This window comes from Nelumbo lutea, chromosome 5 (assembly GCF_056320005.1).
Source record: "Nelumbo lutea isolate HS-2025 chromosome 5, American lotus-T2T, whole genome shotgun sequence".
NCBI classification, from domain to species: Eukaryota; Viridiplantae; Streptophyta; class Magnoliopsida; order Proteales; family Nelumbonaceae; genus Nelumbo; species Nelumbo lutea.
Genome location: NC_142688.1, coordinates 47456933 through 47529021, shown reverse-complemented (window position 1 = coordinate 47529021; position 72089 = coordinate 47456933). Strand labels below are relative to the sequence as shown.

The 72089-nt window shown below is 37.2% G+C and overlaps 2 protein-coding genes and 1 long non-coding RNA gene across 5 annotated transcripts; 2 read left to right on the top strand and 1 right to left on the bottom strand.

Annotated features, from left to right (window-relative positions):
• Positions 1 to 3803: 3803 nt before the first annotated feature.
• On the bottom strand, positions 3804 to 6052 carry LOC148852200 (putative B3 domain-containing protein Os03g0621600). Of its 2 annotated transcripts, none has more exons than XM_088947023.1 (4): positions 5615 to 6052; positions 5109 to 5457; positions 4910 to 5043; positions 3804 to 4394 (listed from the first exon to the last, which is right to left on the bottom strand). In XM_088947023.1, the coding sequence occupies exons 1-4, from the start codon at positions 5726 to 5728 to the stop codon at positions 4035 to 4037; spliced, it is 957 nt and encodes a 318-aa protein (XP_088803149.1). In that variant the 5' UTR covers positions 5729 to 6052; the 3' UTR covers positions 3804 to 4034. The 2 variants fall into 2 exon arrangements, with proteins under 2 accessions (XP_088803149.1, XP_088803150.1); XM_088947024.1 differs by having other exon boundaries at positions 5109 to 5454; positions 5615 to 6048.
• A 22990-nt stretch (positions 6053 to 29042) lies between these two features.
• LOC148852199 (pentatricopeptide repeat-containing protein At2g21090-like) lies at positions 29043 to 48952 on the top strand. 2 transcript variants are annotated; one of them, XM_088944202.1, is made up of 4 exons: positions 29059 to 31100; positions 48106 to 48224; positions 48714 to 48769; positions 48866 to 48948. In XM_088944202.1, exon 1 carries the CDS (start codon positions 29177 to 29179, stop codon positions 30998 to 31000), a length of 1824 nt encoding a protein of 607 aa, XP_088800328.1. In that variant the 5' UTR covers positions 29059 to 29176; the 3' UTR covers positions 31001 to 31100; positions 48106 to 48224; positions 48714 to 48769; positions 48866 to 48948. The 2 variants fall into 2 exon arrangements, with proteins under 2 accessions (XP_088800329.1, XP_088800328.1); XM_088944203.1 differs by lacking the exon at positions 48106 to 48224 and having other exon boundaries at positions 29043 to 31100; positions 48866 to 48952.
• Positions 48953 to 60661: 11709 nt separating this feature from the next.
• Positions 60662 to 63699, top strand: LOC148852198 (uncharacterized). Its single transcript, XR_016099109.1, has 2 exons — positions 60662 to 61329; positions 63328 to 63699. It is a non-coding gene; the product is annotated as an uncharacterized LOC148852198 (long non-coding RNA).
• The last annotated feature ends 8390 nt before the right edge of the window (positions 63700 to 72089 follow it).

Sequence of the window (72089 nt, the reverse complement as noted above, 5' to 3'; positions counted from 1 at the left end):
GGATGACACATGGACACCACCTAAGCGATGATTTGGAATCCCAGATCGCGGTTCGTCTTTGCTCTGACCTAGCAACTTCGACCACACCTGAGGTTGGCTAAAAGCACCTTGTCTAGGGCCGACTTGTTGCACCTCGTCACTGGCCGATGTGACCTCGACATGAGGAACGGCCTCCCTCGACTACTTGCTGACCTGACTGAGGTCCAGGAGGTGACTTGCGAGTTGTGCTCGCCGACAAATTCGGTATGCATATCCCGATACTCCCAAGTTTCTCAAAGTTGCTCCACATATCGAGTGTTCTAAAGGATGGTCAATGTGTGTAGCAGTTACCTCTGGGGATCTTGGACAGGTTAGGCGACCTCCTAGAAATCTTGGATGCAATACATAAAGCCCACGCTTAATAAAGCCTATATAAAGGCACCAACCCCAATGACACAGAGAGGTACATGTGATTACTTGCTCACTAGCTTAGTTATACTCAAGTATTCAATTCATAACCATAATATAGTACTAACTTAAGCATCGGAGTGTCCACCCTGGGTAAAGAAACCCGGGCACTCTGACATTGATTCCTTACAGGTTTCTCTGAAGAGCTACCCAACTCGGCACCCGATCTACCCCCCAACTTGGCCTAGTCAGCTCGACATCCATATCTTCATTCGGCAAAAATCCTTCACTTTGGCCTTTGAGTCATCAGCCACCAAGAAGTAGCCAGACGACTAGAGAGCAGCCGGATTGCACACTACTAATCAATATCTGAATCACCAGCCGGGGGCTGCCAAAACCAGCATCATCTACCTCCTTTGAAGATCGACTGAGCTAAGTAGGGTATAAGTGATGACCGTCTATGGGAACAGTCAAATCACGCGACATCAATTGGCATCATCTATGAGAAACCAATACAAAAGCTAAGTTCTCACCCATTCTCTGAGCTTCAAGTAATGGCATCCTCAAACAAACAACAATAACGCTTAGATCAAAGGAACCCCCTATGAGGCAGAATCAAAATGATTAGTCTAGACAAGTTCTCGCAGTTAGGTGGGTAAATAACTTTCCCACCTAAGAGAAAAGTTGCCAACACTTGAATGAGACAAAATATGTCCCTTTTAATAATGAATTTTTATGGCTAAAATAGTCATTACCTTATTTACATGAGAAATAAAAGAACATGGGTAAATGCACTTACCCAGATAAATGTTTCCCAAGTAAAACTTATCCAGGTAAATGTATTTACATGAACAACTTACTAAAAAAATGAAATGAACGAGGCCTAAGTGTTTGTTTTTGTTACTACCACTTTTTCTAGAGCTATTCTTTTTGCAAGTTCTTGGGGGTTTAGATGTCAAAATAATGTTTTTGGGTCAGTTTTTCGAATTAATTTTGACTTTTGAATTCTTTACATAATTATGCAGAAAAGGAAAAGTTTATTTGTAGCGTGACCATTGGGTATTGCATCGTATGTAGAGCTTTTGAGAAAAAAACAAGAATAGTATGACTGATTTTATGGCAGGCAATCATTTATCAACGGTGTATGAAAGCATTTCTTGGTCATGTTTATCCTTTTTGGACAATATTAAGTATTTAGCAACTAAATTTAACACTATCAAGTTTAGTCATGTATATAGACAGTTTAACCAAACTGTTCGTAAAGTAACTCAGCATGCAAAATTTGTGGGAGGTATAGTCCAACATCATAGTTAGATGTTTGTACTACCAGTGTTTGATCCAGCCAGTTTAACCATTGACCCATTTGATTTGGTCATCGGGTCGCAGGTTGCTCACTCAATGCATGCAAATTTTCAGAGGCCATAACTTTATACTCCAATGTTTGATTGGGGTGATCTTTTGTTTTGTAAATTTAGGTTACTTTTTGAGATTTATGCATTCCAAGCGCCTTGCCCCATTATTTTTGTAGGAAAAAAACCTTTTTTAGCCTCAAATCGCAACTTTTAATAGTTTTATAAATAAAAAATAAAAACTGAATTAAAAATTAAAAATTAAATATAAAACAATGCATATATCATATCTAAAACATAATTATACATTGTTTATTGATAAAATATGTATTTATACACACATGCTGATGTGGCATGATCTGACCCATTCAACGTAGAGGCAAAAATGGTTAATCAAACTAACAATTTTGTATTTTTAATCATTTATAAAAAATGTTAACTTATTTGTTATTTTCTCATTCTTATGCTCCCATGTCTTCCCAATTTGCTACTATCTTTTTTTTTTATCAATAACAAATTTGCTACTAATATCTGCAGCTATTGTCAAAGTTCCTTGCATGTGCTCTGTCCTTTCAATATATATAAGGTTGTTCCAGTGGCATAAAGAAACTAGAGTTCTTCCAGGGTAGAAATATATGGTGCATGAAAAGAATTATTTTTGTTATTAATCTTTTATAGGCTATTGTTATGATATCTCCCATGGTTTGATGGAAAATGTAAATGTTATGGCTTAAAAGATTGACTTAGCAATTAAACAAAGTCTACAGCACAATTCCTACAAGTGAGACATAAGAAACACACATAAAGTGTCTGAGGAAGGCGCCAACTGCCTCAGTTGGTAAGGTCTCTGGCTGGTTGTAGTGGAGACTTGTGACCAGTTCCCACTTTCACCCAGGTTAGGGGGCAATAGCCAATGCTTATGGAGGATGGGCAAGAACCAAGTTTAACTTACATTTGTATGAAAAGTACATATGGACCTATTATAATTTATAAATTTATATTATAATTCATGATAACTTGTATAAAATGTTTAGGTGTAAACCCAAAATATACATAAATCCACAAATACAAATCAATGTGCATAATGCATCCAAGATTAAATAATATTTTATACATGTGATTGGTGAACCTATTGCAAATTAGTGGTGTATAAATATTGAATAACTAAATTTATAATTTCTACATTGGATCCAGAAAGCATAAAGGCATAAACCAAGTAAACATAGTATTTAAGATATTCATTTCTTAAATATGTTTACAGGTATTATATTTTAATCAAATTTAAAAGCATACAAGTTTTATATGTAGTTAAATCCATTCAATCTGTATCTGCCATGTATTTATGTATGACAACTCTAAGTCTAAAGGCTTTGAGCGAAAGAAAAAGTCTAAAGGCTAAGATTTGTTGGTTTAACATAATTATAGTATTCATAGAGGTTTATAACTTTTCCCAACCTGGTCCAACCCATCACACTTTCAAGTTAGGTTGGGTTTGGTTAGGGTTGACTGAATGTGGTGAGGTTATGTTAGTGTAGGTGCTTCAACACCTCAGGTTGGGATTAAATTGACCTCAATTCTGACAGTCTGACCAAACCCGGCTCAACTTTTACCCTATGTTCAATCAATACTAAAGGATAAAGGTGGAATATAGCTGACATATTGGGTTTCAATAAGTGTACAATGCCCTTGTATCAAAACTCAAAATCCAATGAATCTGGATCTGCTGTTAACAGGACTCTGCACATTGCTGTTAACATTATATGGTGCCACCATCTGTCCCTAACACAAGGGACACTTCACATGTGAGGAACCAACAGCACTGTTTTTCATGAATGCTTCTCAGATCTAGACATGTATGCCCTCGTGTTAGGGAAAAATGGCAGCACCATATAATGTTAAATATGAATCCATGCTGACAATGTTAATTTCAGTAAGCTTCCCACTCAATCTGTTTAGGGAACCTTTTTTTCCTTCTTAATTCCTCAAACTGAATGAATATGAAACTTTGTTGAACAGATTAAAGCGGTAACTTGAACCATTTATTCTACCCATGTAACCAATCTCAAATGATTAAGATGATCCAATGGAAATTAGATTCAAAAGTGTCCAAATGAAGAAACATTTTAGGAAAGAACTTGACTCTTTCTCCGTTGGCATTTTTTATATAGCATGAAGAGTACGGAGAAAGGTTTCCAAAAGCACCCACTAAGTAACATTAAATACTAGATAATCTTCCTCTAAACCTAGCAAACCTCCTATGCTGAAGATGTTCCTCCACTTTTTTTTTTTTTCCTTTCCTTACCACAGCAGTGACTTAGATACTGCAATAACAGAACCTTTTTGGCTTGTAATAGATGAGACTGGTACTGCAATCCCAGTCTTGTTGTTTGATGCCTGTCGTTTGGTTGATCCCATTGCTCGGAATATATTGACACATATTGAATTGCCTATTCCATGGCAGAACTCAAAGCTGCAGGCATCACCTTCAAGTAAACTATTTGCTTTAGAAAATTCACCCCACCCATCTGACAGAACAACACGACCATCTCTCCTGAAACAGACTTTCACTGGCCATGGCCTCCCTTGAGGATCCCAAAGCAGAACCATTTTCACCTTGCTTGCAAGGCAAAACTGTCTTGCTACAGCACTTGGAATCGTCTATCATCCAATACAAAAGCAAAAAAAGTGAGAAAAAACATACTGAAAGCAGGATTTTTATTTGTCAACAGTGAGTGGGTGAATTGGACCCATTTCCTTATTTATGGAACACCTTCCCAACCCCATTTGATTAGAGCCAGGGCCTTGTTTGTTGTCCCAAGCCCTTATCTATGGGTGATCAGGTTGTAGGCTTGTAGCCATTGACATACCTGATACCTCTTCTGGTTGATCTAGAGGATTCAGGTATAGATTTTAATGAATTTTCTGTCTTTTGTTATAACTTCTCTGGAAAAATAAAAATATAGAACAGAGTAGTTCTACAACTATGCTTGTATCTAAAAATAAATATACTTCAAATCTGCAAAGTCAATATCAGGAATTTGTAGCATCTTCGAATATGAAATGCTTCCCTTCTTCCAAATCGTTTTTCCTTATTTCATTTTTTAAACAAGGGATTAGCTCATTAGGCTGAACATTCAAATGAATCTGGATATTAATTAGGATAAGAAACTGACCATGTAATATCTTCTAGAGTTTCTCCAAACTCCAATAAAATATGGAAACTCTGTTTTGTATGAACAGGCAGCTTCAAACCCTCCATTTCTTCCATTCTTGATAATAGGCTTTCTGTTTGGCTTGACACATCCACCTTCAAATATGATGCAAAGTCATATTTTACTAAAAAGAACTAAACTTTTACCGTAAAAGAAGTACCTGTTTCCTTGGTGACTTTGGGCATCATTTTGCCTTGCTTTCCATTCGTTGGGTGGGAAACACTTGCGCTCTGAATCTGGGCTACAGGTGGTAAAGGCATTTGTTTCTCACAAGCACTTCGGTCGTATATCTTAACACTGAACTTTGAATTGCCATGGTAGCTGAAAACTAAAAGGTTTCCAACCACCAAATCATGATGTTCCACAAAGCTCTGCCAACCCTTTTGGAAATAGAATCTTTTCTCAATCTTTTTCACAGTTACAGGCCAACATTTTCCGGTCGGACTTCTAATGATGGATCTTCTGGGCACTGATCTATTGAAATGCTTGATAAAAGGTGGTGGTATCTGCTACAAAATTAAAAGTCGTTCGGCCAAAAGAAGAAATGGTAAATCTAAGCGTAGAGTAGAATGAAGAACAAAGCAGCACCAGAAAGGGTAAAGGAACTAGACATGTTCAGATAAACTGGAGAATGGAAACTAAAGAGCTTCTGCTTGATATTCTTACCAGCAATTTGGAGTAGTGAGAGGGGAGCAAGACCTTGAAAAAGGAAGGCCTCTTGCGTCGAGAACACTTTGTAGTATTACCCAGTTGGGTTGAGCACCGATACTTGGTCATCATCTCCGGCTTTAACAGGGTGGTTATTCTTCGAAGCACATAGATCAGGGGAAGACTAGTTAACTGGTTAGAAAACCTCAGCCTCCTCCTCGTCCTCTATAATCTGAACTCTTGAAGGGTGATTTGCTGTGACCGATGAGACTTAAACGCAGCATTTTTAGGCGACTTGAAGCTTACTCAGGAGCCCAAAGTCCAATGAAGCTTGATGCCTTGACGAACGAGGCAACGAGCCACATCTCTCTCCGTATTTATATTAGGGATGGAAATACTTTCGGTGTGGCAGAGATTCTTTACCCATTAAAAAAAAATGAATCCACTGCAATAGCTAAAGTCACAATTTGGTGTCCAAACTTAAAAATGCGACGATTCGAATAGTATCCAAACTTTCAAAATATAACAATTCAGTACTTATCATTAATCAATCCGTTAATGAATAGTCTCAAATTCTATATTTTTTTAATCAGTCACCAACTTTTTTGAATAGAAGAAGGTAGGATTTGAGATGTTCAATTTTTTGTCATATTTGGATGGTTGATAAAAAGAATTAGATGGCATTCGAAGGGCATTTTTGACTTTTCAAATGCCATTTAACGGCTGATTAATGAACTGGTTAAGACAAATACTAGATTGTCACATTTTGAAAGCTTGGGTACTGGATTGTCACATTTTGAAAGCTTGACTATTGGATTGTCACATTTTAAATTTCAAGGACCAAATTGTCACTCGAGCCAAAGTAGAAGGTACTGATCGGGAATTTTCCCATCTTTATAACACACACACACACACACACACACTCTCTCTCTCTCTCTCTAACATCATGGACGACATGGGATTTGGTCCTTATGAGACCATGCTAACATTGTTCGCACGGTAAAGTATTAATCCACAATCGTAAAAGGCTGTGCAAATGGTGTGAGCACTGAAGCACCTAACTCGAGCTTGATTCAAGTTAAAGATTTTAGCTCGAATTCGGTTCGAGTCAAAATCTCGTAAATTCAAATCGAACCCAACTCAAGCTCAAATGCGACTTAAATGTTTTATAAAATATATATATATATATATATATATATATATATATATATATATATATATATATATATAACTTTTTATTTGATATTTAAAAAACTAAGAATTATAATAGTTAATTATTATTATATGTAAAAGCAAAATTATTATATATATAGCAATACAATCCACGTCACCTATCTTCCCCTTGCTCCATTACCCCCAACCCATTGGGTTCTCTCCCTTCCCATTGGGTTATCTCTCTCCCCCCACAACTCAAGTCTCTCACTTTCTATAACAACCTAACTTCTCTCCTTAATTAGCTCAATAGATGTTTTGTCATCTCCATCACTTCTATCTCTAATTCCCCTCTATTCTCTTCACATTCCCACAAAAATAGGGTCATAATTTATTAAGATTTGGTTTTCCAAATCAAACAATATTTATATATATAGAGGTGATTTCAAACAAAGAGAGGGAAATAAGGGGAATTCAGTGTTTCTTATATATTCATGGCATCTTCCATTATCGTTAAATAATTCATTAGTTATGAAAATTATTAAAAATTTCTAAAAAAATATTCTACCAAAAATTATGAAATAATTATTTCATAAATAATCCATTATTTAACAAATGTTTAATAATTTAATAATCTATCAGAAATTAATAAACAATTCATTATTTAATAATTTTTTGTTATTAATAAATGTTCAAAATTTCAACGTTTAGTGTAATTTACATTAATCATTGTAATTTAATAAAATTTTATTAAATTTTACAATAATAATATATTGATAAAAGATATTACTAATTAGCATAATTTACTAATTTCTATAAAATTAATAATTATCAAATAATTTAGGGAAACTCTTTAACTAATAATCAATAATTATTTTTTAAACAAGTAATTAAAAATTAAGAAAGTAATCTATGAAAAGATATTCTCAATTGGCAAATCAAGACTGTAATCAGTCCAATTCTTGATGTAAATTTAGAGAAATGAGAGAAAGAGTGTGGGTTAACTTGAGTTGTCGCCCCACTCAACTATTTATATTAAAATTAGAATATAAAACAATAATTACACTAATCCCCCTACTGCTTACATAAGCAAATAAGTTGAAATAACTAACAAAACTCATATTGTTATCAACAACGACCTAACGCCAAACATAAACTAGGAAATAACTAATAGCATTAGTAGGGACCCCAATAAATAAAATAACTGGCAACAATATATTAGCACTAATTATTGCTCTACATCTCTGCATTCTCTAAAACTATTTAAATAATAATCCACTATAATTATCCAACTAAATAATTATTAATTTTTAAAAAAAATTAAATTAAGAAATTAATCTATAGAAATTGTTTCATAATTTTTTAAATAAAAATATATTATTATTATTTTAGTAAATAAATATTAAATAATTTAGGAAAATTATTAAGTCTATCAACACCGATCTAGACCACTTGGTTGACTTTGATCATACCTAGTTTTACATTAATTAACAACAAATGGTTTACTTTTAATTAAAAATAATGTAATTTACTACAACTACATTACTTTACTATAATTACATTTACTTTGATTAATAGTAAATAATTTAGGCTTAAAAAGTAAATAATTTGCACTCATTTATTGTTATTGTAAATAAATAATTAATTTACTATTCATTACTACTATCAATAGCTATTTCAATAATTTTTTTTTGAAAATTATCAAAAAATAATTAATTTACTATTATTTAATTAGTTGTAGAAAATTATTAGAATTGTAGGATGGCAATTTTCCCTACAAAACTAGGGCCTTACCCTACCCCGCCCCGAATATGGCATGTTTTCTCAAACCAATCTTAAACAAGGACAGAGCAGAGATGGGGTGGGGATAGGGAAATATTTTTGCCCCAAATAAGGTATGGGGTTTGCATATAATTCCCAAAACCAATGATAAATTAGAAAAGTATCCATAGATTTAATATTGATTTTTAAATGTCTCTAAGTTTTCCTCAAGGATCCTATAATTTCATTTATAAAATACCCAAAATTGTCATAATTCAATTCCTAAAATACCCCCAAATTCCCATAATCCTGTTTATAAAATATCCACAAATTAGATTTTTTAAGTGGTTACCTCAGGGTGGGAAATATTTGGGGATTCCCCATCACCGATGAGGAATGGGTGCCTCGCCCCAAACCTGCCTCGCCGTTGGGGGTCGGGTCAGGGATGGAGTAGAGTGCCTTGACTTACAGGGGTGAGGGACAAGGAAGGGTGCCCCATCCCGTGCATTGCACAAGCCCCCGCCATATATATATAATTCTAATATCTAATTCACCTCTGTTCTCTCCACTTTCCCATAAAAAGAGGGCCACAATTTATTAAGATTTAGTTTTCCAACTCAAAATCTATAGACATGATTTCAAGCAAATTAAAGAGAGGGGACTAAGGGGAATTTGATGTTTCCTATATATTCATGGCATCTTCCATTATTCTTAAATAACAATCTATTGTTAAATAATCCATAAGTTATGAAAATTATTAAAAGTTTATAGAAAAATATTCTAATAAAAATGATGAGATAATTATTTCAGAAATAATTCATTATTTAACAAATATTAAATAATTTAATAATCTATCAAAAAGTAATAAACAATCCATTATTTAACCATTTTTTGTTATTAATAAATTTTCAAAATTGTAATATTTAGTGCAATTTACACAATAATTGTAGTTTAATAAATTTTCATTAAATTTTTACAATAATAATTTATTGATAAAATATATTACTAGTTAGCGTAATTTACTAGTTGAATAGTTTCTATAAAACAATAATTATAGTTAGCAATTATCAAATAATTTAGGGAATATCTTTAACTAATAATCCATAATTATTATTTTTAAATAAGTAATTAAAAAATTAAGAAATTAATCTATGAAAAAAATATTTTCCAAAACAATTTAATTAATAATCCATAATTATTTTTCAACTAAATAATTACTAAAAATTATAGGAAATTAATCCATTAGAAATTGTTTCATAATTATTTAAATAACAATCCATTATTGTTATTGTAAATAATTAATTTACTATACAGTACTACTAATCAATAGAAATTTCAATAATTTTTGGAAATTATCATAAAGTATTGTAATTTATTGTCAGCTAATTAGTTATAGAAAATTATTAGTGTAAAACTGGGGCCTTACCCTGCCTTGCCCTGAACGGGACAAGTTTTCTCAAATCTTAAACGGGGACAAGGTAGAGACAGGGTGGGGATAAAGAAATATTTTTCCCCAAATTAAGAATGGGGTTTGCATATAATTCTCCAAACCTAATGGTAAATTAGTAAAATATCCATAGATATAATATTGATTATTAAAATATCTCTAAGTTTTCCTCATCCGTGCATTAATATTTATGGATTATTAAATTCAATAAATAATTGATATTTTAAATTTTAAATAATTATATTATTTAAATAATGAAATAATATTGTAAATAAATAATTTCACTTATATCAATTAATAATTGTAGAAAATAACTTTCAAAAAATTTAATATGTATTCATAATAATTTTAAAATCTTAATCTATATTTATATATTTATATATAATAAAATTAATATTTATTATATTTAAAGTAATTATTTATTGTTTTTTGTGATAAATATTTTTTCAATAATTATTGGAGATTAAACTATTTTTTTATTTATTAGATATTAAACTATTAATTTATCTAAAATTATTAGTGTTCATGGGTTCGTTTGGTTCGATTGTAGGTTGTTTAGCCAATCAAATCGACTTGGTTAGTGAAAACCAGCCAACTCAGGTTATATTAGTTTTGGTCAATTTTTAGTTTGGCCAGTTGTTTCAAAAGATTTAAACTGAAAAAATTAAATAAAATTTAAAATTTTAATTTTAAAAATTACAGTGGTTGGGTCAACCATAGATACATATTGATATTACAGTTTGGCCAGTTGATTGGTCAGTTTTTCCACTTTCCCATTTTCTAAAATTATATTAAAAATATAAAATATCAATATGTATCTATGGTTGGGTCATTCAATTTTGGTCAATTTACAAATGGCCAAAGCAAAACTGATCCAACCTGGCCAGGTTGGGAAATGGTTGCATCAAAGCTAACAAAAATATTGGAAAATTAACCAACTCAAGCCAGGTTGGTCGGTTTCATTAGTTTGATGAACAACCATAGTTGAAATAAATTGTAGTTATTTTTGTACTTAAAAATATTAAAAGTAGAACATACAATATAAGGGAAACTCTATGATGCGGGAAAGATATGGTATTGGAAGAGTTTTGACCAATCAAAATCCACCCATGAATTTTGATAAATAACACCTGATTGGCTACCATGTCAATGGCACCAATTGATTGGTCAAAAAAAATTTAGATATCATATCTTTCCCATATCATAGTCAAACCCAAAATATAAATAATTATTAATTATTTAAAAAGTTAACAATATAAAACAATTGTATACTTTTATGTGTTTCTATTATTTAGCTTTCACTTAAGAAATCTCGTGCATTGCATGGGTCCCCGCTAGTACTATATTAAAAAGCGATTAGACCTTACGTCAGGAATCCTCTCCTCCCATTCCCCCTTATCTTTTCTCTCTGTAAACCTCTCTCATTTCTCCCATACCCCTTTCCAACTCTCTAATTCATTTTCTCTCTTTCCCCCTCTTCCCTCTCAATAGGTCACGTGGCAAGTGAGTCTCTTTGCCAACTAAAGTGACATATTAATCTAGGCATCGTGATTTTCTGTTCCCCTTGAAAGAAAATCATCCATAATCTATATAGAAAGAGAGAGATAGACTTAAAATAAATCACGATTCTACAATATCTCTTCTCTTACTCCTCTCTCCTAAAATCTCCCCCCCCCCTCCACTCTCTCCCACACGTTCCCAACAAACTAAATGATCTTTTCTCCTAAAATTTATCCTAAACTACCTCCCCCACCTAAAGAAGGATTTGCTTTCCTAATGTCTATCTAAGTGGCACCACTATCCCCCACTTTTTCCTAAGTTATCTCTAATTCCTATTTATCTTCTAAATTATCTCTAATTTTTATTTATCCTCTCCCCCACTTTTTATCTACTAGTAAACATGTATGTGCATTTGCACGTCGCTCGAAGACAAAACTATTTATAATTCATGGGCAGTTTCTAAATGGTTATAACTTATAAGTGGGTAGTTTCTGAACAGTTATGAGTGGACAGTTTCTAAAGTGAAAATAAAGGACATATATGCCCTCTTTATGCCCGTTGTGTGGTTAGACAAGAGGGGTAGAAAACGTCCAATGAAATGTCCAAAAAGAAGGGGAATTTGCTCTTTTATAGGTAGTATAGATATCTATCTAAAGAAAGTTTAAATAAAAAATTTAAGAGTTATTTAAATATTATAAAAAATTATATAATATTTTTAAAATATTTATGATAACACAAAAAAATAATTATAATAGATTTAATAATATTCATATTATTAATAATTTTAGAATTTTCAAAATTCATCACAAAATTATGTACTAACAATATAAATAACAATTCCACATATTAGTCAATTTAAATATTATACAAATGATAGATTTAACATTAAAAAATAAAATATTATTAAAATATTTCATATTATGTAATAATATTAATTAAAAATACAATCCAAATAAAAAATTAAATCTTTTACATATTATTTAATTATTTAAATAACTAAATATTTTAAATAATGAAATATTTAACATAACTAAATTGAAATAGTTAAATAACGAAATTATGTAATAAATTTCCTAAAAGCAAAAAATATATAATAAGGAAATTATGTAATCATAGTATAAATTATAATTTACAAATTATTAAATTCAATAAATAATTAATATTTTAAAAACTTAAATAATGATATTATTTAAATAAATAAATAATATTGTATACAACTAATTCCACTTATTTATTTTATTTTTGTTATAAATTTGTTTTTAGTAATTATGTATTTTTGTTACAATTTATTGATTACACTATTTATTGACCAATTTAATATATTTTCAGTATTTATTGTTAACCGAAAGCTAAACAATATTGTCATTTTTGTTTTTATTTTTATTAGTTATTTATTGTATTTTAATTATAAATTTATTTTCAACAATTTTTTATTTTTGCTATAAAATTTCAGTAATTATTGGAGATTAATCAATTGTTATTTATTAGAAATTATACTATTAATTTAGCTACAAATTAGGAGTATTCTCGAGTGGGTTCGGTTTGGTTGCAAGCTTTTTTAGACAATCAAATCAACCTGGTTAGGTTGGGTAGTTGGTCACCCGAAACCAACTAGCCATTAGTAGAAACTGGTCAACTTGAGTTGTATCGATTGGGGTCGATTTTCAATTTAGTAAATCGATTCAAAAACCGAATTGACCCAACCTGATTGGGTTGGCAAATTGCTGAATCAAAGCTTATTGGAAATACTGGAGAACCAACCAACTTGGGTCGAGTTAGGTCAAGTTGGTCAGTTTCATTTGTTTGATGAACAGTCCTGGCTGAAATTAATTATTTTTATTTTTGTATTATAAAAAATTATTAAAAGTATTATATAAACTATAAATAGTTATTAATTATTTAAAAAATTAAAATATAAAACAATTGTATTCTTTTATGTATTTTTATTGTTTAGCTTTCGCTTAACAAAACCCATGTATTGCATGGGTCCTCGCTGGATTAGGCTTGCGAGCCTCACGAGTGGAGCTTTATTAGGCTCAAGCTTGGCTTGATTAGCAGACAAGCCTATAAATTGTGCCCAAACTCGATTCAAATAGCTTGTGAAAAAGCTCGACTCATGGCCACCCCTACAACTACACCTATACTTTAAATAGTATAATTATTTAACTCTAATTGACCCTAAGTTTATTAATAGTTACACTATTTATTTAAAATTAAGAATAAAGATTATTATTAAATAACTTAAAATTAATCCTTTATTCGGTATTAACAAATAAATTTAAATGAAATTTATTTAATAAGTAAGTTAATTATGTTTAATTTTTAGCAATAATTATAATTAAATGGAAACATATTAAATGGGAGTAAATTGAATTTACTTATCTACTCTCTAGTAATGATTTTTAAGTTTATTAATGATCATAGTGTTTACCTGGAAATTGAATTAAATTTGTTATAAAATGTAATTAAATAGAATCTACAATCTTAATTACTATTTTTTATTCACTTATTTTTCTTAAGTGAAAAAAAAATGGTTTTAATGAATAAAAATTTTTTTATTATGTAATATTTTCTTATTAAAAATAATTATAATTAACATTTTTATTTATCAAGTAAAATAAATAATAAATATTTATTTATTAATAAATAAAAAAATAAAATGGAATCTAAAATTTTTATTAAGGTAACCATGTAGGAAACAATGTGCCTGCATACATATGGCACATGTCGACTGAAAATTACCAACGACAGTTTGCTGACTGCTAGTAAAACAATTTTTCTTGTAGTGTGGCTTACCTAATAAAGACCAATGTGCCTGCATACATATAGCACATGTCGACTGAAAATGAGTCAATCGTGATCCATTTTCCTTCTTCTTCTTCACTAGAATGAGAAAGCAAGTTTTGATTAATATTTTTAATTTTTTTTATTTGTAAGAAGAGTTGGAGTTGAAGTTGTAGCTCTATCCATACCTCCACCTCTACCATTTTTCTATCTTCAGTGGAGTTAGCATCCACACCGAAAAGGTTGGTAGCTTGGTAGATCTCATTGATGGTGATTGTATTGTTGCCTTTCTTGTTGAACACATTGAATATAGAACCCACCTAGCTGAAACAATGATGGGTCGATGATTACAGCAGCAACAACAATATTATGTTTCTCTCACTCTCACCAACTGTCCAATTCCTACTACTACTTCTTCCACTATCCACCATATGTTGTTGCCACCGAAATTGAACCAATTTGTTTCATTGTTAGGACATGTAACTGAAGCTTGAATGAACTCAAAGACTTTTAGGCCATGTTTATGAGTGTTTAAGTTAAAAATAAGTGCTTAAATAAGCACTTATTTTATATTGGGTGTTAGGTAGCCTTTTTCTTTAATAAGCACATAAATAAGCATTTGTAATTATTTCGCCCTTCATTTTCTTTCAAAATTTCAAAATATACCATTTGAAAGCACTTTTATTAAATTACTTTTATAAAAATACTTTTATGAAAGCACTTTTGTAAAAATACTTTTATGAAAACACTTTTAAGAAAGTACCCTTATGAAATCACTTTTATGAGTAAAAATACTTTCATAAAAGTTCATTTTTAAAAGTGCTTTCGTAAAAGTACTTTCACAAAAGTGCTTTCATAAAAGTGTTTTTATAAAAGTGGTTTCATAAAAGTACTTTTAAAAAAGCGCTTTTGTAAAAATGCTTTCATTAAAGTACTTTCACAAAAGTGCTTTCATAAAAGTGTTTTCATAAAAGTACTTTCTTAAAAGTGCTTTCATAAAAGTAATTTAATAAAAGTACTTTTGTAAAAATGCTTTCATTAAAGTACTTTTATAAAAGTAATAGTTTTATAAATGGTATTTTAGAATTCAACTAGGGATAATTTTGGAAGAAAAAATTGAGCAAGTGCTTATTGCATAAGCACTTAAAAAAGCTAAAAATTTGGGCTTAAAAAATAGGCCCTTATTTTTAAAATAAACACATATTTTGGGCTTATTTCCCATATACCAATAAGCGCTTAATGGCCCAAAAAATCTCTTATTTTAAATAAGCACTTATTTTTAAGCAATCCCAAACATGACTTAGTTGTTAATGGATACTGATTTAGGAGTTAAAAAATGAATTAATGGTCATTGCCATGTCAATTAATGCAGAATTATTTACAAGGAATAAAAAAAGAATTGCAAGTTATTGTTGAGTAAACAAAAAAAAAAAAAAACAAGGTAGGGATACAAACGAAGGGTGTTTAACCATTGCTTTTTCGTCAAAAATAGTGAGGGATGATGGGAAGAAAGAGGGAAACAATGGATGAATGATGAGGGATAGAGAGAAAGGTGGGATACAAAGAATTGTGTTTGGGATTGGTTTCCTAGTATATAACAATTTACAATCGTACATGATTAATTTTGGGAATAAGGGAGACACCCTAGAATTGTAGGGTTGGGATAAGGGAGAAAGGAGAGGCCATCTATATATTAAAATAAAGATTGCCACATCAAATGGACCATTTCTTTTTCGTCCAAAATAGTGAGTGATGATGGGAAGAAAGAGGGAAACAATGGGTGAACGATGAGGGATAGAGAGAAAGGTGGGATGCAAAGAATTGTGTTTGGGATTGATTTCCTAGTATATAACAATTTACAATCGTCCAAAATAGTGAGTGATGATGTGGTAATCTTTATTTTAATATATATATATATGTGTGTGTGTGTGTGTGTGTGTGTGTGTGTGTGTATGTATGTATGTATATATGTATGATGTAAAAACACCATGCCCCAAAAATCCATCCTCTCGGCTTCAATGAGAATATACACATTTTGAAGTTTAAGGTTCAGATGTTTTAAGGTTTTTCACGAAAGGGAGTTTTACAGAGGTTGAAAGTGCTTCTAAGATCTCTCCTCTATTCCTCCCCTGTTTAGTCTGCCCAAAAAGTCCCCTCATTAGCTTGAGTTAGGTCTATTTATAGTGAAAAGAGAAGAGGTTTGAAATTCATCCAATCAAAGAGCAAGAGAGTTTTTACAAGAAAATGGTGTTCAATCAAGTTTTCCTCTTTGGTGAAAGATTTTCTTCTATTTAGCTGTGATTTTCATGGTTTTTTTTTGTGCATACAATGGGAGCTTGGGGCGTGCCTATCATGGTAGTCTCGTGTTTGGGGCTATCAGTGGTAGAAAATGTAAAATTAACCCACTTACAAATGTTATTTTGTTGTTTCTTACTAATAAGTGGGGGTATCTTTGGGCTTTTAGGGTCTATTAGGCTCAATTTGGCTTATCCAGCTATTTGAACAGGTTAAGAATGGGTCTAACATCATTGATCACCCTTTTAAAGCTTTAGATTGGGACAGATGACATGACGATTTAATTTAGTGCGTCGAAATGGTATATTTCTATTTTAATGGCCAAATGGGTGAATTGAGACATAAAATTTGACGTGTTGGGGTTTTTTGGGTCTATGAATGCAATGATGATGTTTGATTGGTCAAATAGGACCAGGATGATGGAGATTTATTACTGACAAGTTTGGATCAACGAGATTTGCTAAAACAGAATCCTTACTTGATGAAGGATCAAACGTGGGAATTTGGTAGGTAGGAACTTTTGAACATCCTGAGTCTGATGAAAGTTATGGATATTTGATCAGATGTGTGGATTGATAGATTTAATTTGGGTCTGGGTTTTAGCCAATGGTTTATCAATTAACGAAAAAGCTCGAAATGGAATCTCATTTTTAATTGTCAAGTGAAGGAGTTTGGTTATGAAATTTGACGTGCTATGATTTTTTGGGTCTCCAAACATAGTGGTGAGGTCTGGTAGATCAAATGAAGTTAGGATGATGGATGATAATTAATGAAATTTGATGAAATAGGATCTAGGCTTGATTATGGGTCAAATTGGAGAATTTTGAGCTGAAATTCGGTGGGTAGGCACGTATTAAGGTATAGAGTCAAGTGGATGGTTTTGATCTAAGAAAGAAATTGTAGATCTTGGAAATCGTTAAGGGCCATTAGTAATGGATGTGTTGGATTTGATTTTGAGGAGTTAGAATTTGATAAATCGGAGTCATTGGAAAAGGAAGTTGGTGTGATGAATGGTGGATGTGTGACTAATTTATAGTTTCCTAAATCTATGGATCATATCTAACTGGATGTTGATGTTGATCTAAAGGTTTTTATTTGTCTCATGGATTATGTCAAAAGATGAAAATTTGTCTCTAGAAAGTCTTAAGTAGATCTGGTTAGGTTTCTAAGTTTTTGAGGTCTAAAAAGGAGGGTACAAAGAGGTAGGGTGAAGGGACCAAGCAAAAATTGAGTGCTGATAGTAACTAACAAAATAATCAAACAAAATAAATGCACACTTACAACAGAAAATTAATTTGTGCAAATAACAAAATAAGTAAACAAATTATCAAACAAAATAATCAAAATAAAATAAAAAAGAACTACTTTGTGCATGAGCAAGAACAAAAGCCTAGCCTAGTTTCAACTAAAGGAAATACCAAATAACAAAACAAGTAAAAAATTATCAAACGAAATAATGAAAGAAAAAATAAAGATTAAGGAACTTGTCATTTTCTTTAGTTGAGAGAATGAGATGATTGTGTTCAGACTTCAATTGCAAAGAAGGGAATGGGAGAAGAAAACTACAGGTGAAGAGAGGGGAGTGGCAAGAATGAAGAAAAGGGTGGAATAAAGAAGAACGAGTCAGTGATGACAAGAGCTGTAGTCTTGTTTTGTTAGTTGTTGCAGAGAGTGAGAGTTGAGAAAGGAGAGAATGAAAAGGCGATGCAGATAGTTGCAGTCTTGTTCTTGTTGGTTGTTGCAAAGAGTGAGAATTGAAAGAGGAGAGAGCAACAAGACGATGATGAGAGAGAAGAAAATGTTAAGTGATTTAGGGTTTAGGGTTGGCCAACTGGGGGTTTGAGGAACAAACTTCCTCATTTATTCTAAAGATATTTTATTTATTACATTAATGTATAAAAATAATATATATATATATATATATATCAGACTCGGATTTTTATTGGATCAGATGGGGGTGAATCCGAGTTTGATCTGATTTTTAGTTGCATTCTACTTCTACCTTTTGAATCCAATCCAATATAACATTTATGCCATCCAAATCCGAGATTATTGGATTGAACCACAAGTTTACAGGTATCATTGACAGGCTTACCCATTAGGATCAAGTGGAGAGAGCTTGAGTTGAACATAATGGCTCTGACTCTAAGGCCAAAGGAGAAATGGATAGGATTCAACTAGCTAAGCCAAATGTTGGGTAATTTCTCATTGAGAAGGCTTTAATGTCTATTGGATTGAGTCCAGCTTTGCTAGATTCTAGTGAATGCAGACAAAGATTCTAGGCATATTAGGTTGTTAGCCACCTGTGCCAAGAGGAATGTGGCCTCAGCATAGACTAGGAAAGCAGTGTAGATAGGGGAGAGTTGACTTGTCAAGAAGGCTCAGAGTGAATTCCCTATATCTTAAAAGCAACCAAGGATGAGAACATCCACCATTGATGTTGACAACCTAGAGAATGGCTCTAACGAGTAATGTACCCCCTAAAGGGTCAAAGTTGTACTTGCTAAGAGGTCACCTATTGCTATCTAAATTGAAGGTGCTATTGGCTAAGCCTAGAACTATCAACCTATGTCCAGGGGTTAACTCCTATTGCTTGGTCTCCCATGCTAACCTAAGGGTTAACTTGAGTGGGACCTCTATGTTACAAATAAGGTTCCCATGTTAGAGGTGGTTGTCAAGCTATCCTAAGGATGTGTGCTTCTAAGGGATAGGAGGTTTTTAGCTAAAATGTCTATGGTGTTGATGACACTACATGAAAAATGATTTTTGAGTGGCAACTGAAATTATTGATAAAAGTTTTACTGGTGGTCACCAAACTGTTGCTAAAACAAATGTTGTTAAAAGTTGTAGTGGCAATTTTGACGACTACTTGTAAAAGCCAAAAACTAACTATCGCTATAGGTAGACGTTGACTTCCACTAAAACTCTCTAATCTGGCCAAAATATTTATGGCACTTCCACTTAAATTTTGGCATTTTTTTCTTTTTCCTTGTTGCCACCACACATGCATTATACTAGAATTTTGTTCCATGATTCTCAAAATACATTCAAGAAGGAAAACTAAATGAGTTTCATTGAATTAATATAACCACACAAAGGGTGTTTAAAAAATTACAAGTACAAAAAATATTAATTTACAATAGATAACAAAAAAAGTAGTCATTTATGCTACTATTTGCATATGCCTCCATTTGTTTTCTCTTGTATCATTTCCTTTGTTCATCTTCCTCGAGAGTGGTGTTTGGTGAGTTCTCTCATTAATTTTGTCTTGGACTTTCTCTTTGATTCATCTACCTTCCCATTAACAAATATTAAGAATGAATGAAGGTGTGTAGACCATGATGGGAATCGTCAAAGTTTGGATTACCAGATTTTGTGGTGGATACCAACTCTATCAATGTACTACTTTTTTCTTTCCGTACATTCTTGATGTGAATCATCTCATGTTAAGGAATGTGTTTTGAAATTTGAACTCAAGATACCTTCGTTCACCCATCCATCAAACAAAGATTCCATTTCAACCATCTCGCACCCACAACTCATATCCACTTGATCTGAATATATCTAAACCAATCAAACTTTTCCAATCACCCCAGAATACCAAAAAAAACCCTACATTTGAAATTCCAGCCCAAAATGCCTCCATTTACCCTCAATCATTCCAAGATTCCATTTCAAGGTTCTAAATTGACTAGATTACAAATCTACCCAATCTGGGCTCAATTGGCTCAATCTGATTTTACCAATCATCTCAAATTACCCAAAAACCCTACCCTGAGAAATTTCACCCAAAACTACCTTTATTATCCCCTTCATCTCACAAAAATTTTATTTTGAGCTCCTTGGATTAACCAAATCGAACCCTTTCTAGATCTACCCAATCCGAGCCCATTCGGGCCAATCTAAACCCTTCTCAACCATTAGACCCATCTCAACCCTCCATTATTTGACCCAGAACCACCCATTATTGAACTAGGATCCTAGTCGCATCAAGAGAAAATTTCTTAACTTGAAGAGTAGTTGAAGGCAATGGATGAGGTGGCTTTCCATAAAGTTTCTTCTATTGAGGCCCTTAACAGAGCCAATGTGGTTGGGCTGAAGGCACTTGATGTCAAGGGACAAGTCAATGACACCAATAGTTGCATTATAGAGTTGAAGGGTGACCTAGTTGATTTGTAGGAGTTCATTAAAGCCAAGCCCAAGGGTGTGGAGGAGTACAAAGTCTCAAACCAATACCAAAAGGACCTAGCCAATTATAGGAGAAAATCCTACATCGATGGTTTCCAAGATGCCCAACATAAACCTTAGCTTCCTAGACTCATTCAATGATGCCAAGTGTCATGCGGCTATCAAGATAGTCAAGACTGCTAAAGCTAAGGTGGCTAGCCAAGGTATAGATGGTAATGAAGCTAGCAGTGAAGTTGAGTTTTGATCTCCATTAGGGCCTACATCCCCATTGAACATAAAAAAAAATTCCAAGAAAAGAATGATGCTTTCACTTGAATTCTTTTAACCTCGTTTTTCGCACCTTAGTTTAACTTAAACATGTAGGAATGCAAAATGTGAAATGCATGTATACTCAATAGTTGGGATTTGGGCCTCGAGATGTTGAGGCATGCTTGATTTTAAGTTTCTCTCACCGATTAAGCGTTGGGCCCAAATTGTTGAGAGCCTATTCAAGTTTTGGTATTTTTGAGGTATACTTGCGTGAGGGTTCAGTTGGTTGAGGTGGTTCAAAACCATGTATGCTAGTTCCTCATTGACCTAGGGTGTCCATCCCAAGGTGAGGAGGATGTTCCAAGAGAGGCATGCGAGCATAAGGGGGGGAGTCACCTATGTGTTGACTAGTAGCTGAGGTCAACTCCTCATTTAGTCAAGTAGGCCTATTTGCCATGTGACCAATAGGGTTGTGTGCCTTAAACCTTGGTTGTTCCTAGTGATTCATAGGACTTAAAAAGACCACCAGTTAGAAATCATCACATGTTAGCAAGGCTAGGGGCAAAGTGGCCAATTAACCTCACATTACCTTAGAATGCCTAGTTGACCTAACCAAGTTCACCTAAGGCCAGATAACCTAGCCAAGATAACCTAATACGACGGATGACCAAGTTAAGCTGACTTATCCGAGCTTACCTAAGCCCAGTTAACCTAGCCAAATTGACTTGACTTGGCCAAGTCAACCTGATACTAGCTCATAAGTGCATCTAGTCAACTGAGGGAGCAACACGCAACATGTAGCACACTTCATTTCTTCCTTAATTAGGTAACACCCAACCACATGGTGCCAGCTCATGTAATGTGGACAATGAATGTAGTCCGATGTGGGAAGCATTATGGAGCCCTTCAATTTGACATTCAATGGCCATAGGCGATGGGGCAGAAGGTACAACTCTTATACACTCTTGCATTATCTCCCCCCACAAAACACCTCATTTCACCTCATATCATCTCTCATTGGCTTTTTCAGCTCATCTTCTCTACTTTTGGTGTTATTGAGTTAATTAATGGAATACACACTCCTTGGATATCATTATAGGTCCTCTGACGTTGTCTTCTAATCATAGGTGCTCCCTAACAACCGAGGTACTAACTCGAGGTCTTTAGTTCATGTGATACCTTCACAATTGAGGCCACTAGAAATTTCTCAATTTCATCATTGTTGCAAATTTGGGCAACAACAATATCATATGTGTTATTTTATAATGTAAAATTAAAATCTATATATGGGTTAGGCCTTTGCCTAGCCTACATAACCCAAGTCCAAGCTTGGAATTTCTGGATTGGACTATGCTGTCTAGGCTAGTATGAATATAATGATACCATAAAGAGAATTATTTGTTTAGGAGTTGTTGAAATTCAGCAGTTTCTTATGTTTTTCTTGTTTATAATCACTAGTTAGTGTTATTGGGCCCAAGGCCCATTAGTTTATGTTGTTTTTTTAGGAGCTATTTTTTTATGAATAGTAGTTGCCTCATTAATGACATTTTATACTTCATAATTAATCTTTTTTATGAGTATGTAAGGTAATGGATGGGGTGGACAAATCATTATCAAATCAGATTATTGTTTTTTTTCCTTCCTACTTGGTATTAGAGCAGTTTTTTGACATTTTTAAGTCTTCCATAATGCATCCCTAGATCAGTCGACCGCACTGTGAGTTAGGAAACTAGTTGAAGACTTCAAAAGTGCCTAGTTCTTAGATTCTTTTTGTGGATCTAGAACCCTTTGTATCAAATCTTGAGTTAATCATCAAAAGAAGAACTGGAAAAGGAGGAAGAGACTTGATTGCCGCAGGACTCTTCAATTTTGAGCTAGGAAGGGGCACTCTAGATTTTTTTGGATTTCTTGGTAATTTATAAAGAGGTTGCTTCAAAGTCTAGAGTTCTCTAAGGTCTCTAGAGGGAGAGGAAACATTTTCTCTTCTTTCCATCAACTCCCATGGAGAAAGGAGTCTTTGTGGGCAAAGTCTTTTGGGGGCCAAAAGAGTGGTTGAAGCCTCTAAAGGGGGGTAAATCTATTTTTCTTAATCTACAATTGATTTCTTAAGCTATTCTGGGAATTATGGAGGGTAGTGGAGTTGAATACAAGATTATAAGTGAATTAGGACTAGGTGGAGTAGGTCCTAGTGACCCTTTTGGGGCAAGAACCATAACTACAATTAAGTTGGATGGTACAAACTGGTTGGAGTGGTCATAATTAGCAAAAATGGCTATTGGTGCTTGAGAAAAATTAGGGTATGCCACTTGTGAAGAGAAAAAGTCTGAGACTAATTATTCTCGGTGGGTACAAGGGAATTACATGGTGATAAGTGGTAACCTAGTTGTGCAATTCAATGTTACTCCATATAAGAAAAAAAACCTTTTATGGGCTAACACGACTAAGAAGATCTAGGATGGAGTTGCAAAGACTTACTCACAAAGTGAGAGTGTTGCTAGGGCCTACCAATTGAGGAATCAGGTTATTGCTATTTCGCAAGGAGAAAAATCTATTGCAGTTTACTTTTCAACCCTTATAATTTTATGGTAGGAGGTAGATCATTTGAAAACTATGGTTTGGGAGATTAGTAAAGATGCGACCACATATCAAAAAGTTGGTAAAGAAAATTAAAGTGTTTGAGTTTCTAGTAGGACTCAATCTAGAGTATGACATTGCATGGCAACATGTTTTCTCTCGTGATAATGTAACTCTCTCTCAAGCATATGCCTTTGTGTCTGGAGAAGAGAGTAGGAGGAATGTGATGATGAAAAATTTAAACCTTAAGCAGTTGATTATGGTTAATATAGTGAAACCTAAGTTAAGTGGGGATAATAGTGGTAGTGATGATAAGAAGGAAGACAAGAAGGAATTGATTTGTGACTACTATAAGAAATCTAAGCATACTAGAGATATTTGTTGAAAATTTTACTTACACTTTATACCAAGCCGATTCAAAAACAAGAAAGGGAATGCTAATATGGCATTGATTGGTGATTTATCTAGACCACCTATTATAGCTTCTTTAAAGTTAGTTGCAACAACTGCAATCAGGGCTGAGTTGGAGAGATATGGGTAGTTTCTAAATCAATAGGATACAACTAGTTCCAACTCCTTACAAGGTGGACAACAAGGTGCAAGTGGACCAAGAACCAATCAATCTACTTCATTTTCACATACATGTAGTTCACATGCCATGCAAATCAAACTTCTACTACAAGTAAGGGAGGACCTTCCTGAATTATAGACTCAGGAGCCTCAAAACATATGACCAATATTTTCACCATTTTTTCTTCATACCACCTCTACTCTAATAGAGATAGAGTATCTACAATTGATGGCTCCCATGTTCACATTTCTAGAAAAGGGGTTTGTTAAAATAATTGATACCATCATGTCAACAACAAGAGCAATGAGTTAGAGTTAATGGGTTAAATTATGCTTTTGCATAATTAGTTACGAAATTTGTCTTTTGGGTATTTGCATTTTTTGTTTCCAAAACTAGTTAAATCTATTAAATTGTCTAGTTTGGAGTGTAAGGGTTGTCATCTTGGAATATATTGTAAACATTCATTTAAGGCAAGTAATGAAAGTTGTTTTTTCAGTTTTTGACATTATTCATACTGATGTTTGGGGACTATATCATGGTAGCCAAGATGAGTTTAGTTAGGATCCTCTTATCTCTAATAGTTGCTTACTCTTGGATCCTCTTTCAAATTGATGTGAATAATGCTTTTTTCTTAATGGAGATTTGTAGGAGGAGGTGTACATGAACATTCCAACTAGTTTTCATAGTGATGTGACTAAAGAAAATGCATGTAGGTTGAAGAAGTCCTTATATGGTTTGAAACAATCATCCTAAACTTAGTTTGACAAGTTTAGGAGTGCATTGATTTTGTTGGGTTATACTTAAACCCAATTTGATCATATTTTGAGTGAGATTGATGCATTGAAGAAAAACTTGCACTAGGAGTTTGAAATTTAGGATCTTGGGGAACTTAAGTATTTTCTAGGAATTGAGGTGTTAAGGTCCAAACATGGGATCTTCATTTCCTAGAGAAAGTATATACTAGACTTATTATAGAAAATAAAAAAACTTAGGGTTAAAGCAATTAATACACCCATTGACCATAATCACAGAATTAATGCTTCTAATAGTGAGCTAGTAAAGGATGCTTGGAGGCATCGAAGATTGATGGACTGGTTGTTAAACTTATACATGACAAGACTAGATATTTCCTGTGAAGTTAGTGTGGTGAGTAAATACATGCATGCCCCACGAGTTCAACAATAGGAAGCTATCGACAGGGTTCTTGCCTATCTAAAAGGACATCTAGGCAGAGGGATATTGTTTGTTGACCATGGACATTTGAAGTTGAAAGTTTGCATAAACGTTGATTGATAGGACAAGAGATCTACATTAGGAGTGCACACTCTTGTTGGAGGTAATCTTGTTACATAGAAGAGTAAGAAGCAACTAGTTGTAGATAGGTCAAGTGCAGAAGCTACATATAGAGCTATGGCACATTGTCTTTCAAAGCTTTTCTAGGTTCAATCCTTATTAGGAGAAATTGGAGTTAATGCAGAAGAACCTATGATGTTGTACTTTAATAATCAAGTAGTAATTAGCATTGCTCATAACCCAATTCAATATGATAGAACAAAGCATATAGAGGTGGATAGACATTTCATAAGAGAAAGGGTGACATTTAGAGAAGTGTGTCTACCATATGTTGCATTTGATTTACAACTAACTAATGTTTTCATAAAATGAGTTGCAAGAAATAAACTTGAACATGATCTACACAAGTTAGAAATATGTGACATTTACTTCTAACTTGAGGGAGAATGTTGAAATTCAACAATTTCTTATGTTTTTCTTGTTTATAATCATTATTTAGTGTTATTAGGCCCATGGCTATTTTTTGGAGTTGTTTTCGTATTATGAATAGTAGTCACCCTATTAAGGGCATTTTAGACTTTGTAATTAATTATTTTATGAGCATATGATTTAATGAGTGGGGGCTAGATCATTATTTGCTTCTCCCCATCTCTTCTTCTCTTCTCACTAAGATCTTTCTCTTTCTCACTATTATCAAATCAGATTATTGTTTTTTTTTATTGGAGTGAGATAATACAGTTTTACTTTGTTGAGAGAGAATTGAGGCGGGAGGAAAGTGGTCCAAAATTTGCATCAGTTATTGAGATGTAAATTTTACACTACTGTTGAGTACAATTAGACAATAAGTACAAACTGTGCATCAAATAAGAGTGCAAATCATACTTGCAAACAAATGAATATTCAAATTTGCATTACAAACAAATAATGTCTATTATTAAGGGCTATATCAGGAATAAAGTTAATGAAATCATCTCTATTTTTCTCTCTTTCTAAAAAAAGGAAAAAAATCGATTTTGATCAATTGATGGATTTTTTTTTTTTTTTTTTTTTTTTTTGTGATTCTGATCATTCAAGAAATTTTAATCTGGAACCACCTCTACCATGCTTCGGAAGTAGGAAACAAACCCTTCAAGACATGGAATTGATGCATATAAAAGGTTTGGTGAGATTCTTTGAACAATAAAAGAACCGAAGTACCCCTAAGTTTTAGGAAATGAACTTACTCTACCCCTATGTTTACGAAATCCCTTGAAGTACCCATAAGTTTTCTAACAATTAACTAAATCCTCTCCTGCCAGTTAGCCTTTTGTTACAATCGGTTGGCATGTGATACCACATGACTCATATTTTTCATAAATGTCCATAATAACAAGGGGTTCAACTTGGTCCTAGTTCAGTTTGTTCCTAGGTTAACGAAGACCATAGTTTTTTTTTTTTTTTTTTTAATCCCAGCTGATGGCGAATAGAAAACCTCTATATGACAAACTAATGATTTGGGCACATTTGACTACGAAAAAAGGGGAAACAAAACCAGAATTATAAAACCAACTTGGGTTTTTCTCACTCTGATTTAGAAACGGGCACGAAGTTTTTTTAATAGTTGTTGGAATTCTACTATTTCCACAAAGATGGAGCTTCCTTTAAGTTAATTGCCCCAACTTACAACTATAACCACTGCCGCAGCACAAATGAATACAAGATTGTCCCCCTCAAGCCCTCACCACTCACCAAAAGCAACCATGGGTTATTGGATGCTTTGTTATGTTACAGGAAGCCCAAGTTATGGCTAGTGGCAAAAAAACCCAAGTTATGCCATGGAAAAAAGCTCTATTTTCATGACAAGCAGATTGAAAAAACATAGTTGTAAAACATTATTTGTTGTCAGCAAAAATATCATTGATTTTAGTTCAATTTTGACCTTTTCAATCTTATGAGATCAACTCTACAATAGTAAAATGGTGGTTGGTGTTCAGGTTTGCACTTCGCTTCCACCAGTACCACCCTCACCTCCCCTACCCATTGGTTTGGCCAACACTGGTGCCCCCTCTCTCTAGTTATTATCACAAATGTCTAGATCTATAGTAGTAAAACGATGGCCATCCTTACATTTGGGTTTGTGTTATCAAAGGAGTATATGAGAAATGCAAAGAAAAATGCACTCACACTATTAAAATGGTGGAGAATAGAGATACCTAATAAATTGTTTTAGTGAGAGGAAAAAACATAGAGGGTATTGAAACATGTAATTAGGAGGGAAGATCATCATCTTGTTTTGTTGTAAATGAAAATAATGGAGTCGTTAATGGTTATGCTTTCTTGATTTGATTACTATTACGGAGAAGATAAACAAAATTGTTACAGTGATCAATGTATAGGAAGAGCCTTTTATAGGTGACCAACATGTTGAGCACGCTGGGAGAGTATAAATTGGGCAAGAATGAAGAAGGGTTTAATGTTTTTTTTTTTTTTTTTTTTATAGTTATATGACAAAATGTTGTTTATTTAATTGTTACCACTTTAAAATTTTAAAAGAAAATGAAAAGTAAATCGTCTTTTCTATCTGTCAATTATTAAAAAACTTAAGAATACTTCAAGACATCCGTAAAGACTAATGGTAGAATAAGTCCATTTTCTAAAAGTTAAGGGTAATTTAGAAGATTTTTTTATATGAAAAAAAAGAATCTTTCAATTTATTTGTCTGCCTGTATTTTCTTCATATATAAAATGAATCCGGATTTGCTCTTGTGGAGTGCTCTTTACACCGAACTCACAGCCCTATCCCACCTGTGTACGGGGAACATCTCCGTATGAATAATGACACCAAGTATGGGAGATGTTCCCATGTGCAGCTAGAAGATTTTCCGTTTACGTTTACGCCGAGTTTTTGTAATTTGTACTTTGTACTGTTGTAGACCTAAAACCTATAAAACGGGATTTGGAACGGGTCATATTAGAAAGATGTAAAATAGGGTTTCCGTCGGTATACACACTCGGGTCTCACACGGCTGTTCATAAGAAGGCCCAACCTGATCAAACCGACCAATCTGAACCGATTCAACCCGAGTCAGTCGGATTTTCATTAGTACCGATTGGTTTTGAGTTGTATAAATTCATAAACCAATGGTTTGAGTCGGTTTTGATTTTTTTGTTTTAAAACCGAAACTGACCCGAATCGAATCGATTTAGTTCCTATTTAACTAAAAATTGAAATATCTAAAAACATATATTCCAATATCTATATCTAAAAAATATATATTATGAAATATGTTAGATATATATTTCCAGAAAATATATATTCAATATATTTGTATGTATATTTTTGTTTATATATATATATATTTCTAAAATGCATATTTTAGTTTTAAATATATTTTCAGAAAATTAAGTGGCCATTGGGGCATGCATGAACTTAGAGTCAAAATCGATCCAATCTGACTCAAACCGATTAGGTCGGTTTTGATTTTCATCTCAAATCGGTAACCTGACTAGGTTTGGAAAAACCTCAATAAACTCACCCAACCCAACCTATGAACAGCCTTATCAAAACCCTTCCCAAAGTGAAGTGGGGCCTACCAATTGCACGTGGACTATGTCGATGGCTATAAGCAGATCAGACACTGTCAATCAGGTCCACTCGACGAATGGTGGGTCAACTTCGCGTTCCGTCACAGCCGGCCGGCGGTGGTGCCCGGGGTGGAGCGTCCAAAACTTGGCAACTTTGAACCGGATTCATAGATGATGACACCTCACATGATCTTCTTCTGCAATGCCCTCTCTCCCCTCCCCAAATCGCGTTCTCTCAATCAGTCGGACCCGAAAGAAGAAATCCAACCGTCCCTGTGTCGTCCAACGCCTCATCGATCTCTGCTCGCAAGGGAAGCTCAAAGAAGCAGTCGGGTCCTTAGAGCTCCTATCCCGCCTTGGCCTCCGCTTAGACCATAGGACGATTGCCTTTCTCCTCCAACAGTGTGCGAACTCTAGATCTCTCAGAGAAGGAAAATGGATTCACCTCCATTTAAAGTTGACCGGCCTCAAGAACCCGAAAACGTTCTTGTCGAATCATTTAATTAATATGTACTTTAAATGCGGCAACGACCTCGAAGCCCGCCGGGTTTTCGACAAAATGCGGGTAAGAAATTTGTACTCTTGGAACAATATGCTCGCCGGCTATGCGAAGCTCGGAATGCTCAAGCCAGCAAGGAGATTATTTGACAGAATGCCTGAAAGGGATGTTGTGTCTTGGAACACCATGATAATTTCATTGGCTCAACATGGATTTTGCGGTGAAGCTTTGAGGTTTTATGCTCAGTTACGTTGTTCTTCACATGGGTTCAACCACTTCAGCTTAGCTGGTGTTTTGACTGCATGTGTGAAGTTGGAGAATTTGTCTCTTACTAGGCAGGTACACGGCCAGGTTTTAGTTGTTGGATTACTTTCGAATGTGGTTCTCTCGAGCTGTATTGTTGATGCTTATGCCAGATGTGGGGTGATTGGTGATGCTAGAAAATTATTCAATGACATGCCTACAAGGGATGTGCTTGCTTGGACAACATTGGTTTCAGGGTATGCCAAATTGGGGGATCTTGAATCAGCTACAAAATTGTTTGATGAGATGCCAGAGAAAAATCCTGTGTCATGGACAGCTTTGATTTCTGGCTATGCTCGGAGTGGTATGGGCCATGTGGCACTTGAGCTCTTCAGGAAAATGATGACTATGTGCATTAGACCGGATCAGTTCACTTTCAGTAGTTGTCTTTGTGCTTGCGCAAGTATTGCTTCGCTCAGGCATGGGAAACAAATCCATGCCTTTATGGTAAGGACTGGTTTCAGGCCTAATACGATAGTTGTCAGTTCACTCATTGATATGTATTCAAAATGTGGAAGTTTGGAGCTTAGTTTACGGGTTTTTGATCTCATGGGTAATAAGCAAGACACTGTGCTATGGAACACGATGATCTCGGCCTTGGCACAGCATGGCTGTGGAGAAGAGGCTATACAAGTGTTGCACAACATGGTGCAAGCAGGGACAAATCCAGATGAGATCACCTTGGTTGTCATTCTCAATGCATGTAGTCATTCAGGTCTCGTGCAAGAAGGAATTAGCTATTTTAACTGCATGACCCACAATGGTGGTATTGTTCCAAACCAAGAGCACTATGCATGCTTGATTGATCTTTTGGGCCGTGCTGGACGTTTTGATGAGGTGTTGGATCTGTTCAAGAACATGCCTTGCAAACCTGATGGCAGGGTTTGGAATGCACTACTTGGTGTTTGTAGGATTCATGGAAATATAGATTTGGGAAGGCAAGCAGCAGAGAAACTTATAGAGTTGGAGCCTCAATCATCTGCAGGATATGTGTTGCTTTCAAACATATATGCTGCACTTGGGAGGTGGGAGTCAGTAGAGAAGGTGAGACACCTCATGAATGAGAGACAGGTGAGAAAAGAACGAGCTATCAGTTGGATAGAAATTGAGAATAGGATGCACACATTCAGTGTATCAGATCGATCACACCCCTTGAAAGATGAAATATACTCAATTTTGGAACAATTAGCTGGTCAGATGGAAGAAGATACTTCTATTGCATGAGAGACTACAAGATTCTGAATCTGTTATTATTTCTTAACTCAGCAAGGAGGGTACTGAAGAAGTAGCACAGAAGCTGTACCATTTTGCTTGTTCCTGGCAGGTTATAGGCTCTCCTTTATGGAAGGTCATGCTGTAGGAGTTGATCTCAATAGCGAGATACTTTTAGATACCCTTTCTTAATGAAAATTAAATTTGGTTTCCATGTGCGAAATATCTAGCTTCTTGCAACATTATTTCATCTTATTGTTTGTGCAATAAAATTGATAAGAAAGATTCTGTCTATGCTTTATCATGTCGTGGTGGATATTTTATTGTCTTATTATTATCATATTTTAGAAAACAGTAGGTTTATAGATTTTTTTGTATGTATATAGTTGACAGTATTTTCTTAAATATTTTGTATAACATGTAATGTTGCATTTTACACTCAACTGTTTTATCCTTTTACTACCTTAGAAAATCATATATCTTTCCATGTGTACAATCTGTCTAATTGATATATTATGGTTTGGTCCCTTACTTTAACTTTGAAGATCTTGAATGCTGGCAAAATTTAAAATCAGCCAGTAGACAATTTCTCCATTAATTGCTTCAATGTTTCCTTGATAACTAAATGCTACCTTGATTGATGATTTAAGAAGTTTCTACAAGTTAATTTTCTCAAGATTTAAATATAGAATTAGACATGACATCCTACTAGGCCTTCAAAAGAAAGTATTCAGATGCCAGTGCTTCCCTCATCTCCAACGCTACACTCATCATAAATTATAGTTGTGTTCTCAAAGCTGTGTGTTCCTCGGGTACTTGGAATCCTATAAAGGGTACAAATGTTTGCACTTGCCCTCTGGTCGTATCTACTATTCACAGGATGCGATATTCAATGAAGGTGCCTTCCCATTTCAGCAATCAGCACCACTGACTCTGGCATGTACTCAACCTTCACATGTTCTTGGGCTGCCTCTTGTTGTTGGCCTACCTGCTCAGTCTTCTGTTGACACACAGATTCCAATATCCTTAGACCCCACTTGTATGGATACTACACCACTGGTGATAAGAACACTTCTAGTGAGCTTCTTCAAGGGAGCTCTTCCTCCTGAAATGGAATAGTACAGAGAAGAAGAAGAAAAAGTGATTTAGATATTTTTCATGCACTCTTAGGGTTTCTCATGCTATTTATATTGAATCAAAACAGGTTACTGTCAAGCTGCTTCCATGCACATGGGATTGTCAAGTTAGTTATGCTGATCTGGCCTCTTGGTGTAGACGAATTTGGTGGGCTGAACTACACGGGATACTCTTCCTAATCTGCTGCCTTTGGTGATCAGATTTTAAGGTTGTGGGGCCTAGGCTTTGGTTGTTGTTTGCATACTGCTGGGCTGGTCTAGGATCCTATCAACCCCACCCGCTTCAGAATCAACCTTGTCCTCAAGGTTGAAGTCGGGGAATTGTAACTGCAATCTTGAGATGTCCTCCCATGTTGCATCTTCAACTGGAAGGTTCTTCCACTTAACCAGATCCTGTTGGACCTTTTTTGAGCCAGATCTCACCCATCTGAAGTCATGCACAGACTGGGGTTCCAGCAAGAGAGACCCTTTGTTGGAGAATTGAGGTAGAGAGCTGCTAACTCTGGCTGAAGGGGATAGGCATGGTTTCAACAGACTCACATGGAACACTGGGTGCAATTTGGAACCAGCTGGTAGATCCAACCTATGGGCCACCTGTCCCACCCTCTCAGCTACCTTAAATGGTCCCAAGTAGCGTGGTGCTAGTTTCTGCCAGGGTCGAGATGCCGTAGAAATTTGTCTATATGGCTGAAGCTTAAGATAAACAAGGTCTCCAACCTGAAACTCCAATTCTCTGTGTTTTTGATCATAGGAGAGCTTCATGTATTGTTGGGCTTCCTGCAGGTGTAACGTCAGGTCCTTGAGCATCTTGTCTCTAGTGGATAATTGTTCTTTTACTTCAACTGCAGCAGTAGATCCCTTCTCATAGGGTAACACAACGGGAGGATCACACCCATAAAGGATTTTAAATGGAGTAGTACCTACCGATACCTGGAAGGTGTTATACCAGAATTCAGCCCATGGGAGCCATGTAGTCCACTGTTTAGGCCTGTCACCTATGAAACACCGTAAATAGGTTTCCAGACAAAGGTTGACCACTTCAGACTGTCCATCAGTTTGCGGATGATAGCTGGTTGTGTGCAACATTTGAACCCCTTGAGCCTGGAAGAAAGCCTTCCATAAAGCCTTGCCAATCCCATGGCAGCCATCTTTTTGGACCGGTTGAGCTTTTCTTCAAAAAGCCTTGCCAATCCCATGGCAGCCATCACCATTGGAGGTTGCATGGCCTTCACTTCGAGTTTGATGTCTTCCCTAAGCCCATTGACAAAGCTTCCCATGAAGGCATTCTCTGGCCAGCTATGAACTTGAGAAGCCGGTTTCTCAAATTGATTTTGCTACTCTCTTACAGAGCCCATTTGTTGCAGCTTGGCAAGAGCTTCGTCAAAATCATCAAATCTAGAGAGTTCAAAGTGCACATTGAGTGCTTCAGTGAAGTCGAGCCAAGTCAGTTGAGGGTGAGACCTCCAATGCCATTTGTACTAGAAGTTGGCTTCTCCGTCCAAGTGAATCGAGGCGAGTTGGAGCCTTTGGGAAGTAGGGATGTCATGGTATTCAAAATATTGTTCGGATTGATTAACCCAAGGGATAGGATTGTCCTCACCTGAGAAGGCTGGGAAGTTGACTTTCGCATTCTTGACTTGAGGAGCTCCGACTATTCGTTGGCTGTTGCTGCTGGAACCTTCTTGCTCATCATCCTTCATTGATCGTGCTGATCCTTTCTCAAACTATGAGATGAAAACAGAGAGAGTCTCACTCATTTCCTTCAAACCACCGTCCATCTTGTGGAACTGTCCTTCCATCCTATAAGTTGTTGAGTGTAGGAAGAGGGAAGGAAGAAAGAAGAACGGGGTGTTACTGTTCACACCCAGGATATTCCATTATATGTTTTATATGAAATTACAGTCATGTCCCTATAAGGGCACCCAAAATACAAATAATAAGAAAAGACAACAATACCCCTAAAGCCAAATACACATTCTTAACACTCCCCCTCAAGCTGAGCATAGATATCTATCATGCCCAGCTTGCTCAAGTTTCTATCAAGTTTTGGCTTGTTGAGACCCCTAGTGAGGTAATCAACAAGTTGGTTCTTTGACCTAACAAAAGGCACACATATCTCTCCATTAGCTATCTTTTCTCTAATGAAGTGTTTGTTAACTTCAATATGCTTTGTGTGGTCATGTTGAATAGGGTTATGAGCAATGTTTATTGCAGTTTGATTATCACAGTGTAGCACCATTGGGGTTTCAACTTGGATCCCAATTTTTGATAACAAAGACTTCTACCATAGCAACTCCAATACACCATGAGCCATAGCTCTACATTCAGTTTCAGAACTAGATCGGGCAACAATAGATTGTTTTTTGCTTTTCCAAGACACAACATTACCTCCTAACAAGGTGTAGTAACCGGAGGTGGATCTTCTATCATCCATAGAACCTACCTAATCAACATTAGTATAAGCTTCAACCTTGAGATGTCCCTGGTTAGAGTATAACATTCCTTTACCTAGACACCCCTTTAGGTAGGCAAGAATCCTGTTGACAACCTGCATATGTGAAGTTCTAGGACTGTGCATATACCGACTCACCATGCTAACAACATAGGATATAAGGTCGAGTTAGGCACAAGTAAAGAAGCCGACCAACAAGCCTCTGGTAGACACCCTTGTCTGGAAGAATATCTCCATCATTAGCACTCAGTTTATGATTGGAGTTAATAGGAGTTTCAATTGGCTTACACCCCAGTTTCCCAACCTCATGAAGGAGATCCAGGACATACTTCCTCTGTGAAATGAATATCCCTCCCTTTGACCTTGCCACTTCGATTCGAAGAAGGTACCTGAGATTCCCAAGATCTTTGATTTCAAATTCAGAAGCAAGGAATGACTTTAATTGGTTTGTCCCAGAGTGATCATCTCCAGTGACAACAATATCATCCACATACACTATCAACAAGGTGAATAGGCCACTAACCCTTTGTATAACCAAAGTATGGTCTGCTTTGGAATAGCCTTCCTGAATCTATCAAACCAAGCTCTAGGGGATTGTTTAAGCCCATAAAGAGATTTTCTTAAATGACAAACATTCTCCTCACTATTGGATAAGATTACCCCTAGTGGTAAATCCATGTATACCTCATCCTGAAGATCTCCATTTAGGAAGGCATTCTTCACATCCATCTGATATAGAGGCCATGAATAATGAGCAGCAAGAGACATAATAACTCGGATATAGTTCATTTTGGCTACAGGAGAAAAAGGTCTCTTGATAATCAATCCCATATGTTTGGGTGTATCCTTTTGCCACCAACCTAGCTTTGTATCTTTCAATTGATCCATTAGCCTGATGTTTAATGGTATACACCCACTTGTAGCCCATTGGGACTTTGCCTTCAGGAAGAGGAACGAGCTCACAGGTGTAGTTTTTTAAGAGAGCCTCTATCTCTTGGTTCATAGCATCCTTCCACTGAGGTGACTAAACTGCACCTGAAACATTACGAGGAATAGAAACTGATGAGATAATAGTAACATAGGCATGATAGGAGGGTGAAAGAGCATCATAAGAAACATAGTTTGTGATGGGGTAGGTAGTGCATTTCCTTTTTCCTTTTCTAACTGCAATGGGAAGGTCAAGGTCAGATTGTGAGACATCAGGCTCAATAACAATAGGAGAAGGAAGCTCAGGGTTGCCTTCAGAGTTACCTGGAATCGGGTGATTCAATTGTTGTGGACATTCAGTCTCAGGAGTATCCTTCCTTCTACGCCTTATAAACCACTGTTGTCAGGATTGCTAGAGAGGAACAGGAGGAGGAGTAGGAAAACTGTTACTACAAGGGGAAGACGAACTAGGAATGTCCATAGAGGTAAGAACAGGAAAACAAAAAGGAGTCCGATCTTCAAAAACACTTTCCTCTTGAAGAGAAGGACACGTGAACTGAAAATATGGAGTAGACTCAAGGAATGTAACATCCTTAGATACGTACCTTCGGTCAGTATGGGGATCAAAGCACTTGTACCCCTTTTGGACTAGAGAGTAGCCAAAAAATATGCATTTGATAGATTTAGGGTCAAGTTTCAGGCGAGAAGGACTCATGTCATGAACAAAGCAACTACAACCAAAGACTCTGAGAGGCAAAATGAAAATAAGATCCTTAGGAAACAAAAGTTGATGAGGTGATTGAAGAGAAATGGATCGTGAAGGAAGTCTATTAATGAGATACATTGCTGCTTCAATTGCATCTCCCCAGAATCGAGTTGGTACATTCATTTGGAAGAGAAGGCCTCTTGTCACCTCAACAACATGTCTGTTTTTTTCCTCTGCTACACCATTCTGTTGCGGAATATGAGAACATGAACTTTGATGAATTGCTCCCTTTCCTTCAAGGAATAATTGTAGATGCTTTTTAAAATACTCCTTAGCATTGTCAAACCGTATTATCTTGATGTGCCTTTCAAATTGTGTTTCCACAATCTTGAAGAAGTTTTGAACAATGGAAAGGACCTCATCTCTACTTTTCATTAGGTAAAGCCAAGTATATCTAGAGTAGTCATCAATGAACAATATAAAATAATTATAGCCGCCCATACATGGAATAGAGTATGGGCCCCAAACATCAGTGTATCAAGTTGAAAGCAACATCACTCCTATTACTTGCAGGATATATAGTTCTACATTGTTTTGAGAGATGACAAACTTCACATTGCATACCCAAACTAGACTTAGACTGACATAAGTTTGGAAACGAAAATTTAATGGACTTAAAAGACACATGACCTAGGCAACAATTCCCCAACTTCAAAAAACTCAAATTTTCATCATGATATGACTCAGTTTGGCACAATAATCCTTGCTCAGAGGTTTGATAAAAAAGGTAAACTCCATCAGCTTCATGTCCAGCTCCAATCGTCCTCCCCGTTCTCAGGTTCTGAAAAACACAATGAGAAGGGAAAAAGGTCATTGAACAGTTATGAGATTTGGTAACAGATTAAAGATTCTTGTACAAGTGGGGGACATGAAGGACAGAGCTCAGGGAAAGATCACGAGTAAGCTTAACCTCCCCTAGACTAGAGATAGGGGTCTGAGATCCATTAGCTACAGTGATTTTCCCTTCCCTTGGAGCCAACTTATAAGAGGTGAAGTGGGAAGACATACCAATCATATGTGCACTAGCTCATAGCTCTAGAGTCCACAATCCAGGAGCTAGTAGGAGAAGATTGACAAGTAAGTGCACCGCCTATTTTTGTGAAAGTACTAGAAGGATTACTAATACTAGTAGAGGTAGAGAGCCTATTCTTCTCAAGCTGAGTCAATAGAATCTTGAGCTTCTCCATCACACCAGAGGAATCGTGTATGGGAGCTTGTACATTAGGAGGGCAATCAGCTCCAATAGTAGAAAGATGAGCATTACCCTTCTTTGCGGTTTTAAACTTGTCAGGCTTCAAATGTGGATTCAATTTCCAACACCTATCCTTTGTATGTCTCGGCCTCTTGCAGTAATCACATACCACATCATCATGCTTTTCATTAGTACCCTGTTTGTTTGTACTCGACTTGGACCTTGAAGACATGTAGACAGAATGATCCATCACTGAGGTCTGCATCATAGCAACCCTTCTACTTTCCTCTCCCTGCACTAAGGAGTATGCAGTAGCAAGGGAAACAATATCTGCACTCAAAGTGTGTTGTCGAGTAAAATCGTACTCACCATTCAATCCAGCCAAGAAGTCAAACGCTTGGTTCTTCTCAATATACTTCCAATACTGTTCACCGTCCTCAGGGTTCTTCCTTTCCAAGTTCTCCAAATGATCCATTTCTTCCCATAGAGACTGCAAAGAAGAGAAGTACATGGCTATAGTCCTCTCCCCCTGATGTATATTACAAGCTTCTCTTTGGAGTTGATAGACTTGGGCTGTATTTTTTGCTCGAGAGTATGTGGCTGTAACACAATCCCAAATATCCTTGGCAGTGGAGAGGAACATATAATCGAGGGCAATATGTGGCTGCATTGAACACACCAGCCATGACATAACCAAGGAATTATCCTGTTTCGATCTAGCAAGTTTGGGGTCATTAGCTTTTGGCTTCTCCTCTGTACCAGTAATAAATCCCAGCTTACCCCTACCTATAATAGTAAGCTTGGCTGATTGAGACCACTCTAGGAAGTTGGTTCCATCAAGTTTTACAGTGGTTATAATACCATTGGAGACATCGACATTATCCGGCAGCACTCAGGAAGCAGTTTGTAACTCCTTAGGCACATCCATTTGAGTTGGGTAGGCCTTTTAACAGTTCTTCAGCACTACAACCACCAACCAACACACAAAAGACCCACAAAAAGATGGGAAACACTCGCCTGGAATTCAATGGGAGGCCCAAAACTGAACTGACGGCAATATAGGAAGGAAAAAAGACCTTTCGTAGAAAGATTAGAGGTTATAAGGATGTGGAACCACTTCCCATACCTTTAGTGATGCCAAATAAACCAAAGCCAACAAGTTTCAAGCATGCATTGAACTCAGACAAGGAAGAAAAAAATCCAACATCAAACCGGTATTTTTCTGTAATTTTTGATTGTAAAATCCAGGAAAAATCATAGACACATCAAATGAAGATAAGAGCCATACCACAATAACCCTAGAACCAGGGCGAACCAGAGTATATCAGATTCGAGGGTTGCCGCCTATTTCTGTACGGACAACTGAAGTCATCCAGCGGAGGTCTGACATCAGCAGGTCTTGGTGAGTTTGGGAGTTGGCAGAGGAAAGACTTCTTCCTGCTCTGATACCAAGTTGTTGAGTGTAAGAAGGAGGAGTTACGGGAGAGAGTGGGGTGTTGCTATTCACACCCAGAATATTCCATTATATGTTAAATCTGAAATTATAGTCATGTCCCTATAAGGGTGCCCAAAATACAAATAATAAGAAAAGACAACAATACCCCTAAAGCCAAATACACATTCTCAACACTATCCATCCTTTCTTCCAATGAGCTAGCTTGGGTGCTAGGCATCCTGGATTGTTGGCTCTGATACCAATTGATAAGAACACTTCTAGTGAGCTTCTTCAAGGGAGCTCTTCCTCCTGAAATGGAATAGTAGAGAGAAGAAGAAGAAGAGAGGTTGAAGAAGAAAAAGTGATTCAGATATTTTTCATGCACTCGTAGGGTTTCTCATGCTATTTATATTGAATCAAAACAGGTTAATGTCAAGCTCCCTCCATGCACATGGGATTGTTGAGTTTGTTATGCTGATGTGACCTCTTGGTGTAGACGAACTTGATGGGCTGAACTACATGGGATACTCTTCCTGAGCTGCTGCCGTCGGTGATCAGATTTTGAGGTTGTGGGGCTGATAGGCCCCAACTAATGCCAGGAAGAGGAAAGGTCAACAATCAGCTAGGGGGGAGGGGGGATAATTGAACAATTAATCACATGAGGGCAACTATAGCTGGAGGGAATAAGGAGAGTCTTGGGGCATTTATAGCTATATCAGTTATGAATAAGAAGAGTTTTTGGGCATTAATAACTAGGCCAGCTGGGCATTTATAGAGGGAGTCAGTTATGCTATCAGTAGAGTATAAGAAGGGACTTTGGGGGATGGGGGTGGTATGTTTTCTTTGAGTAAAGAATATTGTGTGTATTTGGGAGAGCCGGCGGTCTCTCGAAGAACCGACCAACTGTTAATGTTTTCTGCTGAATGAATACTAGTTTCTTTTGTTGATGTTCGAGTGTGTGAACGCTGCTGTATGTCTGTGAATTGCGTGTCAAATTTCTGGGTCATATTAGTGGTATCAGAGCGTGTCTTTCCTTGGCCATGGTGACAGCTAAGGAAGTGGCATCGTAGGTGGAGGGTTTCGAAGAACGCTTGACTTCTCTGCATTCTGAAGTGGATGGCTTACGTGATGAGATTCAACGACTCGATCCAGAAAAGATAGCAGCAGGACTTTCGAAGATCTCATCCCTGGAAGGAGGCGTTCAAGACCTGGTAAGACGTTTTGATCTGTTGCTTCAGCAACAGACCTTTTCAGCTCCTTTGTCTACATCTAACATTGCTCCTCCTGTAGCCGCATCAAGTCGTGTGGCTGACAAAGGGAAGAGTGCAGCTTTCCTGACATCTTCTTCAATGTCAGTGCCGGAACATACTTCTGATCCACTTCTTCGGAAGTTGGAGTTGCCTATTTTTGATGGGGAAAATCTAGACGACTGGCTTTTTCGTGCAGAGCGCTATTTTGAGATTAATGGCTTGCTTCCGGCGGAACGACAGCGGGCGGCCGTGGTCTGTTTAGAGGGTGATGCTTTGGCGTGGTATTATTGGGAGGATGGTCGGCGACCTTTTCGGAGTTGGGCAGAATTCAAGGAACTCCTCCTTGAACGTTTTCGATTGACCCAGGAAGGTAATTTACAGGAGCAGCTCTTCTCGTTACATCAGTCTTCTACTGTTAAGGAATATCGTCGCCAATTCGAGGTGCTCTCCGCACCCTTACGTGACCTGCCAGAATCAGTCCTTGAAGCAGCCTCTGTTAATGGGTTGCACCCAGATATCCAGGCCGAACTCCGACAGATGGAACCTGTTGGGCTGATTAGAAAAATGGTTGCAACCCAGAAAATTGAGGAGAAGAATCAGGCCTTATGGGCTTATCAATCAGGTTCATTTCCTCGTGGGCCCATAATGTCCCTCTCTGGAACCCACTTTAACTCACGGGTTTCGCAAGTGACTACTCCTGCTGTCACCCGATCTGCACGTGCCGCAATCCCTTCTTCTTCATCAGCCCCTATTATTAAGGCCCCACCTCCTGGTTTCAAAAAGATGACCGATAAAGAGATGTAGCAGAAACGTGCGAAAGGTCTATGCTTCCGTTGTGACAAGAAATACAGCCCGGGACACCGTTGTGCTCAGAAATCACTTCAGGTTTTATGGGTTCAAGATGATGTGGAGGAAATCTGATGCGTCTAATTTGGACTGCACTTCCGGGGACACTGAAATTGCTCCGGCTCCAGAATCAGCCGCGCTTTGTGTTTCGTCTCTTGTCGGGTTGTGTGCGGCAAATTCCCTTAAGGTACGTGGACGCATTTTGTCACGTGAGGTGGCCATATTGGTAGACTCAAGTGCATCCCACAACTTTATCTCCAAAACTTTAGTGGAAGAATTGAAATTACCCCGCACCCCTACACACGAATTTGGGGTTCAGATGGAAAATGGTGAGGAGGTGAGAACTTCCGGAGTCTGCCGTCAGGTTTGCCTCAACTTACCCGAATTGGATGTCATTGCTGATTTCTTTCCTTTAAAGTTGGGCTCTACGGATGTCATTCTTGGTTTTCCTTGGTTAGCATCCCTCGGGGACTCAGTGATGAATTGGGGCAACATGTCTATGAAGCTCAATTTGGGAGGTGTCCAGGTGAAATTACAGGGCGATCCTTCTCTTTGTTCTTCTCAGGTATCTTTGCATGCTATGATACGTAACTTACAACATGAGGGACATAACAGGGGTTTTCCAGCTGGATATGATTTTGATGTTCATATCAACTATGGGGCTGATGCTTACATTTGTGGAGAAGAGACGGCATTGTTGGAAAGCCTTGAAGGAAAACAAGGAAAACCAAGGTTGAATCCTCCTTTTCCAGCTAAGGCAGGACTATATGGATGTCCAACAACTGTTACAAATGTTGAAACTGTGGCTGTTTCCCCCACCATGTTAAGGTGTGGTCCTGAATGGTTTGCTAGTTTTGGCAGGAAGAACAATTCTGGGACAAAACTATTCTGTGTCTCAGGCCACGTGAATAAGTCTTGTACAAATGAAGAGGAGATGAGTATTCCATTGAAGGAGCTGATAGAGAGGCACTGTGGAGGAGTTAGAGGTGGATGGGATAATTTGCTTGCAGTGATACCAGGGGGTTCTTCTGTTCCACTGATTCCAAAGCACATATATGATGATGTGTTGATGGATTTTGATGCACTCCAGACTGTCCAAACGGGTTTAGGGACAGCTGCTGTAATTATGATGGACGAGTCAGCTGATATTGTGGATGTGATTGCTAGGCTCTCTTACTGCTACAAGCCTGAAAGCTGGGGGCAGTACACACCATGTAGGGAGGGGACAGGATGGCTGTGGAGGATCATGGAGAGGGCTGAAGGTTGGAAACGCGAAACTGGAGGAAATAGACATGCTTCAAGAGGTGACAAAGCAGACACACCATCTGTGCATTGGGCGATGCTGCTGCTTGGCCTGTGCAGGGACATATCGGTACGTGGTGTCCGCCCATCCACTATGCCTGGAGCTACTGGTTTGGGAGTTCTAATTCATTGGCTGGGCCTGCCTGATTTTGAAGATTCTTGGGAGCCTTTTGACTTACTTCGAGACCACTTTCCTCATTTTAACCTTGAGGACAAGGTTAGACTTTGGGCGGCGGGTAATGATAGGCCCCAATTAATGCCAGGAAGAGGAAAGGTCAACAATCAGCTAAGGGGGGGAAATAATTGAACAATTAATCACATGAGGGCAATTATAGCTTGAGGGAATAAGGAGAATCTTGGGGCATTTATAGCTATGTCAGTTATGAATAAGAAGAGTTTTTGGGCATTTATAACTGGGCCAGCTGGGCATTTATAGAGGGAGTCAGTTATGCTATCAGTAGAGTATAAGAAGGGGCTTTGGGGGATGGGGGTGGTATGTTTTCTTTGAGTAAAGAATATTGTGAGTGTTTGGGAGAGCCGGCGGTCTCTCGAAGAACCGACCAACTGTTAATGTTTTCTGCTGAATGAATACTAGTTTCTTTTGTTGATGTTCGAGTGTGTGAACGCTGCTGTAAGTCTGTGAATTGTGTGTCAAATTTCTGGATCATATCAGGGGCCTGGGCTTTGGTTGTTGTCTGCATACTATTGTGCTGGTCCAGGATCCTATCAATTGGACTCACCAGCTTCTGTCACTTCTAACAGCCCTATTTGTACCCACTCACAGTCAGTTGTTTTTCAGCCCTCAACCCAGCCCATTTCAGAACTGTCAAATCAACTCATGTCCACCATCAATGCTGCTCCTTCAATTGGACCATTACCTGTCTCACCTATTGGGCCATCAGCCTCTTTAAATACTCGCTCGATGACTACTAGGTCCAAAAGCAGCATTTTCAATCCCAATACCTATGCTAGTATCAAATATCCTCTTCAACAAGGTCCACAACCTAGCTATTTTGTCAAGGCAATAAGGATCCACTTTGGTGGGAAGCTATGGCATCAAAATTCAATGCTTTAGTCAAGAATGGTACTTGGGTTTTGGACCTCGCTCGACCTAATGACAAACCCATTGGTTGCAATGGGTCTTCCAAATCAAAAGAAAGGCAGATGATCCATTGATCAGTATAAAGCCCGTTTGGTTGCAAAGAGCTATAACCAGCATGAAGGGATTGATTACTAGGACACCTTTAGTCCTGTTATTAAACCCACAACCATCTGTGTTATTCTTTCCTTGGCAATCTCATCTGGCTGGTCTCTTCGACAGGTTGACATTCAAAACACCTTCTTGCATGGTGACTTGCAAGAAACCGTTTATATAAGTCAACCCCTTGGCTTTGTTCACTCTCAAAACCCATATTGCAGTATGTCTCCTATGGAAATCCTTGTACAGGATTAAGCAAGCCCCTCTGGCTTTGTTTCACAAATTATCATCTGTTTTTCTCTCATATGATCTTTCCAACTCTTAGTCAGATTCATCTCTGTTTTACAAGCACTCACAAGGCATCTCTCTCTATGTGTTAACTTATATTGATGACATTATAATATTACAGGCTCTTCCAAAGCTGCTGTTGATGCTGTCATTCACTCTCTGGTCTCCTTTATTGTTCGTGATCTTGGACCATTTAGTTACTTCTTGAGCCTTAAGTCTTGCCCACACCATCTGGTTTATTCTTGTCACAGCGAAAATATGTTTCAGATCTACAAACTGATCTTCGTTTGGATGTAGCGAAACCAGTATATACTCCATTAAGACAGTGACCCTTTGCTTGACCCACGAGAATATCACAAGACTGTTGGAGCTCTTCAATATGTTCTTTTAACTTGCCTTGAACTTTCTTATGCTGTCAACAAAGTCTATCAATATATGCATTCTCCGACCACCACTATTGGAGTTATGTGAAAAGGATTTTACGATACCTCAAACATGCCATTGATTTTGGATTAACTATTAATCACACTCGCTCATTTTCTTTGAGTGCCTTCACAAATGCAGACTGGGCAAGTTGCCCTGATGACCACAAATCTCATGGCTGGTTTTGTATCTATATGGGTTCCAATCTCATCTCATGGTCTAGTCGTAAACAGGTTACTATCTCACATTCAAGCACAGAAGCAAAATACAAGAGTATTGCTTGTGTCGCTGCTGAACTCTTTTGGCTTCGTCTGTTTCAAGAGTTGCACATCCCCATTCGTCTGCTCCAGTATTATGGTATGACAACATAGGAGCCACCTACCTTAGGTCTAATCTGGTTTTTCGTGCACGTAACAAACACTGAGGTCGATGTGCATTTTGTTAGAGAGCATGTCCAACAAAAGCTTCTTGTCATCAAATTCGTATACACCAAGGACCAAGTCACTAACATTTTTACAAAGCTTCTTGGTGTTCCCTATTTTGCTTGGCTTTGTGGCAAGCCAAATGTTGGCTACCCCACCTTCACCTTGAAGGGGGGTGTTAGAGATGTTCAAGCACCAGTTAATGTCAATGAATTCGTCTCACCAAAGAGAGTCCACCTCAGCATTAACTTCCATCTTTGAATTGTATACTCATCCTCGTATAACCGATCTTGTAACAACTGCCTGTATACATTATAAATATCATTTAAAGTACTGCTACAAAATATAGAATAAACCACTTCTTTCATCCCACTAGGTGAGTTCTTTCAGGAGGAGGAGAGAAGAGGTACATTTGGTTAATTAGAAGGTGGTTTGTAGGACCAAGAATTAGGGAGGACTGGGGTTGGGTCATAGTTCTGAGAAGTATTACTGCTGTCCTTGGTAAGTTGCTATTGGCAATTCAAGAACAACCAAAATTCTCTTTGAGGTTTGGGTTTCTGTGATTTGCAGTAATTATGGGAATAACAGATTGGGTGGGAGCAACACCCAACATCTCAATAGGTTCTCTTCAGCCAATCCTTGGAAAGATATAGCCTTTACGTAGTCACTTTTCTCCTCCTTCCTTAGATTCAGTCCAGGAGATGGCAATCTAATCAAATTCTGGACTCATTGGTGGTCGGGGAATCAACCTTTCAGTGTGTCTTACGCTAACCTTTTCCTCGTCCTAGATAAATAGGCCTTGGTCTTCTCAACCCTCATTAGAGATAGACATGGTCTAGACTATAACTTAAATTTCCATAGGGCTCTTATAGAAACTGAATTGGAAAATTTCTTCCTAACTTCCCTAGTCTCTAATGTCTATCTCTCACCTTCCCATCCTGATAAGATAATTTGGTCCCTCACCTCTAATGAAATTTTTACGACCAAATCCTACTTCCAAGGGCTGATTGCTGGCTCTGCTTCCTACTCTTTTTCTGAACCGAAAGATCTGGCTCTCTTTGGTCCCTCTGAGAATTGCCTTCATATGGAAAGCAGCTTGTGGCAAGATAAACACATAAGACCATATTCAGAGGAAAAGAAAGGGGCATCTATGATTTCCCCTCATGACAACATTTTAAGGATCTGATGGAAGCTTTCACTGGGCTCCTCCAAGTTTTGTTTGTGGTTTTATTTACCAATGCAAAAGCAGCAAGCTTGGTAAAAGAGGCAGCCTCTACTCTACTTGAAGGCAGTAATTCATGTGGTCATGTGGTGCATTTGGGAAGAATGGAACATAAGAATATTTGAGAATTAATACACCTCCATAGAAAACCTGAGAAGATGTGCTCTGATCTTGATCAGTTCCTGGATGCTGACTCATAAGTTCTTCAGTGGCTTCAGTTCTGCTCAAGGTTCAAAATTTCGATACCCTGATATGCTGGATGGGGTGTATCGATATTTTGAACCTTGCACATATTATTTATTTAGTTTTTTTTTTTCAAAATTTCAAAGGGGCGATTTTTTATGTTATTTAGTTATTAAAAAATTTTTTCTTAAAATTCCTTAAAATAGGCGTATCAGTCAGCAAAAGATACGATACAATATGCCTGATACGGGGCGCATCATATCAGAATTTTGAACCTTGGTTTTGCTGGCCCAGATGGGAATCTCTTGGAGACTTTGCAATCCTTCCCTTCTGCTCTTCAGACCAGCCTGCCTCTTTCTCCAAGGTCCCCCAACACCTTTGTTCTGCACATTGATGGTAGTCTAAGTATATCTTGAGAGAACCTGCATGGTGCTGGCTTTGGGGGTGGCATTTTAGGTCCATATGGTAGCTTGAATGGGTGTTTAGTGGCCCTATCTTTATGGCTGATGTTCCTTAGGCAGTGTTAAAATCTCTTCTGAAGGGCTTCCAAAAAAATTTATGCAAGTTGATCCCATTGCAATAGAAAGTGACTCCAAGATTGTTATTGGTTGGATTAACCTATGGGACTGAGCCTTGGGGGTTTTCTCACCTTCTTTATGAAATAACAGATATTAAAGCTACAATAAATTGCGGGTTTAGAGTAAGAGATCTAAATCAGATTGCAGATTCTCTAACTAAATCAGGGCTGGCAGGGGATCTTTTGTATAGTGCAAACAAATTATCATTTGATTAAGTGGGCTTTTATTTTTGCTGCTAAGCCCTTTTGTACATCATCTCATGTACACCCCCCCTTTGATCCAAGTTCAAAGTTTTGGTTCAATATGCCCCGTATCGGGATTGTATGGTATCTTTTGCTGACTGATACACCTATTTTAAGGCATTTTAAGAAAATCTTCTTTTAATAATTAAATAACATAAAATTGGTTCCCTTTGGAAATTTGAAAGAAAGGAACTAAAAAGAAAAGTGCAAGGTTCAATGTATCGATACACCCCTTCCAGCATATTGGGGTGTATCAATATTTTGAACCTTGCTTTGATGTAATGAAATTTCCCTTTTCTCAAAAATTATATTCCTAACTTTCGTGGTTCTTCTCTTAACTTGGAAAACAAACCTGAGTAGTTAAGAAAATACACGATTATTGCAAGGTATGACTCAAAAGGACCAACCTCAACTAAACTCAGCCTTAACCCCAACTATTTGGGGCTGGCTACAAGAATCTTGTCCCACCATTGTGCTTTATCAAGATCCATGTTCTCTTTCAAATCATAAATTCTTAAATCATTTTTTACCACTTCATACCATGTTTTCTTTTTGTCTTCCCATGCTCTTTTTGAGCCTTTTACTTGCACAGTTGTACCAATATAATCCCCAATTGTTTGGCCATTGGCCATCAATGTACATGACCAAACTCTTTCATTTTACACTTCCTCGTCTCGTCATTAATTGGACATACTTCTATATCCTCTTTGATGTGCTCATTTCTAATTCTTTCCTTTCTAGTCTTGTCACTCATCCTTCCCAACATCCTCATTTCAGTTGCATTCAGTTTTTGAATATGTTTCTTGACTTCCCAGAACTCCATCCCATGTAGCAATTGCTGGTCTTACAACTGTTCTCTAGAATTTTTCTTGTTAGTCTCATTGGTATGTGCTGATCACACAACACATTTGGGCACCTTTCCAATCAACCACTTTGCTCTAATTCTATGAGCAACATTCTCTTTAATTTCTCCCTCATGATGTATATTTGATCTAAGGTACTGAAAGTGGTTAGCTTGAGGCATCTCTTGACCATCATTCTCGATTGCACCACTGCTGTTACTACGATATTTACTAATATTGTAATACCTGTATACTGGTATAATTCAAGAATTTCACCTGAGGGGTAGATTTTGAGAATCTCAACAAGAGAGCATAGTTAAGAGACAATCCAACCTAGCTGCCTCCATTATTGTCCTCCCCCAACTGCTAACATGGGGCTGACAACGAACTAACATTTTTGTGTATGTAGCCAGGCACCTGTCACACCTGTACACTTGACTGATGAGGTGGCATAGCAATGAAATGATAAGAGGTTGAGGAAGTCAAATTCAACAAGGCTAATAAGCAACATCACTTTTGAAGTGTGGAAATGGTATAACAGTAATTTTTTAGAATTCATAAGTCAAACGATTTTAAACCCTTTGCTAAGATGACCATATATTAATTGTGAAATGGATATATTGAACTGGATATTTGTGTCTGTAACTCTTGTGATCCAAGACATTTTGTTAAGGTTGTGTTTGGTTTGAAGGAAAAAGTAGGGAAAGTAATGTTTTAGTATTTACATCATACAAGTTTTAACTAATCAGTAATACCAACGAGCAATAGTCTGTGATTGACTTGTCTTGACAAAATATCAGTTCCGTAACATCACTGGTGTTGGGACAGTGCTTTAGAATGGTACAAATCAAAAGAAAGAGGGAATGGGAAGTTTATATTTTGTTATCACTTTCAACCATTGCTATGTAAAACTACCTAAATATTTTTAATTGCCATTCATCTTTTCTTTACATCAACTTCTGTTTAAAGTAGATTTTCTACTACCTTGGAGAGCTTAATGACTCCCTTTCATATGCCCTAGGGTCTGGACCACTCATTGATGTTTCAGAGAATTGTGCTTTGTTCATATTCTTCCTGGTAAGATGCCGTATTTTATGTTGACGTTTGTCCTTTTTTTTTTTTCCAAAAACTACTGGTCAAGTATATAACTTTGGCTATCTGATTCTGTTTTAGCTAAATTATTAGATGAATCTGCTGGCCTTAGGTCTAAGGCTGTGTAGTCAAATGAAGCAGAGGATGACCCAACAGGAGGACATTGTGGAAAGATTGCTTGATAAGTATGCTGATTACTTTTTGTTATCTTCCATATTGATGCAGGGGCATACCAATACCTTAACTCCTAATAAAGTTGGGTTTATATTCATAAACCAGTCCTTAAACGATCCACTAATCAGGTTTTTGTTTGGGCCTCTAAACCATTCAATTGTCAAGCTCAAGCCCAAGATCATACCCAAAGTCAGGCCCATATACAGACCCATACAAGAGCCCAAACCCAACACCATGCCCATGTGCACATAGTATGCAAGTTCATATAAAATATTATACACGTGTTGACTTTTTTTAAGTAAATGTCCCAAATTGTGTTTTTTCAAATATATGGAAAAATGTACAAATAATTTGAGAAAAACATATAAGACAAAAAAATTTTATTTTTGAAAAATACATGACCAAAAAATTGGGAATTAAAAACATATTTAATTTTTGAATAAGGTAAAGTAATGTTTATTAGTGGAAGCTAAGTACAATGCATGATAAACAGTGAATCATTGTATACTCTTTCCAGTAACATTTGAATACAAATCAAATATCAACTGGTTGGTGGCCCGGGTAGGATCTTGGCTTTGTTGTAGCAGAGACCTTGGATCAAATCCTGTTGCCACCAGGGATGAGGGGGTTTTAGGGGATGGGGAATGGGCTACCCCCTGTTGTGTAGCCCCTCAAAGAAAAAAAGAAAAAAAAAAGAATACAAATCAAATGGTACAACATCGGAATGGTCCTCAGTTACCATGAAACCAACTCTGTTTGGGTGAAAAAACAGATAAACTGAAGATTGCCTGAACTCCTCCATAGATGTCCAGGACCTAGCCTGTGGCCTGCCTAATACATTCTGTAATAAAGCGTCTTCTTCTGAGCTCTCATTTTCAAATATTCTTCTATTTCTCTCTGTCCATATAAAACCACATGATTGCAGTTAGAATGGCTATCCAAGCAATTCTTCCTTTCTTGTTTATTCACACACCAAGCTTCCAAGAATGCTTTGACAGATTTAGGGGCTGTCCAGCACATTTTCAAGACTTTAAAGAAGTGAGATGAGACCAAATTCTATGTATAACCGGACAATGTATGAAATTGGGATAAGAGTTAAGACTATCCCTTGTTACACAGCTGCCTAGTACAGCTGTCCAAATTAGAAAAGAAACTTTTGATGGAACGTATATTCTCTCTGCTTTATCTGGAAAAGAGTCGTTCTGGTTTTCTTCAAGGATCTTGGCGAAGAGTTTAACAGAGAAGTACCCATTATCTACCAAATCTAAATTCTCCTGTCTTCCCTTTCTGTGTTCAGTTGAGTGTCAAACTGTAATGAAGCAATGTAATAAGTTGGCTTCACTCTTCACCTCCCAACCCTGGAAATTTTAAAATATGTTTATATTTTACATGTTTTTGTTTGAGAAGGTAAGGTAAAGATGTTTTTGATAAACAAGACAAAGTTACAACTCCTTCCTGGAGCCCCACATCTTGTAAGAGGGAAAATTACTGACTCCAAATAGACTGAGTACAAAGCAGCTGAAATACATTCTGAGATTTAAACTCGGGAGACAGATGACCAGGAAACAAATTTAGACACAGCAGTCTGAATTTAGTCCTTCGGTCTTCTCACTTTGTTGCAGAAAATCCTATTGTTTCTTTCAGTCCATAAGGTCACTAAAACAGCCACAGGGATGGTTCTCCAGATCAGATTACCCTTCCTCTTCAGGCCAGGTAGTTTCCAGCAGCATAAAAGATCTTTAATAGAGCCAGGCATGACCCAACAGACCCCAGGCCCCCAGCCACCTTGAGAAAGTGCTCCCAAATTCTTACCGAGGTCGAGCAGTGGAAGCCCAGGTGATCAGCTGTCTCTGGCAACAGCCCACATAAGCCACAATTTAGATCTGAAACCTGGACCCCTCTCCTAACCATATTAGTCCTTGACACACACTTATTAAGGGTCATCACCCACACAGAAAATTATGTTTAGATGGACTGACAGTGTTCCACACCTGCTTACTTGTGAAATCAGAAGTGTTTAGTCTACTCAGTTTTGAAGCCAAGGATTTAACAGTAAAAACTCCATCACCACCTCCATTTATCCTCCAGATTAACCAAAATAGATTGCTTCTGTAACAGTTGCAGATCTAACAGCTGATCCATCTCTCAATCAAAAAGGTTTCATCTGAAGAGGGGGCACCCAGAGATTGGTTCCCCGACCACCTCATAAGAATCAGCAACTGAGACTTCAGGGCTGCGGGCACATTGAAAAAGTAGAGGATAAGCTTCAGCTAGGGGAATGTCTAAATACCAGGAGTCCTTCCAAAATTTCAACCTATCTCCCCTACCAATCTTGAGAGTTAGGCCTTCAGAGAAAACCAGAAAGTATTTCATAATTCCTTTCAAAGAGAGCACCCCCAGCTCTGAAAAGGATCCAGGGATTTCCAATTACCCTAGTCCACCCCATATTTAGATGCATTAAGGTCCTCCACCAGGCAGCCCTCTCCACACCAAACCTCCAAAGCCATTTTCTGAGAAGAGAAGAATTAAAAACCTTCAATATCCTTATTCCCAAGCCTCCATCCTCCACAGGGAGGCAAACCTGGTCCCAGTTAACAAGGTGGATTTTTCTTTCTTCCTCCCAGCCTCTCCACAGAAAATTCCTCTGAAGGGACTCCAACTTCCTTGCTATTTTAGAAGGGATGGGAAAGAGAGATAAGAAATAAGTGGGAAGGTTAGAAAGAGTACTTTTTAGAAGAGTAACTCTACCCCCCGAGGAAAGATACTTCGCTTTCCAGGATGCTAGTTTTTTTTCCACCTGTTCTACCATTGGGTCCCAGGTAGCACTTGTGGTACACTTGACCCCAAAAGGGAGCCCTAAATACCTCCCAGGAAGATGATCCACTTGGCAGGCAAGAAACTCTGCCAACTCATGCAAACAGTCAACTTGACCCACTGGAAATAAAACACTCTTCCCCAAGTTAACTTTGAGCCCAGATACCACTTCAAACCAGCTTAGGATCCCAAGCATACTCTCCAACTGGTCCCGCGAAGCATCAATAAAACACAAAGTGTCATCCACAAACTGTAGCATGTGCACCTTCTCCCCCCTCCCAGGTTGATTTCAAATCCTTCCCACTGACCATCAGAAACAACCACCTTACTGAACTGAAACAGCACCTCCATAAGACATATAAAGAGTATAAAGAGCAAGGGAGAAAGAGGATCCCCTTGTCTAATACCCCTCGAGCTCTCAAAGAAGCCTGTAACTTGTCCATTGACCAACGAAGTAACATAAACTTACATCCAGTTCCTCCATTTTTGCCCAAAATTCCTTTTTGCAAGCACAAAATTCAGACATCTCCGGTTCACATGGTCATAAGATTTCTCAATATCCAATTTGTAAATCAGGCCTGGAGTTCCAGCTCTTCTCCTAGAGTCAATGAGCTCGTTTGCAATAAGCAACTGCCCAACATCTGTCTCCCAGGAACAAAGGAACTTTGATTTTCGGATATCACACTAGACATGACCTTTTTCATCCTCTCAGCCAGCACTTTAGCTAGAATCTTGTAGAAGATATTGAGAAGACTAATAGGTCTGAAGTCCTTGATGTTTACAGCCCCGGACACTTTAGGAATGAGAGAAATAAATGTGGCATTTAGACTTCTCTGCAAGGAGGCACTACTATGGAAAGTCTGGAATACATTCAGCCCTTCTTGCTTGATGAACTCCCAGCACTTCACATAGAACAGGTTTGTCACACCATCGGCCCAGGAGATTTCTCAGCCTCCATCTTATTAATTGCTTCTTTAATTTCCATCTCAGTGAAAGGACCTTCAAGATAGGCTATTTAAAATGTGCCAACTTTTTTACACAAAACTTTTTATATAAGAATGCATTAAACATGAGTGATATTTGGTTGATCTTTTATTGTATTACACTTATTTGATTTAATTTTTTCCATGTTTTTTGCTTTTGATTTTGAATTATACACAAACATTCTCATATAGAAAGGGCAGGTCAGAGGTGAACTTGAACTTGTTAGAAGGAACTTAGGAATAGCTTCAATTGGTGATAAAATGAGGGAAAGTAGACTAAGATGGTTTGGTAGGATGCAGAGAAGACCATGTACCTTAAGAAGTAATCTGTTACAAGTGCAAGTTTCAAAAGTTTTTGCCAGATTAAAGCTGGGAGTTTTTGGGGTGGTTCCAAAGAAGAAGGGGAAGAAGACGAAGAAAACCTTTCAGATAAGAAAAGAAAGTTTGGTTTCAGACATTGGAGGCAATGAGGAAATGGGTAAAGCATGATGTTTTACCCGTTGAATAGGTTTCTGGGTTCAGTCTAGGTGTTTTTGTTTTAAGGTTGAGATAAAGGTTTAGGTGGGAGTGATCAGTTTTGCATGCTTGTGTGAGTTTTAATGGAAGGGGATGTTATGTTTACTCAGGTTTTCAGCTTTGGTTGGGGTGGGTATCTCAAAATGTAATTGATTTTTCAGGGCTGATATTTTAGGTGTAAGGGGTTAAGCTGATGTTGTTTTTCCTGGGTTGGGTGATGTCTTATCACCCGTTTGTATCCTCCTTTTTTTGTTTCATTAATAAATTTTCTTCTTTATTTATAGTAGGAATCTGTTGAATTAAAAAATATGAAAGAAAGTAGTTTCTTGAAGAGAGAAGGAAGAGAGAAGGAGAAGAAGAGAAGAAGAGAAGTTGAAAAGAAAAGAGAACAATAATCTGGCCGCTCCCTTCACTTGTTATTTATACTAAAATAATAGAACAGTACAAAGACAACTATGCCCTTATAGGGCGGCAAAACATAAAACAGCATATATAACACTCAAAAAAAAAAATTGGACTCACATAACTACTGTGGTCCCCACCTCCTATCTAACAACTAACATAAAACATCTACTCAGAAAAACATCATAAAACTAATTAATCTTCAACACTCCCCCTCAAGCTGGGAGTAAATGTCACACATTCCCAACTTGCGCAGATCATGTTCAAGCTTGTTCCTTGCCACCCCTTTAGTGAGAACATCAGCCAGTTGCAGCTCTGAAGAGACATATGGCAAACAAACTTCTCCGGTTGTTACCCTTTCTCTTACAAAGTGTATATCAACTTCAATGTGTTTTGTCCTATCATGCTGAATTGGATTATGGGCAATATTGATTGCAGCCTGATTGTCATAGTATAACATCATAGGTTCCTTTGCTTTCACCACAATCTCACTCAAAAGAGATCTAACCCAAAGAAGTTCAGAGACACCATGAGCCATGGATCTATACTCGGCCTTTGCACTTGACCATGCCACAACTGCTTGCTTCTTACTCTTCCGGGAGATCAAGTTTCCACCTACAAAGGTACACACTCCTGATGTAGACCTCCTGTCATCTAAGCATCCTGCTCAGTTTGCATCTGTCTAGGATTCTAGCTTTAGATTCTCATGATTTGAGAAAAGAATGCCTCTGCCAGGGTGCTTTTTCAGATATGCAAGTACTCTCTCAATAGCTTCCCAGTGCTGAACCCGAGGTGTATGCATGTACTGACTCACAACATTGACAGTATAAGAAATATTTGGTCGTGTCATACACAAATACAGCAGTCGGCCCACCATTCTTTGATATCTCCCCACATCCTTTACCGATTCACCATCCACACCATTAATTCTGTGATTTGGATCAATAGGAGTGTCTGCTGGTTTGGTCCCCAGCTTCCTAGTCTCTTGTTGTAGGTCAAGTACATACTTTCTCTGTGAAATGAAGATCCTATGCTTGGACCTTGCAACTTCAATCCCTAAGAAGTATTTGAGCTCACCAAGATCTTTGATCTCAAATTCTTGCTGCAATGATTTTTTGAGATCATCAATCTCCTCTAGATCATTTCTTGTCACCACTATATCATCCACATACACAATTAGAATTGACACCAAAGCATCTCTCCACTTCACAAAGAGGGTGTGATCAGACTGTCTGTGTGTATCCAAAACGGATGTGTGCCCCTCTGAACCTGTTTCAGTCCATACAGAGATTTTCTGAGTCTAGCACCTTTCTTTTACCAACATTTTCATAAAAGCCTATTGGAATGTCCATATATACCTCCTCCTGTAAGTCACCATTGAGGAAAGCATTTTTGACATCAAGTTGGAACAAGGGCCATGAATAGGTGGCTGCTAGAGATAAAATGATACGAACTAAACTCATCTTAGATACTGGTGCAAAGGTTTCCAGATAATCAACACCATATGTCTAACTATACCCTTTTGCTACCAGTCTTGCCTTGTATCTCTCTATCTTGCCATCGGCATTATACTTCACTGTGAATACCCATCGACATCCGACTGTCTCCTTGTCTAGGGGGAGATCAACTATTTCCCAAGTTTGGTTTTTGACCAAAGCATCCATCTCATCTCACATGGCTGTTTTCCACTCAGGTTTGGAGAGAGCCTCAGTAATATTCCTGGGTATAGACACAAAATCCAGGGAAGAAAGAAAAGCACGGTAGGAGGGTGATAAGGCGTTGTAGATGGTGTGAAATGCAGTGGCTGTACACTTTTTCTTCCCCTTACGAAGTGCAATGGGAAGATCAAGGTCAATGGGATCAATTGCAACAATGGTGTTAGGGACAAAAACATTATCATCAAAAAACATAACCGGCTCAGGCTCAAGAGGAATACCTGGAATTGTATCTGTCGAATCTGGAGTTTTAGAAGGACTAATAGAAAGTGGTGTGGGTTGAGGATGTGTGGAGTCAACCATCATCTTCCGGCGCTGATATTGCTGTGAGGCTGCCCGTAGTGGCTCAGGTAATGAAACTGGAGGAGCAGGTGCTGGTTGAAGTGCAGGTGGTGGCTGAATTGATGTAGATGCTAGCTGAACTGATGGAGGCACCACATAAACAAGAAGTGGAACAAATTGTGAGTTCTTCTCCCCAAAATTCTCCCCTTGAGGAGAACCACTCGAGAAGAAGAATGTGGATTCAAAAAAGGTAACATCCATAGTGACAAATCTACTCCTCAACACTGGGTCATAACAGCAATACCCCTTTTGGTTTTGAGCATATCCAAGAAAAAAACATTTCTTGGCCTTAGGATCCAATTTCTTGCGATGAGGGCCAAAAATGTGAACAAAAGAAACACAACCAAAAACCCTTAGAGGTATATGAAATATCTTTCCATCTGGAAAAAGAAGGCTAAATGGCACCTTAAATCCCAAAGTCCGTGAAGGAACACGGTTAATCACATGTACGACTGTAAGAATTGCATCTCCCCAGAACTTAGGAACTGAAGCACACACCATAAGACTCCTTGCCACCTCTACAATGTGTCTGTTTTTCCTCTCAGCAACGCCATTCTGTTGCGGTGTATATGCACAACTGCTCTGATGAACTACACCATATTCTAAGAGATACATGGTTAGGTCCTTCTCAAAGTACTCTCTGGGCATTATCTGATCTAAAAGCCTTAGTTCTCACTCCAAATAGTGTGAGGACCATCTAGTGGAATTGTTGTACTAAGTTAGGACCCTCATCACGTGATCTCATCAAATATATCCAAGAATATCGTGTGTAATCATCCACAAACAAGAGAAAGTAACGGAATCCTCGCATTGAAGGGATTTGATATGGCCCTCATACATCAGTTTGAACAATATTAAAAGCAGAAGTACTTCTTATATTACTTGGTTTAAAAGACTGTCTACAATGCTTTCCTAATTGACAACTCTCACACTCCAAAGTAGATAATTGAACAGAGTCAAACAACTTTGGGAAAAGACATTTCAAAGAACTAAAAGAAAGATGTCCCAAGCGATTGTGCCAAAGCATAATCTGGTTCACTGATTCTGACCCACTACTACTGCTGCTGTTAACATGATGGCCCTGATGTCTCAGAATCTCATCTAGAAGGTAGACTCCATTCACCTCATGACCACTCCCAATCATCTTCTTTGACTCCAGATCCTGCAAAACACAATTAACAGGAAGAAAGGTCACAGAACAATTCAAATATTTTGTCAAAGAACTAACAGACAGTAGGTTGGTATGAAGTTTAGGGACATGTAAAACAGAAGACAATTATATCATTGGTCACTCTAACTGTCCCCTTCCCAGCAATGGGCATATGTGAACCATCTGCTGTAGAGGCAGAGCACAACTGATAGGAACTGAAAAAGGTAGGGGCATTAGTCATATGCTCAGATGCTCCTGAGTCTATAATCCAGGGAGGTCCCTCCTTACCTGAAGTGGATGAAAGATTTGCAGTTGCATATGAACTACCTATATGTGCAAAGGAAGTGGTGTAGTTGGCTCCTGCATTCTGCTGTCCATCTGGAAGGCTAGAGCTGGATGCATCTTTCTTAATCATAAGCTGTCCAAACCTCTCCAATTTTGTTCTCACTACTGCTACTGCAATGGATTCCCAATCAGTTTGGGAGAGAGGGGTTGAAGAGTCTCCTGTAGTGGATACATTTCCATTTCCCTTCTTGTTTCTTATCCGAGCAGGCATAAGGTTTGGATGAAGCTTCCAACAAGTGTCCCTTGTATGCTTAGGCTTCTTGCAATAATCACACACCAAGTCCTTATCTTCCCTTCTAGTCTCACTACTCCCCCTGTCTCCATTCGGCTTAGGTTTTGTTGTACCAACCATAGCCGACTGGTCAATCCCAGTCTGTCTTAGCATTACATTCCTCCTACTCTCCTCTCCAGAGACAAAAGCATAGGCCTGAGAGAGTGTCACACCCTCTCTAGAAAGAATATGTTGCCTAGCAATGTCAAATTCAAGGTTCAGCCCTGCCAAGAACTCAAAAACCCTATTCCTCTCTACCAGTTTGTGATAAGTTGTTGCATCATTTACACTTTCCCATACCACAGTTTTTAAGTGATCTATTTCCTGCCATAGGGTTTTTAGCATGGAGAAATACACAGTATGAGGTTTTTCTCCCTATTTCATACTTATCACCTGATTTCTTAATTGATAGGCTCTGGCTTCATTTTTCTTCTGAGAGTAGATTTCAGTCACTCCATCCCAAATCTCCTTAGCAGTATTAGCCCATAGGAACTTTTTTGCAATATGAGGTAACATAGAATTACACAGCCAGGACATTACCATGTAATTCTTTTGCACCCATCGGGAAGAGTCTGTATCAGGTTTCTTCTCCTCCCAAGTGAGATACCTTAATTTTCCACGGGCACCAATAGCCATCTTAGCTGATTGTGCCCACTCCAAATAATTTGTACCATCAAGTTTTACTGTAGTAATGATCCCAGACAAAAAAATATCACTACTACCTCCAACACCCAGTCCCACAGTACCAATATATTTCATCTCAGTATTCCAACTCTCCATTTTACTTCAAACAGTTCAACAGTAAGAAAAAATAGATTGGAGACCTTCAAAAAACAATTTAATATCACACACACAGAAACCAACCCTTCCGGAAGAAGAAAACCCTAGCTGGAGGGAAATCTCTCTCCTCCCCACGCCTCCCAATAGAGAGAAAAGTGAATCGATCACTCTGGGAGGCCTAGAAAATTTTAGAAACCAAACAGCCCTCTTCAGAAAATCAAAAGAAAACTAACAATACCTGTGCGCCCAAGATCATATAAAAAACAAAGAGTACAACTTTTCTGGGACTCTTCCCTATACTCCAGTTCTTCCTGATTTTGATGCCGAACAATAGATCACCTTCCTAATGCTCTGATAAAAAACAAAGTGAATCGATCACTCCAGTTCTTTCTGGGACTCTTCCCCGTACTACTTCATGCAGTCGGTTGATCTAGGCTGAGAATGCTTCAAGAAACCCTAGCCGATGCTCTGATACCAAGTAGGAATCTGCTGAATTAAAAAATATGAAAGAAAGTAGTTTCTTGAAGAGAGAAGGAAGAGAGAAGGAGAAGAAGAGAAGAAGAGAAGTTGAAAAAAAAAGAGAGCAATAATCTGGCCGCTCCCTTCACTTATTATTTATACTAAAATATTAGAATAGTACAAAGACAACTATGCCCTTATAGGGCGGCAAAACATAAAACAGCATATATAACACTCAAAAAACTTAATAAAATTTGGACTCACATAACTACTATGGTCCCCACCTCCTATCTAACAACTAACATAAAACATCTACTCAGAAAAACATCATAAAACTAATTAATCTTCAACATTTATCTTCAAAAGAACGATTTAAGGGATCACAATTTAACAATGGATGTGGCAACAAACAGAATAGAATGGTGGAACAGGATTCATTTGATGGACCCCATATGGACGGAACAAGGCTTAGATGATGATGGTGACGATCCCAGTTTTTCAAATGGTTTTTCTTTGAGTTTCCTGGTTCCCATTGGAAATTTCTAATTATTTCCTTTTATCTTTCTCATAGGAATTGTCGCTTAGTGTAATGATAAAATCTCAGGCTGTCAAGCATGAGGACACGGGTTCAAATATGAGAGCAGCCACTTTGTGCAAAAAATTCCAAAGGTTAAGACTATCCAGTCCACCCCTCTCAAGATCCCAGAGTAGCTGGACTAACATTGGATAATGGCCTTTTTTCTTTAATCTTTGTCATGACTATGATAGGAGTTCTAAAACACAGAAAAGGAAATAAACTCACAAGTTGGTAGGTGGACTTAGAGTGATCTTCATGTACCATGATTCTTAATAAAATTTGTGGTCTGAGTGAAAATCTTACTCCCAAGAACCAGCCTTTATTTTATATATTTGTTCTTATGTTTGTATTTTGTAATTCTACAACGATTTGAATAGGCTATGTAGCCCTTCTTCTCACCCCTATCATTCACTGGGCTGAATAAAGATCTTAAAGTTCCAACTTCCCATTGCTGTTCTATCAACATCTGCAGAAGCCAAAGCCAAGGTTAAAATGAAGCAGATGAGAAGGCCGATGCTGAAAAGCCATCCAGAGAAGAATATTCTTTAGTTGGTTTGAACCTGGGAAAAGGAAAATCAACCAGTAGCAAGGACAGGGTTCTGACTATGCTGATACCAATTTTTACTAGCTATATACTTAGCATCATTTAGAAGGTAATTGTTGCCCTAGTTGTCAATGTGTTGTAGAATAGCAAATGAGCATGTTTTGGATCTTTGATTTCTTTCCCATATTGCACAAATATTTTATAACATAAAGAGATTGCTGAAGCAGTTTTAAGGTACAAAACTGCGTCCAAATCTGTGAATTAGTGCTGACCGAACTGTCTCCCATCTGCAGTTGCTAATGGTCTACTAACCTATATTCATCAAATTTGTAAGCTGATGCTCCTTTACTTGCTTTTAGTTGATACCCCATCAGAAAACAGGTCAGAGCCTAAGCCATCTTTTGAAGTTTTGACTATCCCCAACCTGAATGGTTCTTGTTCAAGAAAAGTTCGTTTGAGTTTCTGAAGGAAGGCAGATATGTACCCATTAGCTGGCACCTTCCAGGTTTGTTCTCCTGGGGGACTTGTGAGTTGTGGCTAACCAAAGTAGAAGTGATCTCTTTCCACCGTCATCATTTCATTTACAGCCTCACTTGCAAAAGGATCAAGCATTAGGTCAACAGGGATCAGCGGAAGACTGTTGATGTAGAACCTCAACGATCTTGGCCCTTTTGAGTTTTGAGTATGCCACATCATTGCAATCTTGACCAAATAGAGTGTTTCTTCATGTAGATCGGGGAGGTCAGCTATGTGACCAGACAAGCCTTTTCCCGCAACTGTGACACAAGAGGGGGATGGCTGCTTGAACCACATGTTTGTTTATGAGGGAAATAAAAATTTATAAGCCTAACGGTATTTTTCCAGCTTAATCACATTTCGAAGTGAGGTTGGGGGCCTTGGGGCCCTTGCCCCTTGGGGGTAAGGGTGTCAATGGACCGGATTCAGGTTGGACCCCGTTCAAATCGCATTTAAATTGGACGGGTTGGACAGTCTATGCTTTGGCATCGGGTTGGACTGGTCCTTATTATTTTGGTCCTAAGTAATTGGTGGATTGAAACGGACGAAGTCGATTAGTCCACAAACCACCTGAGGATCGATTTTACTTCAGACTCCAACTCTCCAAGTCTCTCACCGACCAGTCGGTGACTATCTCCATCAGTTTGCTTGAGCTGCATGTACAGAGAATATATTGTCTTCACTTCGGACTCCAACTCTCCAAGTCTCCAACCTAAGGTTTCTCCAAGGGAACTCTCTCCAACAGCTTTTTTTCCGATGGTTCTCTCACCGGCAAGTCAGCGACTATCTCTGTTAGTTTGCTTGAGTTGCATGTGCAGAAAATGTATTGTCTTCACTAGCGGCTATCTCTGACATTTTTTCTCTCCAGAAGTTTCTCTCTAACATTTTTATCTCCACCAGTTTTCTCTCTCCAACGGCTATCTCTCTTCTGTGAACTGCAATCAATCGTTGAAATAGGTAATATATCACCCCTCAATTGGCTTCCTTGATGGTGCAGCTCATCTGTCTTGTAGTCTAGTTTATTATTTGATTCATTTTTGAAGTGGTTGTCTAATTGTGTTTGTGCTAAGTCTAGTGATGTTTAATGTTGCTTTGTCTTAGGTAGTATCAGTCTGTTTTCTGTTTCTTTTTTTTTAGAAAATTCAAACTTAAGGTGCCTGGTTGTTAAGTAGTGGTTGTTCCGGCCAGTTGTTTGCTATTTCAGTTCCACCAATTATAAACATCTTTCACATCTTTTGCTTTTTGAAGCAAATCATGAGCATCTCTGGTGAAAGACCTAGATTTATATACAAAAGTAACCTTGGTCTGTTTGTTTTCTGTTGTTGTGTTGCTTTTGTTTAGTTATATTTATCCTTTTTTACAATGAAGATATTGCTTACCCAAAAAAATAAAAAAACTGGATTGTTCAAGCTTTTCAGGCACTGATTGGCAAGAAAAAGTGGGCAATACATCCATTTTTTGCAGTTGACAAACCAGAAATAGAGATGCATTTTTATCTGAATCAGAGGGTTTTCTCTTTTAGTGAGAGATTGTAACAGAATAAAATTCACAGTTTTTCGTTTTGGGAAATTTATGGGCCATATTGTTGTTCCATTGTAGGATTGCATCTAAAAACATCTAGAGATGATTCTCAAAATATTGAAAGAAAAAGATGAAGGGAGTGTTCTATGTGAATTATTTTTCATGTGAGTTCCAAAACAAATGAGAACCATCTGGTTTGAAAATAGATTGGGTGTGCATGTGTTGTTTCCAAAATTGTAAGATGAAGGGGGTGCTCTATGTGAATTATTTTTCATGTGGATTATACTAGTTCAATCTAGTCCAGGTTGAATAGTCCAATAATACAGTGGATTAGATTGAACCAGTCCAATAAGACTAGCTGAATGCAAGGATTATTATCTGGCTGGATGTGTAGTGATGGAAGGTGGTGGTACTATGTGGGTTCCTAAATTTTGCAAAATCTTCTTTGATTGGGAGCTGGGCTTTGTTTGTGAGGTTTTACAGGTCTTAAAAGATAGAGGAGTCAAGGAGGGGGGGCTAGAAGTGGAACACGAGTGGAGAGTTTTCAGTTATTGTTCAGTGGTCATTCTAGAATTGCAACAGTAATATACTTTTTAATTTACTGCTTTTTTTCAGATAACATGATTGATTAGTTTTAGTGAACTATCCATTGCATTCTTAGGAATTTTGCCTTGTTAATTGTTCTGTTTCTTTGAATGTGTCTTAAATATTGTCATTACTCACTCTAGTTATTCTTTATTTCACTAGAACAGGGAATTAAAAACTAAAATTCTGTTGTTTTCTAAATCCCATTTCTTATATTTTTATATAAGAAGAATTTATAGATGAATTACTAATCATATAAAAAGGGGCTACTAATTGGTAAGATCCTTATTAAAGATCTTTTTAGACTATTAGAAAATTCTTAATATAAATCCTTGTCCTCTGCCTCAAACACCCACCTCCTGTGCTATGATATTTTTACTCCAGAACCAAAGGGGATACTAAATAGAAGATGTGTTCCATTAAAGATAGCATGTTCTATTCTGTCTAATTTATATTGTTGTCTTTGGCTTTAATCGTTTCTGCAACACCCTCATAGTTCAAATGTTTCTGATTCCAAAAACCATTGATAGAAGTAGCACACATGAACCACTTACTACTCAGAGAGTCAGAGATGAGCATCTCACCCACCTAGTCCATCATCGATCATGTGAGTCTGACAACAATAACATGGTTGGGTTGCTGTCCTGTGACAGCAATATGTTTTGAGTTAATAAAGAAAAGATAAAATAAGGCAGAGCTTCTAGTCAAAGCAGTATTCTCAGACTTGGACTGCACAGAAAATCAGACCAGAATGCTGGAGTGATGGGTCATGGAGCTCATGCATTTGTTTTTTCTTCACGGGATAAGAGTATAAGGAGTTCGTTCTTAACTGCATTTTTTTTGTTTCAGGACTATGGTTTCTCAGAGAATCAGCAAATTTCAGGAGAAAAGCATTTGGGGTGTGTCCGTACACCTACACAAAGTGCTCAGATTATTTGGGGTGTTCATCATGGAAAGTGTACCTGGGTAGTGGCTCCTCAAGAAGCAGGAAATAGAAAGCAGAATCTGTTTGGATTCAATTGATTCAATTGATAAGTAATAACTTGCATAAGAACAGTATGCAGTAGCTCGTGTATTCTTCGGTTAAGAACTTGTTAAGATGGTTGGAATTTGGTTCATCTTTTGTTTGTTTTTTTTTTTATGTGTTAGTATTGAATAATTAAATTTTAAAAGATTATATTGACAAACTCTTAATATGGAATGAAGTGTTGCATTTCAATCTGGTTTGGACTGTAAATCTGTAATTTTTAAACAACATCCGTGTTTCATGTACAAATTTTCATTTAATTTGGACCGGATTGGGTCCAATCCAGTCCATTTGCATTTCAATTGGACTGGATTGGATCCAGTTTGTATGGGGTTTGGACCAGACTTGGTCCGGTCCATTTGTAAATGGACCAATATTGGACTGGATCGGATTGGACCAAATCCAGTCCAACTGACAGCCCTGCTTGGGGGTGCTGGAGATTGTAATCGCAGTTCATCATTGTTCCAAGTTCCAACTATATAGGGTTGTCTTTGTTAATCCTGTTGTCATTCTGTTCAATTATGGTGCCATATCCATGTGCTTAAATCATTCTGTTCAACTATATAGATGATCTTGGATGCATGCAATTGAACCATTTCAATGTTTACTCTTACTAGCGGGGCCTTGTGCAATACATGAGATTTGTTAAGCGAAAGTTAAACAATAGAAACACGTAAGGGTAGACAATTGTTTTATATTTTAACTTTTAAATAATTAATATATTTATATTTTTTATACTACTTTAAAATTTTTTAATTTATTTCAATAATACTGCTATAATTTTTAAATTTAAATTTAAAATTTTAAGTCTAAATCTTTTGAATTGATCGACCAAACTGATACAACCCGAGTTGGTCAATTTTCATTAATGATCAGTCGGTTTTGGGTGATCAACTCCCCAACCCAACTAAGTCGGTTTGGTTGGCTGAACAATCTACAACCGAATCAACCCAATCCATGAACACTCCTAATTTCAGCAAAATTAATAGTTAAATCTCCAATAAATAACAATAGTTTAGTCTCCGATAATTATTGATAATTTACAGCGAAAATACACAATTATTGAGAATAAATTTATAATGAAAAATATAATAAATAAATAATAAAAATATAATAGTTACAATAATTAAAAACTAAATACAATAAAATATTAAAAAAGTATTATTTATTTGAAAGTTATTACATAATATTAAATAAATTTGTTATAATTTTTAGTTGTTTTTAATAATTTTTATTTAAAACATTTAGTTATTCAAATATTTTAAAATATTTTAAATATTTATCATTTCAAAAGAAATTTAAATAATTTTGTTATTAGAATTTATAAAATAGTATTTAGTTATTACATAATATTGAATATTCTGTTATATAATTATTTAGCTATTCTTAAAATTTTGTTATTGAAATATTTAAATAATTTTGTTACTAAAATTTTTAATCCATCAAATTATAATTTGCATTGCTTATTATATAACTTCATTATGAATTTCATAATAATATAAAATTATTAATAATCTGAACATTATTAAATGTATTATAATTATTTTTTGTTTTTAATAAATATTTTAAAGTTATTACATTATTTTGTTAGAATAGTTAAATAAATATTAAAATTTTTAATTCAAACTTTCTTTAGATAGATATAGATGAAAAGTGAGGGGAGAGGATAAATAGGAATTAGAGATAATAAGAGATAATTTAAGTGGAAGAGACCGGATGTGTAGGATATATTAAGAGGTATTTTAGATGGGAGAGATAGCTTAGGAGGGGTGTAATTAGAAACATGAGAGAGAGGGAGTTGGAGTGGGACACTAGTGAAGAGAAGGCTGCCACATGGCTACATGGAAGGGTTGGGAAGGGGTAAAGGAAGAAAGAAAGATAGAGAGTTAAGGAGAATCTAGGATTGGGGTAATGGAGTAAGGAGAAGGTTGTTGATGTGGCCGATATCACTAAATAATATAATATAAATATGAGATTAATGCTTAAAAATGACACATGTCCAAATATTAAATATTTTTAATATGTAACTCCCTTATATTTTTTACACATGCATGCTATGTGTCCTAACTCTTTCACTACTAGATATTTTAAAGGAAACAAATTGGATCGGATAGGGTGAGATCCGTATTGAATTATTGATATGATCGAATTTGGATCACCCTTAACCATTTGAGGGGAAAAGTTTGCAGCCCATAGTTGACTGTGAGTAGATATGTTTTCTTGCCCTTTCTTTGCTAGTCACTAACGCTATGAATTACGTTCTTATTGAGAGATAGTACCTTCCACATATGACCAACCAACCAATGTTGATAGTTGTTTAAGAGGGCTAAAGCATGGTGGCTTATACTTTTCCCAGGTATAGCTTACATGGACAGCCTTTTAAGTTGAATTTGGTGAAAAGTCTCCGAAGCTCAAATCAGTTACTAATCTATATTTTGTGGGCTATCTACTTTAACCTCTTTTGAAAGCTTATCTGGAGTGCCTCAAAGTAGCTGAACCAACTTAGTTGAATGCCTGTTTGGCAATGTTGAATTGTTTCAATTGCTTTGAGGCACTTTAGATAAATTATCTAAAGAGGTTGAAGTACACAACCCAAAAAATGATTGATAGTCCATTTGGGTGAGCCTGGATCTGCTCCTTACAGAGCACACCTCATACGGACCTCATAGTTCCATCGGACTCTGTATGGGGAACATTTTCTGTACTTTGTGTTATTATTCATGGGGAGATGTTCCCAATGTTAGATTGCGTATGCCCTTAGCTCCAATCATATTGTTGTACGCAAACATTTATTTATAAATAAATAAAGTACATTGTTGTTTCATATTCATATTGGCATGCTTTATGTGTATTACCCCTTAAACTGAACACTTAAGAAACTCGTGTTAGTTTAGAAAGTTCTCAGCCATTGGATAGACTTAGGGTATTTATCATGGCAAGGTTGACATTGGTGTTCTACCAAAAAATTGGAATAGCTTGTCTCAATTGCTAGGGTTAGACCCCAAGCATAGCTAGTGGATATTTACAAGAAGCATTGAATTTGGATTAATTTTTACTTATGCCCTAGACCTTGGAGATAGATGGGCAAAATTGGAAAGTTATACATAATCCTATACTTAATTATGATACTGCACTAGGTATTGGATTGAACCCCTGTTTGATTTCACTTTTAAAAGGTAATTTTAACAAGTACTTCTTTTAAGAACTGAGACCACACATTAAATGGTTATTAAGTGATTTTATGTGTTTGGTAAAAAAGTGGGGAAGAAGTGCTTTTGTTAAAAGAAGCACTTCTTAAAAAGGTGACTTGAAGTTGGGTTTTTTTTTGAGCACTTCTTGGAGAAGTACTTCTTCCAAGAGAATGGGACGAACCAGTCCCTAGTATTTTTTTAATACCCAAAATACCCCTATGAGGGTTTTACCTCCCTCTCCTCTCATTCGAACACAACAAACTAGAAAATGACCAAAGATAGTGAAGATGGATTGATCTAGAGTTGAAAATACTGCTTGGTATCACCAGAGGAATAGGAACTCGAATCACTACCGCTACTATCCCCTCTGTCACGCCGGCGAAGAATAGAGGGTCAAGGATGCATTTGAGGAGCCAAAAATGACAGAGAAAGTTGATGTAGGACTCCAAATTAGGATGTATTCTAGAAAATGGTAATAAAGCACCGATGTATGATTGAAAACTAAGTGGATATCACCACTGTGAGCTGCTTTTCATGACTAGAGTATGAGGATGGGAAAGAAGCAGGAAAAGAAGATAAGGAGGAGAAGAGAGTAGGAATGAAAGGGAAGATGGACGAAAGAAGAGGGGGAAGGAATTGGAAATGGGGGGTTATTGCCGTTGTATTCTCACTTTCAGGATGAAGACGATGAACAATCCTTCAGCTTTGCATGTTTAAATCTATATGTAAGGGGAGGGGCAGTTCCTTAATTTTGTTAAAAATCATGCAAAAAAAAAATGGAAATACTATTCAATATTTGTTAAATTATTATTATTGTTATTTATCAATATTATTCATGATTTGTTATTGTTATTGTTATTGTTATTGTTATTGTTATTATTATTATTATTATTATTATTATTATTATTATTATTATTATTATTATTGTTGTTTTTGTTATTGTTATTGTGATTATTATTATTATTATTATTATTATTATTATTATTATTATTAATTGGGTTCACATGGTGCTTCATGTGTAGGTCCTCGTGGGTTCTCAGTTGTCATGATATGGCATATTTTCATTGAAATGTATAGTATAATATGTGAAAAACATTGTATATATGTATGAGTGAAGTGCGGCTAAAATTGTCAAGGGTCAAATACCTAGGCATGTTGAAGCAGTTTGGAAAATCACATGAGTAGGTGATCATAGTAATAGGATCGACCCATAGTCAGACAAAGTGAATATTAGGGTTTACACTCTCTTTAAAGGAAACCTAAATTTTTGATAGTGTATTTCAACTATATTTGAAATCTGACTTTGCAAAATATATTTATATGTTATACTACTAATTTATGAAAAAGATTTGCAAAATGTTTTAATCCCAAGATCCATATGAGCAGAGAGTGTGACATTGCACCTTGTAGGTAGGGGAGTTGTCCTTCCTTATCGGTAGTGTTATGATCATTATTGAACTAGAGGTTAAGTGTAAGAGACCATTACAGGGTCGATTACTTGATGAGCTTTATCTTACATAAGTCCATTATCATTGGGTCTTCATAGGGTGGCTGAATTGAAGAATCATTTAGATGTAAATGTTGGGTTCAACCTATACTGATTGGCTCAGGGGTTCACTACCTTGAGTAGTGAATTTGACCTAACCTCTTTTAGGGATAGGGCCAAACCCTTATGGATTTGTGTGAGACCTTTGTGGGGTCCCATGCCATATAATATTAGGCCCAAAGTGGCCATGAAACACTTGGGGATGTGAGCCTTTAAGATAAATGGGCCTTAGACCCATTACTAATATGATTAGTTAAGTGGTCACATGACAATTGTCATGTGATTTGGGTTAAAACTAGGTATAGATCTATGCACGGAGCACTTATTCTCTTAAAAGGATAATGCTTATTAAAAGAATAAGTTCTGATCTAAATCAGATTTGGACCATCTCCAAATTAGATTAGGTGACTTGCTTTATAAAGAGATAAAGAGAGAAGAGGGCAAATCAATCTTGCATTAATTCTCCCATTCTCTTGCTTTCTCTTCTTCTCTCTTGTCTCCCAAGAAACCCTAATTTGACTTTTCAAGAACTGATTTTGATCAATTTTCTTCTGGGTTTTTACAAGAAAAACATTGAAGAATATCAGACTCACACATCCCATTCGATGTAAGCAAGTTGGATAGTAAAATTGCTAAAACAAGTGTTGTTGAATCGGTTTCTCCCCTACACTACACCGTCTTCAGATGGTGGCCGATTTTGAGACTATTATTGGGCATGAACTTCTACCTTGTGAGCTATGATTTGTTGTCTCTGTATCAGGTATACTCTCCTTTCAATTTGGTTTCAAATATGGTCTAGTTCAGTGCAAGATTAATTTAGAAAAATTCTTTTTTTTCAAAACACCAGGAAATTGGTTCCCATAAGGGTTAGAAAATTTTTGAAATTTTGTCCAGCCATCTAGCATGGCTCGACTATCCAAAAGATGGATTCCAACCCTTCCAACAAACACCCAATACACCATGGGATGGGGCTATAAGGTCTGTGTGAGGTGTTCTCTGTGAGGAGAAGATCTCAATTTCATTTGGGCTATCCGGTTTTTTTTTTTTTTTTTATCAATCATAGCCTAAAGGTTGTCTTTTTAAGATGGACTTGGATTTGTAGATATACTTGGTGCATGATCTCATCCTTCCACATTGGCTTCATCCAAGTTAGAAGGACTATTTGTTGCGTGTTTGGCCCCGCAACACCTCAAATTAGACATTAGATTAGCATTGCCTATAGGAAATTGTATGAAAAGACTCTAGTTTCTCTCTCTCTCTCTCTCTCTCTCTCTCTCTTCATGCAATAAAGTGATCATGCCTCCCCAAAACACTTTTGATCGCTCTGGTGCTCAGTCCCCATTATGGGAATCTCACACTCGACGCACCTCTCCTCCGCGTGAAGCTTGACAACTGGGGTAGGTGAACCTTGAAGAGTTCACTGCCCTGCAAAAGATGGTTGACCACCTTGTAGCAATGATGGAAGTGCTAGGACAGCTCGAACATGCCCTAACAACTGCACCGCAAACTCAATGGTGCCCATTGTGGCTAATCCTCTGGCCGATGACCCCAAAGGATGCCCAAGAGACCTTCCGAAGCCTATGGTCGAGCATAAGTGACCTCAACCATCTCAGAAGTCCGATTCTTAGGCTTGAATCCAAGCCCATGATGCTAACTCGCGATCCCACCATTCCTGGTTGAGCTAAGCTCCATTAAAGATCACCATGCACCACTAAAGACAGAGAAGCATGCAAACCTCGACATCGAGATCAAGGATATGTGAGAGTGTATGAATGAGCTTGAGAAAAGCCACCTTAACCAAAGTGTGTCCACCACAACAATTCGTCCCATGAAGGAGTCGATTTTCGCATAAGAGATCATGGATGATCATCCATCTGTAGGATGACGGCCCCCTCAGTTCTAAAAGTGCGATGACACTTCAGATCCCATTGACCACCTAGAGGGATTTAAAGCAAACATTCTCCTCCATGGCACCTCTTAAGTCCTAATGTGCAAGGCCTTTGCCTCCACCCTCCAAGGCACGTCTTGACAATGGTAGGCCACCCTAATTGATTGCTGCATGGGACTAGTTTAAAGAGTTCTTGGCACAGTTCACTAGTAGCTGACTACACTAGAAGACTTTGGCCAGCACCATGTAGGTCAAACAGAGGGACGACGAGTCCCTGTGGAAGAACTTGGTGAGGTATAACACCAAGTCCATTCAAATCCAAAGCATGAACCACTTTGTGTCTAGGAGAGCCTTTATGAACAACCTACAATCATCATCCCAGTTTAACTTCTTACTCTAGAAGAAGTCCCCTATTAGATTAACTGGCCTCCTGGTGTGAGCACGAAAGTACATCAACGCCGAAGAAGTGCATATGTAGTGTTGATAGGATAAGGAAACTGGATGTGATAATAAGTGAAAAGACACGAATAATGACCATACTGATCATGATCGAAAAAGGTTGAATAACTGAAGAGACCGTAGGACGAGGACCCTGCCATTGACATTCTAGAACTTCACTCCACTCAATGCTATATAGACAGAAGTGATGATATAGATATGTGATCACCACTTTGTTAGATGGCTGGAGAAATACTATGAATTCCATAGACAAGCCTTTTCCCGCAACTATGACACAAGAGGGGGATGGCTGCTTGAACCACATGTTTGTTTACGAGGGAAATAAAAATTTATAAGCCTAACGATATTTTTCCAGCTTAATCACATTTCGAAGTGAGGTTGAGGGCCTTGGGGCCCTTGCCCCATGGGGGCAAGGGTGTCAATGGACTGGATTCGGGTTGGACCCGTTCAAATCGCATTTAAATTGGACGGGTTGGATGGTCCATGCTTTAGCATCGGGTTGGACTGGTCCATATTATTTTGGTCCTAAGTAATTGGTGGATTGAAACGGACGAAGTCTATTTGTTCGCAAACCACCTGAGGATCGATTTTACTTCAGACTCCAACTCTCCCGGTCTCCAACCTAGGGTTTCTCCAAGGGAACTCTCTCCAATGACTTTTTTTTTTTACGGTTCTCTCACCGACCAATCGGTGGGTGACTATCTCCATCAGTTTGCTTGAGCTGCATGTACAGAGAATATATTGTCTTCACTTCGGACTCCAACTCTCCAAGTCTCCAACCTAAGGTTTCTCCAAGGGAACTCTCTCCAATAGCTTTTTTTTTTTTTTCCGATGGTTCTCTCACCGACGAGTCAACGACTTTCTTTGTTAGTTTGCTTGAGTTGCATGTGCAGAAAATGTATTGTCTTCACTAGTGGCTATCTCTGACATTCACCCCTCAGTTGGCTTCCTTGATGGTGCAGCTCATCAAGGAAATGGTATTGCTAACAGGTGAATCACTTTAGGCATTGCTAACAGGAAATGATAAATGAGCTTGTTTGGCTCGGTGACATGTATAACAACATTTACTCAAATAAATGGTAGAAACTCTAGGAATGAAAGCAAAGGTGAGTAAGTAAGATGTGGCTTGGTGGCGGGATAAAAAGTGAAATCGTATAAGCTCACCCATCCCAATCACAGTCCTAGAGCATGGGTCAAGAATGAAAAAATGTGGAAAGAAAACATCTACATAGTTTAGTTGTTCAGTAATCTTGCTAGTAGACAGGAGATTATAGTGAAAAGTAGGAACACATTGGACATTATGAAGGGTATGCGATCTAACAATGACAAATCCCCATTAGTTAGTGTTGGCAAATGATGAAGATAATCCGGTCTATATTTGTAATGTTAGGATAGGAATGGCAATGGGGCTGGTTTGGGGCGGGGATCATATTCTTTGTCCCCAACCCCGATTATAAAAGTAACTCTTGTCCCTGTCCTTGATCCCTATTGAGGATAAAA

Excerpts from the sequence above, each read along its gene's own strand:
- LOC148852200 (XM_088947023.1), bottom strand. The coding sequence starts at position 5,728 with ATGATGACCAAGTATCGGTGCTCAACCCAACTGGGTAATACTACAAAG. Across the intron at positions 5,044-5,108 it reads CAAAGTCACCAAGGAAACAG|GTGGATGTGTCAAGCCAAAC; the intron begins GTACTTCTTTTA and ends TCATATTTGAAG. Across the intron at positions 4,395-4,909 it reads ACTCTAGAAGATATTACATG|ACGATTCCAAGTGCTGTAGC; the intron begins GTCAGTTTCTTA and ends ATTGGATGATAG.
- LOC148852199 (XM_088944203.1), top strand. The coding sequence starts at position 29,177 with ATGCCCTCTCTCCCCTCCCCAAATCGCGTTCTCTCAATCAGTCGGACC.